The sequence below is a fragment of the Ruditapes philippinarum genome, unplaced genomic scaffold, assembly GCF_026571515.1.
Source record: "Ruditapes philippinarum isolate M1 unplaced genomic scaffold, ASM2657151v2 ctg4596_1_1_1_1, whole genome shotgun sequence".
Lineage (NCBI taxonomy): Eukaryota > Metazoa > Mollusca > Bivalvia > Venerida > Veneridae > Ruditapes > Ruditapes philippinarum.
Window position 1 is genome coordinate 1 of NW_026859225.1, and position 72,089 is coordinate 72,089.

The 72,089-nt window shown below is 31.4% G+C and overlaps 2 protein-coding genes and 1 long non-coding RNA gene across 4 annotated transcripts; all 3 read right to left on the reverse strand.

The window, feature by feature from the left end:
• Positions 1-1,790: 1,790 nt before the first annotated feature.
• Positions 1,791-15,491, reverse strand: LOC132755687 (uncharacterized). Of its 2 annotated transcripts, none has more exons than XR_009629246.1 (3): positions 14,911-15,491; positions 14,507-14,590; positions 1,791-1,899 (listed from the first exon to the last, which is right to left on the reverse strand). It is a non-coding gene; the product is annotated as an uncharacterized LOC132755687 (long non-coding RNA). The 2 variants fall into 2 exon arrangements; XR_009629245.1 differs by having other exon boundaries at positions 14,507-14,644.
• A 12,058-nt stretch (positions 15,492-27,549) lies between these two features.
• On the reverse strand, positions 27,550-29,270 carry LOC132755688 (ankyrin-3-like). Its single transcript, XM_060746579.1, has one exon. The coding sequence runs from the start codon at positions 29,266-29,268 to the stop codon at positions 28,261-28,263; it is 1,008 nt and encodes a 335-aa protein (XP_060602562.1). The 5' UTR covers positions 29,269-29,270; the 3' UTR covers positions 27,550-28,260.
• Positions 29,271-30,573: 1,303 nt separating this feature from the next.
• Positions 30,574-36,354, reverse strand: LOC132755689 (uncharacterized). The gene is made up of 5 exons (XM_060746580.1): positions 36,209-36,354; positions 32,320-32,815; positions 32,027-32,095; positions 31,363-31,480; positions 30,574-31,131 (listed from the first exon to the last, which is right to left on the reverse strand). The coding sequence occupies exons 2-5, from the start codon at positions 32,797-32,799 to the stop codon at positions 31,037-31,039; spliced, it is 762 nt and encodes a 253-aa protein (XP_060602563.1). The 5' UTR covers positions 32,800-32,815; positions 36,209-36,354; the 3' UTR covers positions 30,574-31,036.
• Positions 36,355-72,089: the final 35,735 nt, after the last annotated feature.

A 72,089-nucleotide genomic window follows, 5' to 3' on the forward strand; every position in this document is an offset into this window, starting at 1 on the left:
TTAAGCATGTGTTCATGTATTTCGACAATTTTCATAAAAATTGAAATTCCCGTTGGAATAAATAATAATGTTGGAATAAATTCCAATTGGAATTTAAATAATTCCGCCCGGACAGCGATTAATTCCGATCGAATACATGAAATTCCGCCGGACAAAGTTTTTTAAAATACAATTTTTGATAAGAAAAAAATTCAAAATAGCTTTAAATGAAGTCAATTATTAATAATTAACATTAAATCTATCGGATGAAATGATTTGTGAGTGTTTAGGGCAAGTATAAATGGTAGTGAATTTTGTAACTATCCCGGTGGTGCAAAGATTTTCCGGTGGCTGTTGTTTATTGACCAAATTTAACGAAATTTTGCATGTAAAAACATCATAGTATTATTAACCATAGTATCGAGAAAAATAAATAATAAAATAATCAATTTATAAAATATAAGTCATATTCGGTATCTTCTGTCCGCAACAGATATGCCTTTCATAGAAAACGCAACGAATATAACATATAACTTTTTTATTTATTGACAAAAATTAACGATATTTTGCATTTAACATTTTATTATTATAAACCATCATATCGAGAAAAATAAATAATAAAACAATCAATTTATAAAATGTAAGTCATATTCGGTATCTTCTGTCCGCAACGGATATGCCTTTTATAGAAAACGCAACGAATATAACTTATAACTTTTTTGTTTATTGATCAAATTTAACGAAATTTTGCATGTAAAAACATCATAGTATTATTAACCATAGTATCGAGAAAAATAAATAATAAAATAATCAATTTATAAAACATAAGTCGTATTCGGTATCTTCTGTTCGCAACGGATATGCCTTTTATAGAAAACGCAATGAATATAACTTATAACTTTTTTATTTATTGACCAAATTTAACGAAATTTTGCATGTAAAAACATCAAAGTATTATTAACCATAGTATCGAGAAAAATAAATAATAAAATAATCAATTTATAAAAAATAAGTCGTATTCGGTATCTTCTGTCCGCAACGGATATGACTTTTATAGAACGTAATTCGAATATAACTTATAACTTTTTTATTTATTGACCAAATTTAACGAAATTTTGCATGTAAAATCATTTTATTATTATTAAACATCGTATCAAGAAAAATAAATAATAAAATAATCAATTTATAAAAAATAAGTCGCATTCGGTATCTTCTGTCCGCAACGGATATGCCTTTTATAGAAAACGCAATGAATATAACTTATAACTTTTTTATTTATGGACCAAATTTAACGAAATTTTGCATGTAAATTTATTTTATTATTATAATACATCGTATCAAGAAAAAAATATAAGAAATAATTACTTTGTAAAATATAGGTCATATTCGATATCTTCTGTCCTTCACGGATATGACTGTTATTGAAAACGCAACGAATATAACTTATAACTTTTTTATTTATGGACCAAATTTAACGATATTTTGCATGTAAAATAATTATATTATTATAAAACATCGTATCGAGAAAAAATCATAAAAAATAATCAATTCATAAAAAATAAGTCATATTCGGTATCTCCTGTCCGCCACGGACATGACTTTTTAAGAACGTAATTCGAATATAACCCTTATAAATAACTTTTTTTTTTATGGACCAAATTTAACGAAATTTTGCATGTAAATTCATTTTATTATTATAAAACATCGTATCAAGAAAAATTTATAAAAAAATAATTAATTTGTAAAATATAGGTCATATTCGGTATTTATAGTGATATCCGCGGATATGACTCATATTTGGTATTAAGACATACCGCCAGTGGAGGCAATTTTGGTAGCACTCCACAGTTAATTTCAAGTTCCTGCCGTCAATGTCCTACAAGCAATACGTCTAATAATTCTGATACCAAACTACACAACCTGGAAAAAGAAAAACACATTTTTTGAGAACACTATATGACATAAGATTGCAAATCTACAAAGAAATTATCCCATCTGCAATAGGCAGGCAGTCAAAAAAAGTTGCAATTCATTCCGTTTGAAGCCCAAAAATCTACAGTGGCCCGAGACCCAAAACAACACATTTCCACCCTCTGGCAAAAAATATCTGCAAATATACAGGCTAAAGGAACACCGTCTTCTGCTTTAGCAACTCCCTATACATGCAAAATATCACAAAGAAACTAGTCCTCAACCTTGTAGATTTTTTGCTACTGCTAAAAGTTTGTACCCCCCTGTAAAATGACTTCTTTTTACCGTGCATGCTGTTTAAAAGCAATGTTTACAAAAAATGGCGGCCTTGACATACATAATCAACAGCATGTGATTTCTGGCCATGTTTTCGAATTTGCCAGTGATCATATTAGATGTCACAAAAACAAATTTTATGCTGAAAATGCATTTTAAAGACAACCAGTCATTTAAATCCCGAATATTCACTATATCCAGGAAATCCTCCCTGGCCATTCGAAGCTGTGGCTTACATTACTGTGGTGTGCTACCTTTCTGAATATTTTTATCAACTTAAATAAATGCTTTATTGTATGAAGTAGTTATATGTTACGAATGCGTAACTGACTTTTTATTGTCTGACAGAAGAAATAGTTTTATCCTGGATAGCCCAATCCTTACATTGATGTTGGGAGCATGCGATTAATCGGAGAGCTAGAAGTATAATAGTGCTCGGACTGATATTTCGGATACGGTTTGACATCTACAAAAGTCAACATTATAATTAATGCAACCAAGTAATAATAAGAGGATATGGAAGAAAACTGAAGATTTATATTCAATACACTGCTGATGAGGTTTCAAAACAGTTAAAAACCTCCAATTTACAAATATACACTCAAGAAAAAGATGGGTACAAATCATTCACCTGGATTCAGGACTTGTTCTTCTAAAAACTTCCGGTAAGTACTAAGTAGATGTAAGTTGATATGTATTTCTTTAGTATACACTCAGATAAAAGGGATTTAAGCATAATATTTTAAGATTTAAAAGTAGTAATGTGACATGATGCAACTAGCGACTAGGGTTATATTTACTGTTTAAAATAGAGCTTTATTGTCTGACGGGTAGCAAGACACTTCACCCAAGACACTTCAACCCTCAAGACAATTTACCCCCCCCCCCCCTCCAATTCAGTAGGGCACTTCACCACTCATCCAATTTTTTATTATTTTTAATATTATTTTATTAATAACTTTTAAATTAAGTGACTAAATAATATTGTATGTAAAATAAATAATATTGTATGAAAGATAAAAATATACATAAATAAATAAATAAGTAAACATAAAATGACTAGAAATGAATGAATGAAATCTACATAAATTTTTTATCCACTTATTGTTATAAATAACAAGAGCCTGACAGCCTGGGGGGGGGGCAACGCTCGACTTTTTACTTTCTCTAAAAGCAAACAAGCAAATTCGTTGAATTTATATCCCCCGCCGAGTACTGGTTATTATTAACACAACACATGGTGGTGGTGACAGTGACATGTGGTGGTGACACGTCGTGTTGGTGACATGTGGTGTCACGTGGTGGTGACACGTGGTGGTGACACATGGTGGTGGCGACACATGGTGACACGTGGTTGTGGCGGCGGTGACATGTGGTGGTGGTGACACGTTGTGGTGTCACGTGGTGGTGACACGTGGTGTCACATGGTGGTAGCATATGTGGTGTCACATGGTTGTGACACGTGGTCATTTAATGCACAAATTTGAGAAAATTCAGTAATTTAACCTTCAAGGTCAAGGTCATTTATGGATGAAGGTCAAGGTTAGTGTAGTCTACTGAAAGGTCTTGTCCCAAGGGTTGTTGTGGCCAAGTATGAAGACAATACACCAAGAAAAGTTATGATCCAGGTACAAGTTTGCGGACGGGAACGGCAACGCTGCCGCGACTATAGCAATACCTCTACTTTTTATTTCAAAAAAAAAGTCGAGCTAAAAAAAGAACAATTTACATTTACCTACATGTAACTAACAAATTAAGTAAACTTACCGGTATCACATGCTATGTGTTGCCAGTTACATTTGTATTATTGTTTTGCTTTCAAACCACTAAGCAAGGTACTGTCATTATATACATGTATTTTACTTAATATATATATCGAAGAAGGTTCAAACATTTCAATAGAATGGTCATTTAATTAGTTATATCACTTTCACTTTAATTGAAATTAGTATAAAATATTTAAGTTAATAAAAAGAAAATAAACTAGAAATGTGTCGTCATGCCACGGATGGCCCCGCATGCAGCCAAAATTTCAGATGTTACAATATTTATTGTCCCCCGTTTTTTCGAAGAAAAAAGGGGGATATAGAAATAGCCTCCGTCCGTCTGTCCGTCCGTCCGTCACACTTTCGTGTCCGGTCCATAACTTTGTCATTTATGAAAGGAATTTGAAATAACTTGGCACAAAATGTTTATTATAATAAGACGATGTGTCATGCGCAACAACCAGACCCCTACCTCCAGGGTCAAGGTCACACTTGCTCATTCAAGGTCAAACATTGTCTATTTGAGGGTATATGTCGTGTCCGGTCCATAACTTCTTATCTATGAAGGGATTTTGTAAATATTGCCATAATTGTTCACAATAATCAGATGATGTGTCATGCGCAAAAACCGGTCACCTACTTCCATAAGTCAAGGTCAACACTTGGAGGTCAAATACTTACATAGTCTGTTACAGGGTAATATTTTGTTGTCAGGTCTATAACTTTTTTCATAGATCAAAAGGATTTTGAAAAATACTTCGCACAAATAGTCACTATAATAAGAGGATGTGTCATGCGCAACACCTGCATCCTACCTCAAAGGTCAAGGTCACACTTAGAGGTCAAAAATTACATAGTCTGTTATAGGGTAAATATTTTGTGTCGAATCTAGAACTTCTTCATAGTTCAAGGGATTTTGGAATAACTTGGCCACAAATAGTCACAATAATAAGCCAATATGTCAGGAACAACACCTGCACCCCTACCTCTTAAGGTCAAGGTCACACTTAGAGGTCAAAGGTAACAGAGTCTGTTATTTGGTATATTTTTTGTCCCGTCCATTACTTCTTCATAGATTAAGGGATTTTAAAAAGTACTTAGCACAAATAGTCACAATGGTTAGATGATATGTAATGCATAACATCTGTGTCCCTACCTCCAAGGTCAAGGTCACACTTAGAGGTCAAAGATTTACGTAGTCTGTTATAGGGTATATTTTGTGTCCAATCTATAACTTCTTCATAGTTCAAGGGATTTTGAAAATACTTGGTACAAATAGTCTCGAATCAAAAAGATTTGACATAGAGATTTTTAAATTCCGTGTTTCATTAAACCTTACGGGAAGGTTGCTCAGCATATCATAATTTTTTTGCACCTTGGGATTTATTCAGTATTTGTAGAGTTATTTCCCTTGACATAGTTACTCTCAAAGTAAAACCGTTTCATTATGTTCAGCATATTTAGTTTTGCAACCTGGGGTTTCGCTTATGGATTATTCAGTATTTGTGTTGACCTTGAGTGCTTGAGTTAGAATCAACCAACTTTACAGGAATAATGTATCAACATCACTAAATTACAGGAATAATAATTCACATCACTGTGAAGCTATGCATGTGGATTTTTTTTCAGTTTTGTTAGAGTTATTGCCCTTGACTTACAGTTGTATAAATTTGCAATTTTCAACTTGTTCATGCATAGCTCAAAAAGTATTTCACTTGTTGGCCTGAAAGTTTACAAGAATGTTGGTCAGCATGTATACTTATGCACCTAGGGGTTTGCTTGTGGATTTATTCAGTATTTGTAAAGTTCTTGCAAAAGATTTTTAGTTTTAAAAAAATATTTGACCTAGAGTCATAAGATTGACAGAACAGTGTCGCGTTGGGGGCACCCGTGTCCTATGGACACATTTCTAGTTGAAATAAAAATCTTTCACGACTACCAGTACAGACTAGGGCTGTCATTAAATATCGCTATATCATCCAATACAATTTCGATACACACTTTCAAATATATCAATAAAAGCTAAAATTTATTTACCGGTATATACCTCTCTATTTTGCCTTAAATAAGAGACGTCACTTTTTTCAAGTTTTCTTGGCTAACCTTTTGTTAAATGTCGGTGACAAAAATTACAGAAAAAACTTTCTGTTAGTGTGTAGTATTTGTAATGTCTAATACAAGCATGCAAAACACCATGGTCCCAATTCATAGTGCATATTTTAATGTTTTCATTTATCTACTTTCAAAGTCGATATTTTTTTTTAATATTTGTCTCTTGATATATCAATACAAAATTTTCCATCAATGACAGCCCTAGTACAGACAGGAATATTTAGCTTGATGGGAACTGTTTAGGATAGGATTTTGAGCAACCTGGATATTTACACTAATACCTACATTGTATATATTCTAACATAAGTGATAATTGTGTTCTGTTTCTTATTCTGAAATATTGCCTTTGGTTCTGTTTGACATTGATCATTGTCAGGTGGTTTGTACTTGCAAATGATAAAATACTTTCGACTCAGAATCGTTCTTACTTAGTATTCAGCACAAAAAAAAGTCATTTGCATTTTATTTCACAACTTCAGTTTCTGATTTTTTAAACTTTGTTTTTGTTTAAATTAACATTTATTAAGTATTAAAAATTTTTGCTTTTTTTCAGCATACTCAAGATATTGAAGATTGGTTTGGAAACTCTCATTAACAGAAGGAATAAACAACAAAACAGAATTTTTTTATTGGCCATTGACTTAGTTAATGAAACGTCATACTCATTATAAATGTGAAATCAATGACATTTGTTGACAATTTGAAAAAAAAAAAACCAACATACTAACATATGGTATTGATATCCTTGCAATAGTGAAAAAGTGACATCATTTGAAAAAGTGTGATTGCGATTACAGACAGAAGTGATCTATTGAAGATCTTGAAAAGTGTAAATACTAAGTGACAACATAACTAAGTTATAATCTTTGGAAGTATGAATAATTACATCAGTGATAATCTTGGAAGACTCTTTATGTTTTTATCACTTTTATAAATCCATGAACTCATTCTTCATGAAATAAACTTTCATCCTGAATTCAATATATTTTGTAAAATAAAGTTATAAACTTTCACACTGATTTATATTCTTATCCACCATTAAAGATAAAGGTTTCTTTGTGATATTGCATGGATATTTCAAGTAAATATTGCTACTGGTTCCTGAGATGGGGACGGTCGGTTACATCACAAAAAAAATCAATTATTATTTGACCTTGAAAGTCAAGGTCATTTATGACTTAATTAAGATCAATGTAAGTTTCATCATCTTGAAGGTCTATCTACAAGGACAATTCATTCATGAATAATTAAATTTTAGCCACTTTGGTAAATTTTTGTGATATTTTCTAAGTTAAACTAGAAATGTGTCCATAGGACACGGATGCCCCCACACGCCACTGTTCTGTCAATCTTATGACTCTAGGTCAAATATTTTTTGGACTGTGCCACAAGTTGAAAACTAAAAATCAACAAAGGGCCATAATTCTGTTAAATTTGGTTGCAGCAAAAATTCCTTCCTTTACTACCATCTACACATTAAGGTTGTTAATCCCTGGAAGTTTAAGCAAAATCTGCCATCCGGTTTAAGAGGAGTTGCATTCACAAAATTTCTACATAGACTTTTAGTATATAGTGAAAAAATCAACAAGGGCCATAATTCTGTAAAATTTGGTCGCAGCAAAAATTCCTTCCTTTACTACCATCCACACCTTAAGGTTGTTCATCCCTGTAAGTTAAAGCAAAATCTGCCATTCGGTTTAAGAGGAGTTGCGTTCACAAAATTTCTACATAGTATTTAGTGAAAAAATCAACAAAGGGCCATAATTCTGTTAAATTTTGTCGGAGCAAAAATTCCTTACTTTACTACCATCTACAGATTAAGGTTGTTCATCCCTGTAAGTTAAAGCAAAATCTGCCATCCGGTTTAAGAGGAGTTGCATTCACAAAATTTCTACATAGTATATAGTGAAAAAATCAACAAAGGGCCATAATTCTGTAAAATTTGGTCGCAGCAAAAATTCCTTCCTTTACTACCATCTACACCTTAAGGTTATTCATCCCTGTAAGTTTAAGCAAAATCTGCCATCCGGTTTAAGAGGAGTTGCGTTCACAAAATTTCTACATAGTATATAGTGAAAAAATCAACAAGGGGCCATAATTCTCTTAAATTTAGTCGCAGCAAAAATTCCTTCCTTTACTACTATCTACACATTAAGGTTGTTCATCCCTGTAAGTTTAAGCAAAATCTGCCATCCGGTTTAGAGGAGTTGCGTTCACAAAATTTCTACATAGTATCTAGTGAAAAAATCAACAAAGGGCCATAATTCTGTTAAATTTGGTCGCAGCGAAAATTCCTTCCTTTACTACCATCTACACATTAAGGTTATTCATCCCTGTAAGTTTAAGCAAAATCTGCCATCTGGTTTAAGAGGAGTTGCGTTCACAAGATTTCGGGACGTACGGACTGACGGACAAGTGCAACGCTATATGCTCCCACAATGTGGGGGCATAAAAAGACAAATAGTCAGAGTTATGAAACTTGACACACAGATGCATTGTAATTTTAATAATTTCCATATACTCATTGCAAAGTTTAATCGCCATTCAAAGCAAAAACAATTAACAAATTCAGTAATTGTATCTTTAAGGCTAAGGTCATTTAAAAGTCAAAGTCAAAGATAATTTTATCTTCATTAATGGTTATTCAGTCTAAATATGAAGACAATTCATTAATACAAAATTTGTAGCCAGTTACAGAAAGAAGAGAGCAAAATTCAGTTATTTGACCTTAAAGGACAAGGTCATTTGTTACTCAATGTCAGGCCATCTTAAAAGAACAATCCACAGAATGTTATTCCATGTATGAAAATTCATTCATTAACACTAAAAAGCAGTAGCCACTTTGGTCAGGTTTTTTTTGTGGAATATTTTCTAAGCTAATAACATTTAGGGCCATCAGTGTAACATGTGTCGCCTCATGATAGCCAATCACATGTTGCAGCTACTGTGTAGCAGGAGACCCAAAAATCATGAACGGGGCAAAACACTTGTTTTTATTCAAGGGCAATTACTCAGCTGAAAATCATAAAAGTGAAAATTTTGTGTATTATCACTTTATGCACAAGTACTTGACCTACCAATCAATCCTGTAAAGTTTCATTGAAATTGCAGAAACGGTTTATGATCAGTCGTCCTGACAAACTTTATTAACATTCTTTTCATTCAACAAGGGCCATAACTTGGCCAAAAAATCATTCAAGCGAAAAACCTGTGTAATTTGTGCAAGTACTTGACCTATCAATCAATCCTGTAATGTTTCTTGGAAATTGCATTAGTGGTATAATAGGAGTAGTCCGGACAAACTTTAAAAAATAAAATATAATTAAAGGGCCATAACTCCAACAAAACTTATTGAACCATAAAACCAATGATATGTACAACTAGACTTGGTACTGATCATTCCTGAAAATTTTGAAAGAAATTGCAGCAGTAGTTTTTGAGAATTAGTCCGGCATGGGTAAAACAAACAAAAATTCCAGTCTTCTGTGTTGTAGGGCAAATTGTAAATTAAAATAAGTTATGTGTTTAAATTAATAAATATAAATTGGCTATTGTATAGGTATACAAGAAATTGCAGTCAGTAAAGTGTAAGATCCTTACAAGAGTCTATTTATTTGGCATACTTGCATACTTAATTTACTTCTTTTTGTCAATTTGTTCCTAGTGAAAGGAATCTGGCATACTTGAATGACAGTGATTATAAAATAGTTAAAGATATTGTGCGAACACAGCTGAAGTCATTACTTTGACATAAATTAAACATAAAATATGATAAACAAGATCAACAAGGAAAGGCATAAGGATTGCTAATACAATGATCCCCCCCCCCCTACATTTTACAGCTGAATAAAGGCTGTTTCCCCTAGCCCAAAATAAGTATATTTTCCCCTAAAAATGTTAATAATATTTTCCCCTTAAATGCCCTGTGCACTTTTTACCAGAACCATGACTTAACAGCATCTCATTTATATCTGACAGCTGTCCCTATAGATAGCCTGGCAGACTTATATCAATAACATGTCCCTATAAATAGCCTAGATCTGCTATGTACCATGCATGTTAAATTGAATTGAAATTGAAAATTTAATCAAATGTGTGGGTAAATTCCATTTCTTCAGTTGTCAGATTTCCCTGTTTTCTGGTTTATCACACTATATTTCCCCCTTCAGAAAGCCACAGGTTGTTTTTGAAATTGGAAAAAAAAATCACTGTAATACATTGACAGTTTTGTTTTCATGGCTTCAAAGATATTTGTATCAAAGAAGAAAGTTACAGCACAGGAATCTGATTATAATAACCATATGCAAGCAGCAATTATTATTTTAACCATTTTGCAATGGTGGTTATTTTTGCTCAGTTCCCTTACTGACAACTAAAATGACCGCCGTATGAACACATCTGCGAATGTTTCTAAATTCAAAATTTTACTATTTCATGTGTAAATGTTGAATTCTGCTTAAGCCGGTGCTAGGGGGCGTGGACGGTAACTTGCACTATCCAGTACCGTCCATGAACAGGCTCAATCAAACCGAGCCTGCAACATTTTCAATTTTGCCGTGTTGGGCTTTCTTTAGGGATTCTGTATTTTATCTATATTATTAGACAGTATCATGAGTAAAGGCTGGTATGCACAGTAATTCAGGTGCTCTCAATATTAAATGAAAGCTAAATAAATTTTAGATTACTGTAAAGTATTATCTACTTTTAAAAGCCCAAAAACTACAAATGAAGCTTTGCGAAAAAATCTACAATGTAATATTCGGTTCAATTTAAACATGAAAACTACAAATGTTTATGTCCTTTTCCTTCAGTTAATTTAACTAAGACCAGTCATACTAAAACAATTGTTCATCATTTATTTTATTCCCTTGTGTCACAGATCTTAATTTAATCTAATACCAAATGAAATAACATCAATTACTTAAATTTGCAATAGAGAATAACATACTATTGTCTTTTTGATATCAATTTATCAGACAAAGCTGATATGAGCTTGCTTATGTTATATATGATAAATTAAAAGCAGACATAACAGCTGAATTAAAAGCAGATATATTAACAGAAATAAAATGGATAAAATAAGAATCCCTGAAGAAAGCCCAACATGACACAATTGAAAATGTTACAGGCTCAGTTTGATAAAGTCTGTTCATGGACAGTACTGTCAAGTGCAAACCACTGTCCATGCCCCGTAGCACCGGCTTAAGCGGAATTCAACATTTAACATGAACTGGTACAATTTTGAAACATCTGCAGATGTGTTCATATGGCGGTCATCATGGAACCCTCAATGTGACATGTAAGTGCCATTCCATGAAAAGCGGCATATGGTCCCGTGGTAAAAAAATCTGTGTGCCCTAAACGAGAAAACAATGGGCGGAACTAAATAAAATGAATTTCGAAAGGGGATCATATAATATGAAATCTACAATTTTCAGGAATTTCTTTTTTGTTTGAGTTTTTATTCTCTAGGGCAGTAAACCATGCAATAAATGATAGTAACCTATGTCTTAAATGTCAAAATAGAATAAGCTAACATACTGAAGTCCATAATTTAATGTAAATTCAAATTGTATTAAAGCATTAATTTTTGATATTGTATTTGTTAAAACATTATTTACCTATTTTATATATGGTATGTATATCTAACTTTTTGTTCTTGTAACTATGCAAAAAAAGTAAATAATTATAAACAAAATTAACAGACAAGATAATATTAAACATGGAGTTGCCCTGTCCTTTTTATGTTTGGGGTCCACCTGGGCTCCTTGCCATTGGTTCTTGTTGCTGGGTCATATGGGGGTTGCGTTCATTGAACGCCGCCTTTCCTTGTTGATCTTGTTTTTCATATACTACATGTATGATGTACATGTATATAGATCTACATGTACCTTGGACTTGATGATGTTTAAAATTAATAAACTTTGGCAATCGTCCAATAACCTCTTTGCTACACGGCTACTTAATTTGTTACTAAGATGGGTTTTTTTTTCAGAAAAAAGTATCAACTTCCAACAATTTACCAAAAACAGGCAAAATGTGCACGAAGTAAATAGGGGACGAATAATTTGAGCTATTGACAGATTGACTCCGTCTCGAAATTCAGAAAAATTGTCAAATGTATCGTCAAGAAATCAATTAGGAGTGAAACATTGGTTCTTTAGTAAACATGCTATTACGTATGTTTAATCATATCGGCATAATTTATCGGTAAATTTTTACTAAAATAGTAAACACTTACCCTACTTTCACTTTGTATTTTCGGAAAATTTCGAAGCGAGTTAGGTAAACAAGAACAACACGCGAATAAAACTGATAATGTTTAAAAACGTCAGTCTCAAACCATGTCACTAGTGTTAAACCCACAATCCTTTTCCTCTGCCTGCTTCATATGATGACTGTCCGAATAATTCCATGATATACAACAAATATCCATGAAAAGGTCTGAAACGTCGCGCATTTCCTGCTCTAGGTCAGCCATCTTGTTTTTGTTACTATTTTTAGCACAGTCAGTGCTCTCCAGTCGATAATTACAAATAGTAAAACTGTTATTAAACGAAATTTTCGCCTTAGGATAAAATTTAAGTTAAGGAATTTCTTGCCTAAGGAATTCACTTAAGGGATTTTTGACTTCAAAGTTAAGGGGAAATTTTACCTTAGGGAGTTTTCTTCAAGATAAGGAAATTTTTCCCTTAAAACTTAAGATCCTTTATGAATACGGCCCCAGGTCTTCAGCCGATGGGTTGCCAGAGTCTTATATTTAATTATGCTCTGTGCTATAACCAGGGATTTAGGTAATATCTAAGAAGCGGTGAAATGACATTTAATTGTCCTACTATTGTCTTTATCTATAGTTATGAAAATAACATCATGTACATGTATTGAATGTAAGATAAATTGCACGAAGTCACGAAGTCTAATGTGTACACTGTCTTAAATATTTCAAAAGTTATGTACTATTTGAAAAACAAAACAAAGCCAGTTGTCTCTATTGTAATCAAGATGAGTTTAATTTCCTTTTTTAACAAGTTTGTCATTGTCTTTTGTTTCGTTTTAGTTTCATCATAACTTAACAAGACATATAATTAAGGAAAACAACGCTTTAAAATAATAGTATAAATACAACAGCTTAGATAGTTTAGTGTAACAATAACTTGTTGTATTGATTGTCGTATCGCGCTATCATTTAAGTCCGTGATAATTAATTTTAAGTGCGTATTTTGTCAATGGTAAAGAAAATAAGTATTGCCTTTGTAAGATCCATGATAACCGCCATATGAACACATCTGCGGATGTTTCACAATTCAAAATTATACCAGTTCATGTTAAATGTTGAATTCTGCTTAAGCCGGTGCTAGGGGCCGTGGACGGTAGTTTGCACGTGACATTACCGTCCATGAACAGGCTCAATCAAGTAACCAATTTTTATGCCCCCACAAAGTGGCGTGCATATAGCGTTGCACTTGTCCGTCCATCTGTCCGTCCGTCCGTCCGTACGTCTGTCTGTCGGTACGTCCCGAGATCTTCTGAACGCAACTCCTCTTAAACCGGATGGCAGATTTTGCTTAAACTTCTAGGGATGAACAACCTTAATGTGTAGATGGTAGTAAAGGAAGGAATTTTTGCTGCGACCAAATTTAACAGAATTATGGCCCTTTGTTGATTTTTTTACTATATACTATGATTGTAGAAATTTTGTGAACGCAACTCCTCTTAAACCGGATGGCATATTTTGCTTAAACTTCCAGGGATGAACAACCTTAATGTGTAGATGGCAGTAAAGGAAGGAATTTTTGCTGCGACTAAATTAAACAGAATTATAGCCCTTTGTTGATATTTCACTATATACCATATAGAAATTTTGTGAACGTAACTTCTCTTAAACCGGATGGCAGATTTTGCTTAAACTTCCAGGAATGAACAACCTTAATGTGTAGATGGTAGTAAAGGAAGGAATTTTTGCTGCGACCAAATTTAACAGAATTATGGCCCTTCGTTGATTTTTTCACTATATACCATATAGAAATTTTGTGAACGCAACTCCTCTTAAACCGGATGAGTAATTTTGCTTAAATTTCCAGGGATGAACAACCTTAATGTGTAAATGGAAGTAAAGGAAGGAATTTTTGCTGCGACCAAATTTAACAGAATTATATGTTGTCAGTGGGGGCATCCGTGTTCTTTGGACACAGTTCTAGTTTCTATAAAGACTGAACAAAAAATCTAAAACTTTTGTGTCATGACCTGTCGTCTGCCATGTTGTTTCGAATTTGTTAAACAATTTTAGTGTCATGGTTACATTTATCAAACTCTTAAGCATAAAAATTCAACGATTATTCAACATTTCAAAAAAGATAATCAATAAAAATAGCATATCTAATAAAAGATGCGCTTAGATTTACCTTAATCTTTATTTAAACATCCAACTTTGCAGTAACATAATGACGTACAGATCTTTCGTTTCACTACTTTCATGAATGTGTGACCTGACACAGTGCATTATTCTAAATATAGATTTTCGAGAACAACAGTGCATGTAGCTGAAAAGGGTTATTAAAAAAGTATTTTCGATTTCTTTCTAAAAGAAACTCAGTTTTGAAAGAGAAAGGGAAATTAAAAAATATGTCTCTCATGACTTGACCTAGATATCTGCCATGTTGTTTTGATTTTGTAAAATAGTTCAAGTGTCATGGTCCCATTTATTTAACTGTTTATCAAACAAAAACATAAAAAAAGATTATTCAACATATCAAAACAGATAATCAACAAAAATATCATAAATAATAAAAGATGCACTTAGATCTACCTTAATATTTATTTACACCTCCAACTTTGCAGTAACATAGAACTGATGTAAAGAATATACGTTTCACTTCTTTCATAAATGTGTGACCTGACTGTAAACAAAATACTTATTTTCTAAAAATAGATTTTCCAGGAAAGCTTTGAAAATGTTAAAAGGAAAGGAAAACGTAAATAAAGACATCAAACCTCTTATGATTTTGCAAGCGTTTTTTTCACAATGATTAAAAACTCAATGAGGCTACAAATAGCTGAGCGCGTCACAAAATGATAACATGTTTAAATAATTACGGTTCACAATCTTAATCAATACAGATAATTTTATGCTTATATTATTAAGCGGATTAAGCAAAAATATGCGGACCGGCTGTCCTAATGCTCGCTTAAATGAAAACATAAACGGCTTTAAAGAACTCAGCCAACATAACTCATATTCCATTTATTATATTACATACAATTATAATGATAGTTACAATAACATGTTCAAAATACACAATGTGCCTCCACATGAGCCAAAATATTTCAAGAAATTAAACTTCAGAAAACAATGTAATAGGATCTTAATAAGAAAAGTAAAAAATGCGAGATTTAAAATGTTATGTGCGAGTATTGACTGCCTCTCAACCCGGGGACCATGGGTTCGAGCCGTACTCGGGTCACGACCATGTTTCTTCAAATGACACCAGTACTGGTTGGTTCCAGGAAGCGGACTCGAAAGTGATCAATATAAGTTGCAATAACTTGTTTCGCAATCGAGCTAAAAATAAATATGTTTTAACCAAGTATTGACTGATTTTGCAATACTTATCACAATATTTCTGTTGCGTGACAAGTATGGACCTTCTTGTGTATTGTGGACATATCTATAATTAACGTAACTTATAAGTAACGTTTTCAATTTGTAAATTACTGGCCTTGTTCACATAACAATATTTCCCTTCTTAACAAATTGTTAAGATTTCCATGAAATTTAACATGAATCTGGACACATGCTGCTTAAATGTGCTGATCATGAATATAGACTAGATATCCAACATAAGAGATGAACACACAAAACAACAACAACAAGAAAACTTAAGCAGTCGTGTGCGTATTGTATATATAGTATACTATTATATTGGTTTCTAAAATGCGCTCATAAACAAAATTAATTGAGTAAATTAAAGTGAATTAGTCCATTATGAAGATTTATAATTCATTTAAGGCCCTTCCGTTGGTGTTCGGATAAGGACCTCGAACACAATAGTATGAATACACAGAACTGATACGGTATTTCGATCTAACCTATGCTAAGAAACTAAACATGTAAACAAATAGTTATTTAATGCTGGGAGTCTTTTGCCAATATATCAAATAAAAGTCCACCTAAAATAAGTAAATTCATGGAAACAAAAACAAACACTACACTATTTATATATCTTTTATTATGGTTGTAGAAACTGAAAGTACAAAATGCCAACCTGTTGACACTGAGACGTACACTTTTGCAACGACGTTACATATAACGTACGAGACATAAGCAGACGCCGTATAGTTTGGTGTCAATTTGGGGAGTCGCACATCAAGAAACGGGTTGCGCCGGGGGTACCTACCTACTAGTTTTAACTAGTTACTAGTAAATGAATCACGTATATTATATGAAATAAAACCAATGCATAATTATATAATAACCGTTTTGAGGCGTAATAATCTAAGTTATACATAAGAAGTAAGCTACAAATAAATTCTAAAAGGGTCAAGGTTAAACTATCATCAACTCACAGCTTAAATATCATTGAAACAATGTTAAAGAATACTAATTGTTGTTCAACGGCATAGCGTGCGGCATAAATATAATGTTTTGCGGACCAACTTATTGTACAATGTTTGAATACTCTGTACCACATACCTTTTCTTTTAACATAAGTATGCTCCCTTAGTTCGGTTATGAAAATATATTTCTGATACTATGAATTATATTTCAATTAAAATGCACTTATCTCGACACTGTTTCTGCAGAAACTTCGCATATTTATGGCATGTTAAATATATACTAAGCTCAAATTTGATAATAGAAAATATTGATAATTGGTACACAGTCTCTTTGTTTATATAAAATAAACATATTTTGCCTTCACACAAAGTAGATATGTTATGTTTTAAATCCTACACACTATACGTGGTCATTAAAGAAACTGACATTAATTTTTGCACTGATGAAGGCATGTAGCCGAAACGTTTGCAATTAAATTTAATTACTAAATGTTCGTGTTTGTGTGGCTTGTCTGATTATTGTATTCAGTAAGAATTTAATATATTTCAGTAAATTTCTTCGATTTAAATATTTTTATCAAGGATGAGCATAATATATCTTTAAAATAAAACAAATGTGTAATAAAACTTTGTAAAACATAAAATCCAAGAATAATATTATATATTGTTTTGAAATTAGTGCCTAATAAATATTGTTAATTACTCTTGTAGCTTTTGATTCGTGTGAATGACTTTAAAGGAGAACACGCCAAAAGAAATATATTTAAATTTACAAGTTTTTTAATTAAAAAAAGTTGAAATACTATCCTTGAACAAAACCCAAAACGACAACATGCACGTTTTGGTTTGAATGAGCCTGGTAATGGACGGTAGTGGAAAGTGCAAGTTACCATATACGCCCCCTTGCACCGGCGTTAGTAGAATTGAACACTTAGACAAGGTAATGCTAAAATTTGAATTTATTAACAGCCGCAAAGTTGTTCACATGGTTGTTTTCATTAAACTATCAATGCGACACGTAAGTGTCATTCCATGAAAAGTGGTGTATGTTCCAAGTTAAAGAATGCGTGTGGCCTAATCGACAAAGCAAAGGGTGAAACTAAATAAAATGGCACTTTGAGAGAGCAAAAATAATGTCGTGTTCAAAGATCTTCAAGAATTGAAATGATAACATCTCTGATTGTGATTGTATGTTCAAGTTCCATATGAGGATACAATTACTCGACGCTATCATATAAAAGTAATTATATAAACTGCGTACAGTTAGTGATACTATTTATAATAAAATGATTATTAAGAATCATAATATGCCAATACAGTGTAACACTCTCGCAGTTTGACATATCTTTAAACGGGAGGTTGCTTTAAATTATCATATAATTACTGAAAGCATCTAAAGCATTAGAGAAGAGACTTTTTCATTATGTCATATTAGTTTTAATGTATTCTTCCTCTTCTTTAGTTTTCCAGAGTTTGCCATATATGATGACATAAGTAGCTTCCAATATGGTGACATAATTTTGCAATGTATCGCAAATACTAGCGCAGCTATAAACCATATCTTTTTAGAGTTAACGTATTCCATTCTATAAATGGGTACTCTTTTGAACATGATTGCTTTCCTCTAACACTTCTGGGTTACTTTATACTGCTAGTTTTTTATGACAATTGCAACACATGCGTGGTCATTTCTCGACAATCGGTCAACCTAAATGGATTTTCAGGACATCTTATCAGTAATTAACATATTCTCTGCAATTAACTGACTTCTATTCCACCCAGTCTTTCCGGATCAGTGGAAGAAGACACATGACCATTAGCGTTAACTCTAACAGATATTTTTCGCTTCACCCGAGGATTGCACCATAATAACAAGAAATAGATAATATTTTCTTTTTGCATCGTTTCAATTAGTTTTCATTATTCCATATAAAACCTCTCAGATACATTGTGCAGATGGGAATGAAGTGAAATAAACTATGATTAATTGGTTATTTATTCAGATAAGCACTATAGATCTATCAACTTGTCACTTTATTCCTATAAAATCGTATTCAAATCCATTGGACATTTATAATTTTATTGTTCAAATTTTATATGTATCAAACTCGTTACAACAACAACAAAAAGCAACAGCAACAAATATCAACAACAGCAACAACAAAAAAAAACAACAAAATGCTTTTTATCTAACAAACATGGCATATTGAACAAGATTGTTACATTAGTTGTAAATAACTCTAAGCGTCCCTTTTGTATTTTTATTAATATATAAAACCTATTAACTACAGCGAGTTATAGCAGTTCCGTCTGCAAAATATCTTTGGTAAAGCTGTTCATTTATAATTTTAATCTTTTTGAATTACGCGACGCGAAACTCGTCTAACAAGAATGGTTATATGTACATAATTAGGTAATAAGGTACTGGTTTCGTAAACATGTTACAAAATTTGTTAAATTCTGCCAAATTCAACTTTAAAAAATCCCTGTAATTTAGTAGCCTTTACGTAAGATATTTTGTCGATTTCTGCAAGAAATAAGTTTTTTCTCCAAGAAATAAGTTTAATTCGACGTTTAACTCTAACTTATCCTTTATTCATGTGATTCTACTAATACACATGAAAAACATGTGGAAAAGCAATTTGCTATATTTTACATCGCTATATAGAACAATTTGCGACTAAAATATTTTATTCTTGCAAAGTACTTTTAAGCTTGATAACATCAAATATCTGTTTAACCAAACTCAATGTATAAAAGAGATTCCATTCCGTTGCAGAGTTTCATTATGTAAAATGTTTCATTGCACCTGTAACTTATATTAGACCAACAGAGATGCTTTAATTATACGTTGATAAAAATAATTTTGAATTTACTATAGAAGTTTTTCTGTTATTGTCACATTTGTTTTCTTACAAAAAATGATAAAACATTTGTTTGAAAAGAAAATTATATTCCGTACAGAAATATAAATCGTAGGAACAAATCACTATGGAAAAAAACAAAACAATTGTTTCGCTATCTCTAGGAAGTCGTAGCCTTCCGTTTCTTCGTAATAATTTTAGGATTACGGGGACGCTGAATTGTTCCATATCGCCATATGTTTACCTTATAATTAAACAAAAACATATCATCTTAAATTAAGTTTCTTTACTGAATATTTCGGATGAATAATGATTTTATGGATAACGTTAAATCATATATTTTCACTAATCAAGCTGCTGCATTGCAGAGGAATGTTATTAACAGATTTGAACATTTATCATTACCCATAAATACAATGAATTATTGCTAAGAATATTGACAATATATCAACGGTTTTCAACGATAATGAGTTCAATACAGATTAAGTATTTTTTCCATTTATTGATCTTTTATTAAGCGTTACACAATAGTTTGTTAATATTTGTTTTGTTGAACTACAAATGTACATGCTTTTAGTAGAAAACAAATATCCTTATAGCAGGTGGGCTTATTCTAAAGATTGATATGAAGTTAAATGGTACTGTAATAGTTTAATAGAATTTATATTTTGCTACCGAATAAATACATTGAAGCCATATACTTAACATACGGTAATAACGATTGACTTAGTTTGCGGGAAAAATAAAACAAAACAATTTTTATTATATCTTTATACAAGTATTATAATATTTGACATAATGCTGGAAAACCGTTTTTAAGATATAAAATGTCTTTTTATATAAGAATATACTTAAAAATGTTATTCATGTAACTTTAAAACATACATGTAAAAATAAATATTCAAGAACGGTTTCTATGCTATGCAGTTTTTTCATGATAAAATACATTCATATAACAGTCTCAAAAAATATTTATACATTAAGTGAATAAATGTTCAGTCATTATTCTAAGTATAAAAGCAAATAAGAATATTTCGACATATGCAAATGTCACTTTTGGGAATACTTCGTTTGAACGATTCACAATAGCCTAAAATTAATGCATGTAATAATGTTCCTGATTACGCAATCGTTTCTGTTTGCATTGATATTGAAAGGTTTGTAGGAAAATGTGTAACGCAGCATATTAAATATTATTAGAATCGCATGCAATATGCATATCGGTGCAGAATTAACAAAGAATATGAAAACACAGATCAACACGGAAGACTGGCTTTCAATAAAAGCTTCTCCAAACACAACCTAGCAACGGAACATTGAACATTTTAATGAAACATTGAAAAGTGTATTTTCATACTATGAAGTCTTTAAATGTTTTCAGATATTAATGTCTGTAGTGTGTATTCATTAAAAAAAAGGTGACCTCTCAAGCACATTTATAATTATTTGTAAATTAAAGAAAACATTTCTTGAAATGAACTGAACTGAATATTGAATTCAAGTTATTCTATATATCAATCATATTTGCAACTGCAGTACACCAGAGAAGGCCCTTACCTTGTATCAAAGAATTAGCGAATCTAAATATCAGGAAATTAATGATCCATCGGAAGCATAAAAACAGCAGAATTACATGAAAATTGCAGGCTCGGTTTGACTGAGTTTGCACATAAGGGATACTGAAAAAGTGTAACATCCCTCACGCCCCCTAGCACCAGCTTGAGCGGAACTCAATTCCCAACACTTAAAGTGCTGGACTAAATTATTCCAATACAAAACAGTAAAATATAACAACACTAAAGTGTAGTACGGGACAATTTGATACAGCTACCACACAGCATTTGACATCAGCAACAGCAGCAACAAGAACAGCAATGAAGTACGGTGAAAAGTCGACTTAATATTGTGTTTCCTTCTTGGTACCTATCACAATCATGGTTTTGTTGTTTCGTTATTTGAATGTTAACCATTGTAATTTCATCATCGTCATTTTGTGTTTTATCATTTCCCTGTTATTTCTTTATTTACAGTCCTGCAGGGCTGTTTGCCACTAATCCTATTGCTGATGTTGGGTCGTTTGGGGGTTGCGTTCATAGAGCGCCGCCTTTCCTTGTTGATCTTGTATATCGTATTCGTTATCTTTCCTTAACGTGACACCGTGATGTCCCATAATATTTATCAACTGAGCATTACCGGTAAATTCTGAAACTTATGCACAGTAATGTTCTTGTGCTACGTGGGTTATTTAATATTTATTAAAAGTAGGGCATGAAATTAGAAACAAATATGGCAAAATGTGGTATTTTACATGTATTTAAAAACGTACACTTGGATGGGCTAAATGTCAATATAAAATTTCTAAATGCTTAAACAATTATCAATACATAAGTTTTTATGCTTTATGTAAGGTCCAATGTTATACACGAAATGCATTTTAAAAGCAATCCGTAGATTGATGCTTTAAAAAACGGATGATGGAAATATCTCTTGTCCGCATGTTTGGAATGTAATATCTGTTACTCTACTGTTTAACAACTACAATAAATAAAAATTAGTCTTTAATGTTTGCATTAAAAACATACCACATATCTACTCCAAATTCATTATTAATTATTTGTGTAATTCTGCTTTACTTGTATTGCATAAAAATGTTTGTGATTGGTCATGAACATAGTCACTGCTTTTCATATATAGGAGCAAAATATTGCGCATCCTTAAACATTAAACTTCAATATAAATCATAAATATAAAAATTGCACTTACTCTTTGGGTAACAATAAAATATAATTTCGAGGAAAATTCTGTAACGCTTCCTTACCTTGCAATTCGAAAGTGTAATTCAGAGGGTTTTGTTTTCTTTATTTTCTGTCAGCCATTTATGATATTTACTAGTAATGAAACATACCATAAGCTGCCGTCGTTTAGGAAATCAAATTAAATCTGATTAAATTCTTTGAATATTGTTGCTTGTGATATTTTTAAATATTTGTGAATGAATTATCTTAATACTTGAAACATCAGTCCTTTGGTCAAGACCTTCAAGTAGACTGAAATGATATTGACCGTCGTTTATCAATTGATATTGAACCTTGACATTGAAAGTCAAATAAACTTTGCTTGATTTTTGCTATCAAATTATTTAGCTATAACATTATTATTTATGAATGGATTGACGACATACTTGAACACAACTACACTAAGGACTATGTCCTAAAACAGATCAAATATAATTTGATCTATAAAGACCTTTAAGATCAAATTATTGTAATGCCACATTCCTTTGCTATAATTGACCAAAACGTTGTATTTAATGAATGTAATGCCTCATAATTGTGCACAACAATCATTTTGACAAGACATTAAAGAAAATTAAATTTAATACGACATTGACCTTAATTAACTTTAGATGAAAATAATGAATTTCGCTACGATTGTCAACTTTGTTATTTACTTTTTGAATTGACTTTATACTTAGAAAAAGAAGAACCACTATGACAACATTCATATGATGAATGATTGATATATGACTTTGACTTTTATATGATATTGACCGTCAAGGTCAAGGCTTTGAAATTCGTTTACATTGTTATAACTTTTATATGTTTGTAAGTTGATTTTTTTGAGTTGATTAATACTTAAGCAAAATAACACATATGACCAAACTGCGAGTTGAATTACTCTGACATGGCATTGGCCTATAATTGACACTTACCGACAAGGTTATATTATTTTGAAATTTCCTTATAATTGAGTTATTTACATATTTTATTCCTACTTGGACAAAAGAACATTGATGACGAAGTCAGCATTTAAATCTGACATAAATCATTCTGTTATAACTTTGACTTTTAATTGACCTTGGCCGCAAGCATAAAAGTATTGGAATTTTCTAAAGTTGTTATCACTTTATCTTTCATTTATAGATTTGATTAATATTTCTTAAACAATTGAAAACTTACGTCAAAACTGACATAATAATTCAAGTGTGACATTGGCCGTCAAGTTCAAATATGAAATTTTATTTTTATTTTTAACTATTCTTTCACTGATGTGTTTGTCTTTAGAAATAAGAAATTGGTGGCTTTTATTACGAGTATATAATAATTAAGATTCAATTAGGCATAAATACATCATCCATGTAAACGATTATTGAAATTAAGCGACCGATCATTGAATCTCACAATGAATATAAATGATCTTTGTATGTCAGGGGGTTAAAAACCGACGCCGGGGGAAAAGAATGTATATAGGTTCATTGACGTATTTCTACAGGGTCATTTCTGCATAATATTTTTTCCACCTTTTATAACCATAACAATTGTTAGAATTTCACTTGGTTGGGTTTCATTTCATTAAATAGTCTCGTTTAACATGGTGGGGTTAAATGTGAACTTTGTTGCACGATTATCCTGTTTAAACTACTCAGCAGTGTTTTATGCTGCTGACTGTTCCAAAGCGGCGCCACTCTGTGTTCCTCAGATGTATGTCTTTGTTGTTTCATACTATTAAGGTGAAACGTTTGTGTACCTTTTTGTTGATTTTTCGTCTACGGTAAGTATCTTCCCTTTGTCCCTATTTCTGCTTTGTTTTAATTTTCAGCCCCTTTCCCGACCTCCATGTCCCTTTCCCATTCATCCCTGTAGGCATATTTTTGAATTGGTCGTATACTTAGTTTCCTATTATATGTATTATTAAAGTATTCACCCCGTCCGTGTGTTGCCCTATGTCCTTTCCTACTTTTGTTAGGTTTCCTGATGGGATCCTTACCGGTGGTACTGTGTTGCTAGATCGTGTGGGGTTGCGTTCCTTCATCGCCTTTTAGGAACTGTTGTCAATCATTATTTTCAATTTCTTAATTAGGACTTTGGCAAACGATTATTTGTTTGTAGCAGTTAAATAACGTTATTCGGTTTTATTTTAGATTGTTTGTTTAAAGTAATAAGCCATCTTAATAAACCATTATGACTTTCAGGTCATCGGTTAAGTTTTCAGCTAAAGTCATCATGCGAACACGGATTACAGGGAAATAAAATGTTTTTATAAGCGAGTAAACTGTCACGAACATATACAAGTTTTAAAACGTATGTCCTGGCTAAGCTGAAAGTGGATGCGTTTGAAGAGTCGGCTGCAGCCCTGAAAAGCAGGTCTGATTTTGTTATTTATAACTTTTTTTACACCTAAGTTTATTAATGAGACATAATTACAATGATTGCCTTTTTGGTTTCCGTAAATTCCATATTTATGTCTTGAATGTACCTCCAATATTGAAAACATTACACAATATATAATGTTAACGTGATCAAGGTCAAAAAGAATTTAGCACACCGGTATAAATATTTAAAAAAAATTGCGAGTATATGTTTTTGAGATGTTGATACATTTTCAGACTAGTATAACGTTGGGTATTCAAAGTAAGAAAGAGTTACAAAATGATGCACACACGACTCGCCTAGCCTCGGTCATTACTTCCTTTTTAATTACATAATTTGTCTTTTAAGTTGGAACTCCTTATTTCGTAACTTTCTGACATCGTGGGCGATTATTTTCATAAAACAACAAACCACACACACAATTTACCCTAAACAGCTTAGAAAGGTTTAGATATGCAGAAATAGTTTGCGTAAGCCAGACAGTAGAAATATGGTACGAAAAAAATAAATCGCGCATTATATTGTAAATTGAATGTTAAATCGTTTTTATTTTTTATAAAATATTTTTTTCCTGAAGTTTGACGTTTTAAAATATTTCGGCTCATTTGAAGGCATCCGGCTTTAAATGTTTAAAGCAGCACGCCTTCAGATTCACGCTTATTTTCATGAAAATTATGAAAATGCATTTGAATAAATAATATTGTGAAATAGCCAAAAAGAAGCAATTTACACATTATCAAAGGCACTTACAACCAACTTAATTACCAAAAAGTTGTCAAAATATGCAAAAATAGCCCTTACTGCGTTAGTAACGCAGTAGAAATATAGCTGTAAATATTGAAAAATCAGTCATTAACCGCACATAACATGTAAAATATTACTTGAATCTTGAATCATTTTACTTTTCATTAAATTTTAGTAAATATTTCTCAAGTTTGATTTTATTGAAATATTTTGACTCATTTGGAGGCGTGCAGCTTTAATAACTGGTATAAGGTAAAGTTGTATTCGTACACATGGTAAATAAACGCGTGTTTGTTTTGTTTCTTTATTAAATTCGAAGTCATAAATGTTTGTTTGTTTTGCGTTTTTATATGCCCGAAAGAATTTCGGGCATATTATGTTATACCCCCTGGCGTCCGTCCGTCTGTCTGTCGGCACTACCGTTCGTCCGTCCGTTAGCAATTTGGTTTCCGGTGCATTACTTAAGTTCTATTTGGCCCACAATATTCAAACTTCAGTGTATATTGATTGTGAATATTGGGTAGGAGACCCCTATTTGTTTTCGGGTCACAAGGTCAAAGTCACTACTACCTTAAAACTGAAAACAGTTTCCGGAGCATAACTTATGTTCTATTTGGCCCATAGTGTTCAAACTTCATGAGATGATTGTCCATTTTGGATAGAAGACCCTATTGATTTTCGGGTCACAAGGTCAAAGGTCAAGGTCACTATTACTTTAAAACAGAAAACAACTTCCGGAGCACAACTTAAGTTCCATTTGGCCCACAATATTCAAACTTCATAGGATGATTGTCCATATTGGGTTGAAGACCCAAATGATTTTGGGTCACAAGGTCGAAGGTCAAGGTTACAATTACCTTAAAACACAAAAGAGTTTCTGGAACATAACTTGAGTTAAATTCGGCCCACAGTGATCAAACTTCATAGGATGATTGTCCATATTGGGTAGAAGACCATTATTGATTTTCGGGTCACAAGGTAAAAGATCAAGGTCACCTATTACTTTAAAACTGAAAACAGTTTCCGGAGCATAACTTAAGTTCCATTCGGCCCACAATATTCAAACTTCTTAGAATGATTGTCCAAATTTGATAAAAGACCCGTATTGATTTTTGGATCACAAGGTCAAAGTCACAATTACCTTAAAACTGAAAAAAGTTTCTGGATCAAAACTTAAGTTCCATTTGGCCCACAGTCTTTAAACTTCATAGGGTGATTGTCCATATCGGGTGAAAGACCCCTATTGATTTTCGGGTAACAAGGTCAAAGGTCAAGGTCACTATTACCTTAAAACTGAAAACAGTTTCCGGAGCATAATTGAAGTTCCATTTGGCCTACAATATCCAAACTTCATAGAAGGATTTCTATTCGAAGGAGCTCGAGGTAATATTTTATTTAATTCTCATTTCTAACAAATGCTTACTAAAACAAGAGGGCAATGATGGCCCTATATAGCTTACCTTAAAGAAGAGATCTTAAAAGTATTTTTCTGTTTCAAAACAAGCACCAGGTTTATAAAATTCTTTAATGTCTTTAAAGGTTAGTGTCAAATGTAAAGTACTTTTGGTCAACAGCAACAGCAATGCAAACAAGTGTATAGAAATACCTCTTTGTTTTTTTTTAACGTACATGTTGCTAAAAATACACTCCCTGTAGCGTGTTTTCATCGTGAAAATTGTAACAATGAAGACGAAGTACAAATTTGGATAATATTTAAAAAAAATGGGTCAAAGACAAACATAGCCGGGTTGCATTTGTATACCAAATAACATGAGGCTGTGAAGTTACAAAAATTTCCTACCATTGACCATAAATGTCGAATTTATAATCTCAACTCGAGGTCAGATTGATACAGATGTTTTCTGAGGCATAGTTGTTGAATGGACTAATTGATATGCATTATTTATTGATTTGAATTGTATCATTGTTCTAAGAAAACTTCTAAGAAGTCCTAAGAGACTTGATAAGCATTTTTGAATGAAAATTCGTTTAAAGTTAGTTTTTGATTGAATAATTCTCTTTACATTTTCCAAGGTAAAAGTGCACTTCAGAAACTTGTCCTGTACATAACACTTCTCAACACTGGGAATGTAAAAGGAATGGCTACATTATGTTTAAAGCTAGTAAACGATATTGGTTCCTTTGATTTTATTCGAATGCCGTTTACAGAAACGCAACACAATAAAAACAAATACAAAATAAAACACAACAAAAAATCATAATTGAGTCTTACTCTAATTAGCATATATTGTTGTAGTACAGTAAAAACTCTGAAAACCGGACCCTGTCCGGACTTGACCAAAAGTCCGGTTTTCAGAGGATTCCGGTTTTCAGATGTTTTATACATTTATTGTTTAATATGATGTGTTTGAACAATGACTTTGTTCAATCATTTTGTATTTGCTTTTCAACCCTTTTGTCTAAGTCATATTTCAATTTCTTGTACACATGACTACATGTATATAAATGTAGAATAAAAATTGTTTATATGTATTTAGATTCAGAATACATAATATTAAACATGCACACACATAAAGATTAAACATGCATTAATTAACCCTAGCATCTAACTTAAACATACAGTTTTAGCTTAATCTATAGAATATTGATAAAAAAAGTAGAGTATGAAGAAACAAATTATTGTCTAAATTAATTACAATGAATGGCATGAAAGAAATAATTCTCACATTTGTTGTTATTTGTTCATTTGATTCATCATCTTCTCACATATGATTAAACAATATATATAATAAAAATAGTCGCCATTATCACAATTTATGTCTTTTATGTCATTTTGTTGTGTGTTTGATTCTTTTTCTGTCATATACATGTATAATATCTTGCTTAATAGTCGTAATAGTCATACATATCTTTCTTCCTTCTTTTCTGTTTCTTTTTAACTGTTTTTGGTTTGTAATACATTTCTTGTATGGAAGCACACGCCTCTAAAAAATTGTCACTTTCATCTTCTTTTGAATCTTCTGTGGTTGGTTTTTGTGTTTTTCTACTTGGAGGTCTGATTACTGTGCCGTATTTTTTCCTCCTTGTCGGCAATAGTGCACCAAGTTCCGGGTAAAATTCACGTATGACATTCTCAGCACATTTTGCATTGTTACATCCTCTTACGGACAATTTCTTCTCACTTCTTCTTAAGATATGATACACAGTATCCCCTCTCTGAGTGATCATTCTTGGATCTGCTCCTTTTGCCAGAAGAATTTGTATTAACCCAACGTTAGCCTTTTCACATGCTACATGAAGTGCCGTTTTCCCATATTTGTCCTTTGCGTTTACATTAACATTGACATCTAATGCTAAACGTTTTGCGATGTCATTTAAATCTTTGTGAATAGCAGTATGAAGAGGAGTGAAACCTTGCTTTTGCGGTTTATTCTTATCGGTTCGTCCGTAGTTTAATAATTTATTGATGAAGCCTTCTTGCGTTCTCATAATTGCAAAGTACAAAGGAGTCTGGTCATTGAAACCTCTTACATTTGGATCAGCTTTTAGTCCTATCAAAGCATCGAGAAGCTCCTCATTCCTTTTCCAAACGGCAATATGAAATAAAGACATTCCCTTGATAACATGTATTGTACCATACGAGGATGTTTTTAGTTTATCCTGACTCGGGTCAGCTAAATAAAGAGCTCGTACAATATCAGTTCTTCCTCGTATAGCAGCAAGATGTATTGGATAGTGTCCACTATCGTCTTCGACCATCAAAGAAGCACCCTTTTCAAGAAGAACTTCCACGAGTTTTATTTCATTCAAATCAACAGCTAAATGCAATGGTGTTCTTTGTAATTCGCCCCCTTTTATATCAAGTGGTGCTCCGGCATCTATCAATAGCATGATCACATCTTTACGCTTGTATATTATTGCTTTATGTAATGCCGTCATATGTTTTCGTGTTCTGTACTCCAGGATCTGCACCTGAGGTTATTCATACATTTTTGCAGCTTCAAACAGACCCTTTCGCGCTGCTATAATTAATGGAAAATTGCCATTGACTGCATTTCCTCTGTCATTTACGTCTGTACCTGGATATTGGAGTAAATATTTCAAGAAGCTCTATGCTCTTATGAGAAGCGATATATACCGCATCGCCAGTTACTCTTGCTCCATGGCGTAGGAGGAATTCTACTGAATCTTTTTGTCTTGAGTGAATGGCTAACAATAAAGGTACAGACAAATCCGCGTTGTCCTCTCCGTTTACCCGTCGTGCTATAACTTCCTTTGCAAATGTCGTTGCCCCACTGTACCAGGCATATCCCATCAGACACATATCAAGTTGCTTCATAGATATTCCATAGTCAAGGAAATGTCCCATCATTATCACGACGGGGACAGAGAAACATTTTTGTTCGAGATTTTCTTCAATGATATAGTCGATGAACTTTTTCACAAATCTCTCAGAACTAAACGCTTTGTGTTTAATGATACCAAAATCAATCAAGCGGATAATGTAGATGTAATTATTATTATGTCCAGTCCTTGAAAGTGTTTCAAACTCATCTAGTTTGATGTCTTCAGTATCTTGGTTACAGTTTTCCCGCAAAAGCATTTTAACACATTTAACTACGAGACAATCGGTTTGACTCTCCATTAAGGCTACTTTAAAATCATCTTGTATGTCTTCCCCAATTGAAACAAAATCCATAAGAAAGTCTCGTGGACATATGTCTACAGCTGCTTCTGGTTTCTGTTTACCGATGACCAACCCAACCATATCGGCGATGACATTATGACTGAACGTATATTCTCCAGTAGCTTCTATATAATCAAGATATCCTCCCACATGAGATTCTAATGAAGTTCGCATTTTGTCAAGGAAAGCTCTGCTTAAATGACGGCCAAATATTTCTGCTACCTTTTTGACGTTGTTGGATACACTTCTACTATTTCCTCAGTTCTTCTCGTGATACCTTTTTATTATCCACTGGCCATACAGCTACAAGCGCCTAAAAAAACTTTTCTTGTTCTTTGCCGCTATACAACATATCTAAATATGTTTTAATAAACTCGGCTGGTTGCTTAAAAAGGATGCACCTTTGTCGAACATGGTTTTGTTTTCTGACAAACATAGATGCACATTCTGGGAAACCGAACAGAAAATATTTTACTTGTTCTGTCGGGCTTTAGCAGCTTCAAACACATTCATGTATTATTTCGTCATCCAAATATTTGTCGTGTTTTGCCGCTTGCATTTTTAGAATTTTTAGTTTTCTCGGCAGATGTAAGCTCAGAGGATGTAAGCAGCAGAAGAGCTTTGTTATCGTTCGTGAACATTGGCAGAGAACCAAGTTCCTCTTTAGATGCCTCATTAATGTAATGCCTGGATGTTATTATCAATCGCACATCATTTTTCTTTGATGCTCTTTCTAGTTCATTCAGATGATTTCGCCAATCACCGACCAACTTCTGATCCAAAGCACCAGCACCAAATATGTCGTCTATGATAATTGTATCGAAACGTTTTAATGACAAATCGATTTTTCGCCAATCAGATGGCGCTGCAAGTTTTAGGCACTTACGTGGGGAGGGACTTGCATGTAAGGCAAGTCTTGCAGCCATAGTAGTTTTACCTTCCCCTTGATGACCAATTAGTATTACCATATTATTATCTTTTAAAATTGACTTTGCTTTGTAAGTAGGTAGTAGTTTCTACATATTGAAGATCGTCTTGATAATCTTGTAGAAAATATTCTGTATGAGCTGTAACCAATAATCAATTTTAAAGTAAATGTTAGATTCACAGCTTATGAATAAATTATGAGCTATTTTCTCCTAATAAGGGTACTGCTCAGAAAATATTACTTTTCTAATCAGATACAATGACAGATCCAAAAAACCTTTAATACAAAATCTAATTACAATATAATGTATGCAGCCTATTATACACATATTAAAACACAACACTCGTAAAATTTGAAGCACCTATCTTACCTTTTATACTCATTATACTCATTTCAGCTGTAACTAAATCAAGTTGTCGAGCCTTCAAATCATCAATTTTCTGCTTCTGATCTTGTATTTTCAATTTTGTAGCTAGTCTGATCATGACCTGAATATCAAGAAAAAGTACGTTTGTTATTACAGCTGTCACAATTAATATTTATAAGCAGCGCCCCTTATTAGAAGTTAAACCTCATACGACGTCTAGTCGAGTGCTCACATACTAGACTTTAGCCACTTGTTTATATTGTTGAAAAAGATGTTAAATACGTTTTAAGACCCCGCTCTAAATGCTAATTGCAAGCGAGAGTAATGCCCAAACATAAGAATAATACATCTGGACAATCGCGTCTATTAATTTGATGAAAATGTCATTGGGTACTTCAAAAGATAGCAACAGAATGACAGCGTATAATTTTATTACTCTTTGTTAACAATAAATTGAATTGGCCGATATCATTTGAAATTAAATATTTTTGTACAATTACATCTACAGCATTGGAAACAAATGAGTTTTATACCGTTTTATGAGAAAGAGTAACAATATAAATCCGCTGGCAAAAGAACAGAACCACTATAGGCCAGCTGTCAAGATGCATTATCATCAATTAAAGTAATTGTTTAACTCAAGTCAACGGTTAATATACAAACGTACATTTTCTGCTAGGTCCCACATTTCTTCAAATTCTGCCGGCTCTAATGAAGCAACTGGTTTGTGCAGCATCTATTCAATTATTTTAAAAATGAACGTTAGTACACAGTAGAACATTAATATCATCATATAACATACACTACTCTGCGGGAAATTTTGCGAAATAGTTTCTCCGATCTGTACAACATATCTAGGGTAAGATCAAGTTATTATGAAGGATTGACAGAAATACCATGTTTTTTTTTCACAGTAAGAATTTACTTTTTAATCGTATCAAGAAGAAATAATATAATTACATCATTCCTTAAGTTCATTAATCGAGCAATGTCAGCTTCCGCAGTAACTACATTTTCAGGAATCTTGCGGTTGTCAGGTTCACCCCACCATTTCGATTTTGACTTAAGTCCACAGATGTTTCTTAGTAGATAAGCTAGGAGAGTAACGTCGAAAGTGTCCGAAGACGGTTGATGATATTTCGAAAACAAAAGACCCCACTGCATTGTAGTTAGAAGATTATTTTTCTTTGCATGATTTAAAGTTTTCATAAACTTTTTTAACGTCGCATGAAGTTTATGTCGCGGTACAGCCATGTCAAATCGTGCCCTTAACAAGTTGGTTACCTCTTTAACGATCAGCAAATGCATGCGTAAGAAATAAGCCGTTTTCTTTTCAAGGTCGACAGGCACTCCTGCAGAGGCCTCGACAAGTCCTGTCCCGCCAGGCTTACCCCAACGTACATGTACTCCTCCAACCGTATGACCTCTTCCAGTAGCCATTTTATTATGTCTCTATCTGAAACAAATCATTTCAATTTGCGTTATATATCTATATATAATTTAAATAACAATGATGAGTTCCTTAAACCAAACACATTCCTTTTACCTACACGCTTTTATTTAGCCAGGCAATTAAAATGGGAACTGATGAATGCAAGTACACGATGTCATATTTCCATACTGGATATATCCTTGATCTTCAGCTGAAGTCGTTGTACAGTCCAGTGTCTTTGATGTCTAAGGTCATGGTTATACATAATCCAGGTTCTAGCTTTAATCGTTGTACAATCCAGTGTCTTTTGATGTCTACGGCCATCCAGGTCAAGTACCATAACTGTGCTCTTTCTTTAAATAATGTACACTTTTTATCAAGAAATGTGCGTTATCTGAAATATCACACTGTCACTAAATTGCAAAAATAAAGTATGTTGCTGGCGTTAAATAGCTTAAGAACATCAAGACAAAGGACCGCATCATGTGATAATAGCTAAATACAAGAACCAAAATGACGTCGCAATTATCATATTAATGTAGGATGAATCACACATGAAATAACCAACGGGACCGAAATAAAAAATATAAAAATATATACTATTTATTTGCAATTGGTCTTCGGCAGTTTTCTTATGCATTGTATTTTCAAATATATTGACCTAAATATTAATAAAGGCATTTGGTCGGTATGATCTAAACACACTATTTTAGAAGACGTATAAAAAGTAACAGTCCACAAATATTTACAAGTATTCACGTACTTGCCATGAATTTTTTCTCCTATGAAAACTTCCTGTGTTATACACACAGTACATATATATGTTTCTAGAGGTGACTTCAGATTCATTTTAAACTGCTCGTTCTATATGTTAAAATTACTTTCATTAAGGAGTAGTACACAGCACTTCAGTTTCGGTCGGGCTGGCTGATCGGTCACTGTAAGTCTATGAGGCCAAAATTGCACTTTACAAAAAAATAATGATAAAAGTTTAACGAGGAAGTTAATCATATTGCTTGAATAATAAACATAATAGTTAAATGTAAAATTGTTATCCGCCAGCTTGTATATAACGTTTTGTTTTGTATATTCTAATTGGTTATACGCCGCTGAAATTTAGCCGTCAAAGAAGCAACGTTGTATAATGGATACTTTTCTACACAACTTACTTAAGAATTAAGCTGCTTCCACTTCAATTTATATGTAATATTGTCCCTACAATCTGTCTATTTATGAGTTTTAACATTAATTTTACGGGAAAGGGAGATAGCAATATGAACAGGACATTTAATGTTGTATTTGTAGTATAAATAATTGTTGTACATCTTAAGAAATAGACTATGTTCGTTTCAAATATGAATCAACTATCCCTTGACCGAAGTTAATCAATTTACAAAGTTCCGAGGTTATAAACCCCCATTTCTTCACGAGTTTGTTTTTTATTTTGTTCCAAACAGTAGTTTATTTACAAATACAGTAGTTTAGTTACAAATTTACGGTTATTGTCGGATAAAATAAACGCAAAATTGTAATCAATATCTTTACCCGTCGTCATTGATTGCACATGCTTTTATTTACCTGTCCTACCTCGGCTCGATTCAAAACTTTAAATGTCGATATTTAATATTTGTTTTGCTTTTGAATGCATTATGCACACATATAATAATCATTTCTATTTTTCTTTTACTTGGATAAAAATCAATTTTACATCTGTCAGAAAGCCATTATTTGGCTATCTAAAGAAAGATAGTTTTCAATATATATTTTATCAAGGAACGTTTTTTGGTCTTGTTCTCTAGTTTAAAGATAGAATATTAACGACATTTCTCATGAAAACATAGAGCACAAATTTTATACTTTAAGCATTGAGTCAACATATCTCATATTCAGCATAAGCATATATGATGAATAATGTTATAATATGGTCAAAATACATGAATAAATAAAATAAAAAAATGTGATTTGTTATTAAAGGCATCACATGCTGAAGAACAGAAAGGGAAAAAACTTATTTCAAAAAGGCAAACATGAGCTTTATGAAGTTTAAAAAATGGTTTTAGAGCATGCTATATGTTTATCAGCTGAAACTGAAGAAAGTAGCATTGAATAAGAAATTATCTGTCATTAAAGTATCAAATGGGGACAAAGTAATATCTGTTACTTCCACACAATATATTAAAATAAATAAATTCACTATAATAATAATTACTGTATTTATTGCCAGAGAGCAACAGAAACAAAAGACAGTACAGCTAAATGGAAAATTTGAAACGGTAAGATGTATCTGTTTGGGGCTTTTGGGGAAAAGAAATAGAAGCATTTGTAGGGCATGCTAAGCCTTAAATAACGATCATAAATACAGTCTTTATGTTCAGTATAGACGAAATAGGTGTTACAAGTTGACTTATTAAGAATATGATAAATTTGCTTTTGAACTTATTGCAATTACTTAAACTGACTTAAACACTTGGATGCGTATTGTTTGTTTGCATGAAACAACAAAGATAATGTACATTTTGGTAAGAACGGATGAATTTTTTTTCACATTGATTAAGCTTGAACACTGTTTAAACATAATTAAAGTTTATATACAACTAGTTTTTCCAATTAAAGTTTACACTAGAATGATTTCGTTTATTACTTCAGATATACACTAGTTGAATAAAGCTGCCTCCAGCTTTTATTTTGTGTTGGAAAAGCAATATTGTGCTGTTTCAAACCAAGTATTCTAGTATTATAACCTAAGAAAAAGGCATCATGTTACTGTTAAGCATTTTTCAAAACGTCACCCCACAAGCTATCTATAGCGCGCAGTGACTTTCGTTACTAAATAGAAGATTGGGAAACGAATCTAGTTTACATTTAGAGAGTGTACCAGTAACTTAGGGGTTTCCTTATTTTTGTTTATGTATTTTATCGACGACAAACTTTATTTTGCACATTCATTCTTTTGCTGAGGGGTAGCCTTTAATGGTTGCAGCCACTTTTTATCCCTGCGTGATCGCAAGAGCCGACTAAATGTTCGGATAACTGGAGTCTTTGCATCTCTTAGCTCCAGCAGGTTAGGTGGTTTTGACCCCTTTGAAGATATTAACACCAGAGGTTAACCAAAAATATCTTTCCCCTTTTCGGCGTTGTGTTGGTTCGCCGTTAAACCAAACAGAGAAAGTTGTATTATACTTAAACGAGTTTAATAATTGGTCCATAATTGAATGTCTATAGTACAGTTAATAAATATATTCGATATAATTTATAATTATATGTGTCAACAAAACACAAACATTTTAAACAGGAACCTGTTAAACTATAAAAACAATCTACTTTCGGTATTAATTAAATTATGCTAATTAAAGCACGTGAATTATATGAAATTAAATAAACGCCTAATTATATATATATTTATATTTGCATAATTACCGTTTGAGGTGTAATAATCCAAGTTATTTATCAGAAGTAACGTATTAATACTTATATTTTAAAGGGTTAAACTATCATAACATCATAACTAAAGTTTCAAAAGTTTACGTCATTGCTAAAGTAGCATAGAAACCATGTTGATAGAAACCGTGCTAATCGATACCTATTGTTGTACAACTGCATAGTTTGCGGCTTATATAATGTTATGCGAATCGGTTTATTAAGCACTCATTTAATACAACTCATTGGTTTAAACATTATTTATATTCAATTAACTGCTAACTTAATGTATCATACAAAATACACATTATCTATATACAGACAGATTCAAAATTAAAACAAAACTTCAATTTATATTTAAATTAATAAGTTCACTAAACAGGTTATCTATCAGAATAGAGAAAGAAAGGTAGACTTTAAGAATGTCTGCTTAGATCTGAGCAGTTGTGAAAATGAAATTAAAGCCGCAAAGAAAATACCCGTCTTTGAAGTAAGAATTGTCATATTTCGTTTAGAAGCCAGTAAAATCCACTTTCCATACACATGTATTGGTATGCTTTTAAATGATGGAAGACATTTTAATGGCGGTAACATTGTAACTACGTAAACTAAAACAGACAAAAAAGACAATTTGATAAAATTTGTCAAATATGTTTTATCTATGATATAGGGTTAACGCCTGTTTTTCCGTGTTGTAACGTCTGCAGAGTCCCAAGGAACGGTTGGTGCACGGGCCCGTTAGGGCGAGGGCTCCAACAGTTACAAGGGACTCTGCAGATTTTTTAACACAAAAAAAAAAAACACAAAAAACTCTATTATAGCGTATAGTTTTAAACCAAATTCACGATGTTTATGTTATGCAAAACAAATACATGAAATCCTTCGCTTAGACGGTATTGATCCAATTCAGCATTTTTTACGTTTGCGTTTTACTTTAACGGGGCCAATACAATTGGGAAATATAAATGCTCAGATTTTCAGTGACGAACCAAATATTGATTTTTGATTGATTTAACAAGGCTTAATATTGGAGATTTATCATCTCAAGAAAAAAAGTACTTTTCCCAAGACAAAACATGACCCTCAAAAATTCCGAAAATGATTTCAGATTGACGGTAGAAAAAGATCAGGGGCATTTATACTTGACATTACACATCAGAAACGGTTTTTTTCAAGGACACAAGCGTACTTTTTGTTGTAAACCGGGCCCTGTATAATGTATTGCGCATAGGTAAAAGCAGGCTTTAATAACAACAGCGCGTGACTTTGTTAACACATGGTTTTGGTCCCGTTAAAACATTGGCAAAAGAGGGGAAAATAGCTGCTTTTGTGCTTTAATTGTTAACTCTGAATATAAATTAAGAATATAGAAAAATAAGAATCTTTAAAAAACCCTCAAAACGACAAATTTGAAAATGTTAGGTTTGAATGAACCTGTCCACACCCCCTTGCACCGGCTTAAGCAGTATTCAACATTTAACATGACATGAATCCATATTTGTAAGCAAATTGTACGAGAAGTTACATGTAATAGCTCTACGTTTACGATACTTAATATCGCACTTATACATAAATTATCGTGGATTATATATCGCTTAAACCACTGACAATAGGCATAAAGTGTTTTAAACGTTCCACCATCTCGAATAAACGGCCTAACACTTGCTTTAATTTGTTTAAATATTTTCATTATTATTTTTTTATCTATATTATATTTTTTCATTTTCTTTATTATTTATTTCTTTATTTTTATTTGATTCTCTTTATTTATTTATTCCGTTTTATTGCAACAAAAAACGTTTGGTAATTTGATTAAGATGAATATTATTTTTTGAAATAGACGTAAACCATTAGACGAGGAAAAGCAATAATTCTTGAATTCAATTTCCGGTGTTATATCATCAGTGGGTTAATTGAAAAACGATCGTATTATTTATTATGTGGAGATGCAAACGAAAGGACTAGCTTGTAATAAAGCGATCTGCTCATACATAAAATTTATAATCTATGGGACAATTTTGAATTTTTATATCACCAGGTAAACAAATTTAGTATGTAGATCGTGCCCTGTGTCGCCAATGAGATGTCTTTGATTTGCTGAAATTAAAGCCGCTACTCGCTTAAAACACGTTGCATTAAAAAGATAAAAGCTTGCTGCAGTTGAAACGTATTTGTCTTTATACGGTATAAAGAATATAAATACAATTTTTCATTACGCACATAGAACAAATATAGTTTTAAGTAAATACAATTTTTCATTACGCACGTAGAACAAATATAGTTTTAAGTTTTTTATTTTGCGTGACCTTTTGCGTGGGTCTAAATATAAGTCGGTAAGAATTGTCAAAAATGGATGTAATGTACAGTGTAAGTGTTACGAAAGTCATAGAACGATTTACTGTTGACTAAGCATTAAATATACTTTAATAACAATGTTTCCATATCACTTCATTGATAATTTTAATCATGCATTAACTAGCAGGTACTAACTTGCGTAAGATTGTACAAGTTCATCTTTGTTAAATGTTGAAGTCTGATTAAAATGGTGTTACAAGCTCAACCGAACCGAGCCTGTAACATTTTTAATTGTGCTGTATTTGGCATTCTTTGGTGATCCCGTTTTCTTTATTTTTATACAGACAAATCGTTAAATTAAAATAGAGATAATCCTTCTAAAATGCCCAAAACAAGACAAATGAAAATGTTGCAGGCTCGATTTGATTGAGCTTGTTCATGGACGGGTACTGGAATGTCTTTTGAAGAAGTAGGATCAAAATACATCTCCTTTGATAATTATGCCACCAACTTAGGTTCATTAAATTCCGGAACGAAAATCTATTTAAAATATCAATATGCAAATATTATCTAAAAGAGACTCCACTGAGGTTTTTCGACATGATGGTACTGGAAATATTTTTCCATATAAATGTACCATTTGATTTAAGTTTAGACAACTAATCTTTGTGCAAAATTTAAGATCATTCACGCACTTTGTTTTTCCAGAATAATTATTCAAATTGTAAAAATCATCCAAAATGAAAGCGTTTAAACGCCTTTCACTCAAATCCGGCTAAGAGAAGCATCAAAATACGATTTTCAATCAATTTTATTTCAAAGTATATTTCTCAACATTATTTGCATATATATTTGTTTTAAGTGACCCAGCTCATTTATGTAAGAAATTCAAATGTTATGTTTTAGGCTTTTAAACCTCAGTGAAGTCCCTTTAACGTGTTTAATAAGTTAAACGATAATGATAAGTTTGAAGAGTTCAGCAAGTGTTGATAAATCGGATACAATATATTGAACCAACACTTATGTGCTGGCCAATGTGTACTTCAACGAGATTATGGTTATAAGATATAAATAAAGCTGTTTATTTGTATAGCATTTAAAACAGAATTATAAGAATTATAACACTGAACGACATTGCCTTCCAATGGCTATTTATAACTAGTGAGTTTACATGTACATATGTATTTTTTGTAAACTTTAAAATTATACAGTCATATTGATTATTTCGTGAGAAAATGATGGAAAATAATTGATTTCACAATAATAAATAAAAGCTTTCAAGTTGACTGAAATGATACTGAACTGAAAATGATTAAACAAAGCTTACCGAATATCTAAATGTCCAGATCCCTGTTTATTTCTAAAAGCTAAAAAGACCTATGGCTGTTTAAAATTTCATTATCAATGGACAGCTTAATAAAAAAAGTGTTGTATAGTTTGAAATCATACAACACATGATAAATTGATAAAGTATTCATTTGATTATGTTCAATATTTCAAAATATATTTTTTCAATTTAATTTCCGGTGGTAAATTATTTTCCTGAAAGGTACTGTAAACTGAAAAGAAGAATAGGCAATTTAATGAAAGGAATTTACATTTAAAGCTGCATGCCTCCATATAAGCCAACATGTTTTAAGAAAATTAAAGTTGAGAAAACTGCACTAAAACTTCCTTTTTTAAAGTAAAAAGAAAATATGCAAGATTTATGTTATAATTAACAAGTAAATATGTGATTACTGACTGATTTTGCAGTATTTATCACTATGATTTTACTGCGTTACAAACGGTAAAACAGTAAAGGTTATTTTCTTGCACCTTTTGACCTAATTTTGGTATATTTTTGTAATTTATATGAATATAATTGCCTTTTGCAATATGTAAATAAATAACATTGTTCATAATATCAATATTTAGTTGTAATTACATTTTATGAAATTTTGTATGAATCTATTGGTGTACTGCTTTAAAAGCTAAGATGAATGGAGTTAATATAAAGTACATTTGTATGAGAGATGGGGGTTATATTTCATGCAACAGTTACACCGATCGATCTGTATATAATAATGTTTACATGACAGCGCATTGATATTTTTAATTTATTCAGTTTAGTGTGCTTTCTCGCAACAAGTAGTAAAACCATGTGTTTCTAAACTAGTGTATTTATGTACAAGATCGCGTGTAATTCTATTTTGTTTAATATGAAGTCTGTGTATCATCTAGAAAATTTGCTGACAGCAAACTCTTTAAAACCAATCAATAATGCGATTCCATTTGTTTATTTCACACAAACGTGTTGATTTTATTGTCCTGGGATGAAATAAGTCATGCGAAAAAAAAAACTTGAATGAAGACTTGAATTAAGTCTATGTTTGACATGGCATATTTCCATTCACTCTTTAAACTTTAAAATGATCTGTTTTAAGAGAAAATGAAATATCAGTATATCTGAGATTAAAGTACATGTATACATGGTATAGGGAGTCCCTTTAGATATCAAAAACCACTATCGTACATGTTCAGTTTCAATCAAGACTAACGTGCAACAGTTACAATTTTGACGTGTTAGGTTTTCGTAAAACATTCCGTTTTTCTCTATTTTATCCGTTCTGCAATGACATCTCGCATGCGCCATTTACTTTTTAGGGAATTTATTAAGATAACCATATTTATTCCATACAACCATTTTGGAAGTATTACTTCAAAAAGCCAATCATGTTTATGTTTGAAGCAGATACACACTTAAATGAAGACAATCTTTGTGTTTGTCCTTTGCCTTTACCCTACATTTTTTCTAATCAGGCCTAAATCTAACATTTCTGACAATTTTTTCCTACATAAGATGTTTACTAAACATTCAATTGAACTTCTCATATACGCCGTGGTTAATTAAAGCGCGCACTAATGAAATATAGGTCCATTACTTGGTAGCTTGATAATGTGGACAGTACATGCAATTGCCACTACCGTTCATGATAAGTCTTGTCTGCAACATTTTTAATTTTGCCTCTTTTGTACGTATTCAGGAATTTTGTTTTACTGTATTTCAAAGAATTGAATATTAAGATACATTACGTTATAAGACATACATAACAGGATAGTAAACACTTTCTAGGTTGTCTATCTGATTATTTATTATCGGTTGGTTTCATTTACTCACTTAATACTGTAGAATCATCCTAGGATATGTTGCGTGCTTTTTAAAATAGTTATTTGTTTTTTAAAATAATTATTTGTTTTTCTTTTAAGTAAATACTATGTTTTTGATTGAATGTCAAGTTGAAGTCATAACAAAGGCTTTAAGGCATCTCTGAGCAATCTACGACGTTTCAATAACAATGACCTGTATTTTAGTTATATGTAATTGTATTATATTAAATGACATTTAAAGACTATACTTTTTTAATTATGATTTAATACTATAATTATTTTTTAAAGAATTTATCTATCGAAATACATCAATGCTTTATTAAAATACTTAAATGTATGTAGAATATTTTTGTTGCCTTTTTGATAATTGATTTCGTAACTGATTAAAAAAATTATCGGATGCATTCCACTAAATTAATATTTGAATATAAGTAGTTTTTTGGGATAATTTATTTCAGAGAATTCAAATTTAATAATCTTCAGCCAAAAATTTGAACATCTTTCAAGGGGTGTAAATTTAAACTTTTAAAGTAATACCTAGGAATTTTCAGAACATTTTAATTCTTATTTAAATTTTATTTTAATTTAAGCTGAATTTTTGAATGTTAAAATATTTTTCGAGGGAAAGCTTTTAAAAAATTAGAGGTTTTTTTCTTATTTTTTTTGTTCGAGAAGAAAATTTGGGTTAAAATTTTCTTTAAACTTAAAAAAAGTAGCTAATACATTCCTTACTGGGGAATTTGAAGGTTTGATGATTGCGAAAAACCTACCACTTTTAAGGATGGGAATCCACAAGTTTTTACAGATCCCATTTACCTTTTTAAAAAAAAATGATAAAATTTCTTTTTAAAGGTTTTTTGCAAACTATTTTAAAATATTCACTTTTATAGCCAAATTTTATAACGTAAAAGTATAGAAAATCTGATTTTTTTTTTTTTTACTATAAAAAACCCGTGCCAGAAAATGCACCCCTTTGTTTAAATTATTATTTTAAATCGATATTAAAAACAACCTAGACTTTGAAATAAAATTTTTTTGCTTATATTTTAAAAAAGATGGGTTGTCACTTCAGTTTTTATATTTATTCTCCCATATATTGAAAAAAAATAATTTTTAAAACACAGAATAACTTTTTAAAGGGTTAAAAACATTTACTATAGATTTTTAATTTTTAAGTAACACAAAAAGGGGGAAGGGTTTGATTTTTTGAGCTTTTTAAAAGCAGCACGCCTTTTAAAATTTTTTCTAATTTTCATGAAATTTGAAAATCTATATGAATGCTTAATGTGAAGAAAACCAAATGAATAATTTACACTTTTTAAAATGAAACAAATCCGAAATCAAAAAAAATGGTCAAAATATCATAAGTCCCTTTACGTGTTAAACGCAAAGAAATTATTGTAAATCTGAAAACAGTCATTAAAAATGGGCACAGAACTTAAAAAATATTATTGTTTTTAATCCTTTTTACATTTAAAAAATTTTAGTAGGTTTTCTTAAGTTTTTATTTTATAGAAATTTTTGACCATCTGGAGGGGATTTACTTTAAAAAATGGGTTTTTTGGGTTGAAACATTATTTTAAAAAAAACAGAAATAAAAAATTTTCAAAAAAATTGTAGTCATGCACAATTTAAGATTTTCAGTCAAAAACACTTGGTTTTTTCATGTTGTCGGAACTAAAGAAGTTCCTTACAAATCTGACAGATTAACATTTTGGAGCAGAATGAAACCAATATAGCTACAAAAATTGACAACTCATTTGTCGACTTTGTCTCTTTAATATATAATATTGCTTTATTGATTTGATTTGATTCAGCAACATCTTTGAAAATCATGCTATATATTTCATCACAATCAAAAAATTCAGAAATTGTAAAATATCATATGAAATAAAGACAAACAGAATAAAAAAAAAAAAACACACCCTAAACAGAAAAAATTTAAATTATTGCAGGTTATGTTTGATTGTTCCTGTTCATAAACTGTACTGGAATTGGCAAGTTTTGGCACCGGCTAAAGCAGAATTCAACATGAAAAGGTTAAACTTTGAATAAGATAAAAGAAACATCCATATGTCTATTTAATAAGATATGGATACGTTTAAAATGCATTCCTGTTATATGATGTTAGATGTTTGAAAAGGGACCAGACCAAACAGCCGTTATTACAGACGCGCGTTAGTATCATCCGTACGTTTAATTGTATATATATGAAAACATTCCATAGATTGATTATCCTCAAACATTATTTCTTACAGTTTTTTTTTCTGTGATGTTGTTGTTAAAGAAAATGTTAAACTTTATAAATATGCTATGTAATATGGTGAAAAAGGCCTGTCTTGTCGTAAAAAAGGCTTAAACATAAGAATGTAAACATTTTTTCCAAATGGAATTAACAAAAAAAAAGTTTTGATCGTTTTTGGGAAATTTGCCTCAGAAAATGTTTTAAAAATTTAAAATTTTAAATCGCCTTTTCAAAAAAAACATAAAAAACGTAGAAAATATTAATATTGAACTAAAAAATACACCGAAATACTAATTTTCGCAAAATATTGTAAAGGGTTTTAAAAAACATCCCCTATACGACCCCCTATCAATTAGGAGCATCCTAAAATACCACTCGACATTTAAGAAACTTTTACTTTTTATTTATTTGTTTATTTGTTTTTGTTTTCCGTTGTTTTTACCACGCCAACAAATTTTGATATTTGGCTTCTTTGCATAATTTCAGGCAAATCCAGGCATCACTGACGTTTTGTAAGAAAACTTTCTCACATAACGGTACCCAAAGTCTCTGGTGCAATTCGAGCCAGGGCGGTGAATTGCATGTAGTTCAAAATCAACGACCGTAAAGGACCCCGCTAAAAATACTCTGCATTTTAAGTGAAATGTAACGAAAGCATTGAACTGCCAGCTTGTATATATTGTGTTATTTTTGTAGTAAAAGACCAATCATTTTAAGCGGTCCTTAAAAAAGATAACAGTGTCTGTTCAGGGAGGGGTATGTAGGTACAGATAACTATGCGTCCGTGTCGAACCTTTCATCACAAGCATCTGGAAGCCAACTTGCGCATAAGTAATAAATTTCAAACGGATTTATAAGTTTTATTTAGTTCACTTGTTGATTTATCTCTCAGTGTTATACTGAAATCAGAAATATCATCCTAATTTAAATTACCTACTTGAAACATTCTTACCATTTAATCAGACGTAGCCATAGAGAAGTTATACGGTCATTTTCCTTTCAAAAAAAGCCGACTGTACAATCAATCCAACGGGCATTTGCATATAGGCATGTAATCTGCAAATGTTTATGTCAATTATTTAGGATATAATAAGACATAATTTGTTCCGATATATTGTAGAAATTTCAATGGCAATCATGAAGTAATTCTAGACATGAATTATGTAACAACAGTAGTTTTAGAAAATTAATGTAACAATTACCTCAATTGTCTATTTAGGAAATAGATATCAATTCTGAGTGCATTGTTGTAGAATAATGCACGGTTTGAGTTTAAATGCGTAGTAATATAATCACGAAGGCCGATAGGCCTGAGTGATTAATTACAAAGCATTTGAACGAAAAACGTGCATTATTATACAATAATGCACGAAGAATTAATATCTATTTCCATTCTAACACGTCAAGAAAAAATATAATTATTATTATAAAGTTGGACTCTATGTTTGGTGGTTTAATTTGTTTTCGCCTCAGAGTTTCCCATAGAAACGTTCTTTAAAGGCTGTCCCAGTTGGTTGAAAAAAGCTGTCGATAAATCTACCGAGTGTAGAAACATTTTGAGAAAAACAAATTTTGAAAACTTTGGTAAAACTTTGTTTGTTTATTTTATTTCACTCTGTAATTTTTTCAAGCGAAATACAAATTTTTAAAAGTGAAATAATTGTGAAACTTAATTTGTTTGCGACATTAAAATAGCGTACTTGATTTGATTGTTTTGCACGTGCTGTTTGGCGCTATATTGTGACGTCACGTAAACAACACTTTAAACGTCTGTACAGCGTTAACGATCGAATAAAAGATATTGGTGTTCGGATTCTTTTTCTTAGTTAGACCATTTTCTTTCATTCTAAATAGCTTTCACAACAAAATTTGACAAAAAATGTTTTTATTTATCAGATTTTTTAAACAAAATGGCGACCTCAATGTGAAAATACACAGGGAGGTAATAAGAACGGCGAGTGCATTGTTGTAGAATAATGCACGCTTCGGGCCTTCTTTGTCTATATAGCAAAAAATCCGATAGTGTTAGAATGTATTTTTTGTACCATTATATCGTGACATAATCATTAAATATAAAGAATAAGTATAATAACCTTGTAACATGATCTGTCTAAAATTACTCTATGACATATTTTTATTAGCATATATATTAGCGATATAGTTTAGCGATTACTGGAGACAGTGATCAATAAAATAAATTGATTCACTTTACGGTTTGAAATGATTGAAATAAAAGGGAATACTATTATTAATAAAACTATTTCATATGTAGTTTGTTTGTTTGTTTTCTGGTTTTACGAAGATTTGTTCCCCTCTTTGTTCATATTTCGGCGGCAGATCAACTGACCGTGACCAATGAATAAACTTACTGTGACCAAAGTTTTTATTTGTTCACTATATTGTTGTTGTTGTTATGCGCTAAACAACCGTAATATCACACTAACTCTATTTTCTACATACATGTAGCATGTAAATATAATGTATTCGTTGACTTGATTAACCAGATCAACTTTTTATTCAATTAACACTCCTAAGAGAAGAAATAGCGATTAAAAGTCTTGATACATTAAACCAGGAATTTCCATGTTGCAATACGTTTCTTTAAGAAGCTGTTTATCAATCCATTGCGTGATAAAAACCAATAATTTTTCAATAAAATTTCCGGTTTAACATTCTCTTATCTTTGGGTAACTACAAAAAAACATATCTTTTTCTGAGAGAAGTCAAACGAGAATACTAGTTTGTAAGAATGTGTTTGCTATAAATATTCCTAGGTTTTTAGTTCACTTGGTTCATTTAAATCTTAGAGAACATATATATGAAAGGTATTTTTTAGAAAGTAAGTTGTGTTAAATAGGGGCCCAAAAGATTTCAAAAAGCATCATATTAGAGTTTTTACTATTATTTAGGATGAATGAACTTGTGTCTGATTTCACAAAGACTGCATCTTATATAATTTGTAAACATGCTCCATTGAAAGAAAGATCAATTACTGTTAGACCCAAACTTCCATGGTACTCTGGATATCTTAAGCAATTAAAACAGTACAAAAGATCAATAGAGAAAATATACTTAAAGGACAGGTCAGATCTCACAAAAATAGTGTACAATAATGTAAGAAACTCCTATACTGCGGCAATAGCATCAGAAAAGGATGGGTTCTATCAGAGTAGAATTGGAGAGGCTGAAGGGAATGTGAAGAAGTTATATAGCGTGACTTCAGACTTGCTTGGGCGTTCGAAGGATAACCCACTTCCACCTCACACCAGTGAGACGGCACTTGCAAACGATTTCTTGCGTTACTTTAGTGACAAAATCCTTAAACTTCGTGATGATCTGGATAACATAAACACAGAAACATCATCTTCAGTGATTGATAGTATTATAGCATCTGATGTACCATCAAGTGAAAATATCATGAACAATTTTTTACCACTAAATGAAAAAGACATAATCAAACTTGTGAGTGAATCAAAGTCAACAACCTGTGAGTTGGACGTTATGCCAACACCAAAGCTGAAAGAAAATCTTCATTTGCTTGCACCTGTTGTGACAGAAATCGTGAATCGGTCATTGTCTTCTGGTGTTTTTCCAGAGACGTGGAAGAGCGCTGTTATTAAGCCCTTTTGAAAAAAGAAAGGCCTTCCCTTAGAATTGAAAAACTATCGGCCTGTATCAAACCTGTCATTCTTGTCGAAAATTCTTGAAAAAGCTGCAATGAACCAAATTTCAAGCCATATTGAGTCCAACAATTTGTTACCATCTTACCAAAGTGCATACCGTAAATTTCACAGTGTTGAGTCTGCTATGATGAAAATGTACAGTGATCTGCTAGAAACAGCTGATAGCCGCCATGTGACAATAGTTGTAATGATTGATTTAAGCGCCGCCTTCGATACTATCGATATACCAATATTACTTGAAATCCTACAGAAAGACTTTGCCATACAGGGTATTCCATTAAAGTGGATCGAATCTTATTTAACCAACAGAGATATGAAAGTTGTCATTGAACAGTCCTCATCGGATACTGAACCACTGAGGTTCGGGGTTCCCCAGGGTTCTTGTGCTGGACCGGTGATATTTACTCTCTATATAGCTGCCCTTAACAAAATAGTCCAGAAATATCCGGCGGATTTGTATGGATATGCAGACGATCATAAAGTGGCATTTAAAATTAGAGCTGGTGACAATCACAGCGAAGAAATCGTTCGCCAAAAACTCACTGACTGTCTTAATGATATTGTGTCATGGATGACTAGATTTAAGTTAAAAATGAACAATAGCAAAACAGAAATCATCATTTATGGTACAAGACATCAGCTGAAGAAATTGAACATTTCCAGTGTCAATGTTGGTGGGGTCGAAGTCAACTGTGTTGACAATGTGAGAGACCTTGGAGTACAGATGACCAGCACTTTAAGTTTTGACATCCATATTCAAAAGAAGTGTCAGATTGCACACATGCAGTTAAGAAATTTGAAAGCAATCAGAAAACATCTCACTCAGAAATCTGCAGAAATCCTTGTTCACGGTTTGATTCATTCACATTTAGACTTTTGCAATGGATTATTCGCTGATATTCCAGCCTATCAACTTGATAAATTACAACGTGTGCAGAATTATGCTGCTAGAATTGTCACTGGAGCTGCTTACTATCAATCCAGTGCTGAAATTCTTAAATCACTCCACTGGCTTCCAATTCGAGCAAGAATCATGTACAAAGTTATTGTGACTGTGTGTCGTGTTGCAAATGGCACCGCTCCATTGCATCTTCGTAAATTGTTCACTAAATGCCAGAGTCAGTACAGGAAAAGACTGAGATCCTCATCATCTAGCCACATTCGGTTTGATATATACCATCAACAAATTCAAAACTTGCTGATAGATCCTTGGCCATTGTGGGACCTAAATGGTGGAATTCATTGCCAGACTATCTGAAGGACATTACCAATGAAAATCAGTTTAAGGCCAAACTTAAAACATACTTGTTTGGACTGTTTTTTAACTAGAGTTGTAGATTGGCTGTGCCATCGAGACTGGGTTTGGGAGTGTCTTGATCAAGCATATGTGTATATAGTCTTAATAATGTACAGCGCAATCGAATATTTAATACATTTTTTGCGCTATATAAATGTCTTGTATTTGTATTTTGTATTTATTTTGTGACATGTGTATCAACGATTTTTTTTCAAACGAAATCACCTTCTCATTGTATTGCTTTCTGACCAAATAAATCTATATCTGAAGATACATGCACGTTCATCACGAACACAAATCGTCCTCTTGTATCATATAAATGTCAGAATTCATTAGGCTACCATTCATAACAACACTATCTTTGCCCACAAGAAACTGCTTAGGGGTTCCCTTGGGTGTTCTTTCAAATGATAAGACTATTTTGTTTTTATTTCAGCTTGGCTCATACCACATGAAAATAGATCAAGGCATTGTTGTGTTCATTATGTTGCATTCATATATATATTAAGTCATTGAACACAAAATTGAAACGCAAATAAGGATAATTTTTTTAAAAATATGTAAAACAGGGCTAGAGGAAATAATTTTCTGAATAAGCATCCATTGTAACAAATACAACCCATGACAATGAAATGTTGCTATCATGCCATGATTAACAGACATTTCAATTTTCTATTTTACTTTATTTTGAAATCTGGAAATTAAGTTTGAATTTGTCTACATAAAATTATGTATATTAAAATCAAAAAGTACTATTTCGCTAAGTGCTTAAAATCCTTTAAAGTGGTCCCAAACTCCAAAGTTCAAAAGTGTCAAATACTTTAAATAAAAAAAATAGAATTCCATGACAAAAACAAAACATGTTTCTCTAAAATGCTTCTTTTTTATTTTCGTCTTCAAACATCTATATTCGAACTCATCAAGATGCCTTTGACAATCACGCAGGGTTCAACGGTGGCTGCGTCAACCCGTTATGGCAACCCATTCGAAACAAGGAACAACGCATGCTATGTTCCAGATTACAACAAACATAACCAGTGAGGAAATCTCATTCTTCAAATTAACAATAGTTTTTGATATATTTTCCCATTTATACCTGTTTTAATAAGCTTATACTATACGCCATTGCGAAAACATTTATCAAAAGCAGTTGAAAAGTAGCTTAGTTATTACGGATCTTTGTTTCAATGTAAATTTTCCTTCCGTCTACATGTAATTATTACATAACTTCCGTGAGCTTTTATCTCAAGACTAAAGTAAAATGCATAATTACATATTTAAAAGTAGAAACACGAGTGTTGAAAAAATACAATCTAATTTATTTGGAATTTTGAAACAATTTGAAGAAAAACAAGTCTATTTTACTTATTAAAATGATGTGATGCTATTGGCGTACTTGTAATATAATCTTCATATTCTTTAACAAGTAATACAAAATATATAAATACACGTAAAATAAATTAATAATAATAAAAGTTATCGAATTTGATTTGAACACCGTCTTAAATCATATCAGGCATTAACCTAAGTGAGACAAAGCTGGCAAATTAGGTGCTATATTTCTGCCGCTTGATTGTACTCAATCTGTCCCAATATCACAAATATCTGACAGATTGGTAAGGAAATAATTTAGTTCAGACATCTTGTCGCTTAATCGGATGTTATATGATATCCTCTTTTGTTTGTTTTAATAAATATACAGTATGATCGTTGTATAGCATGATGTTAGAACTGTTTATCAAAGCGAGCCCGGTGTTTTAAAATAATGTATGATCAACAACACAGAGTTGACTGACAATGAAATGCAAGGACTAAGACTGTTAAATATGACATTGAAAGTTAGTTTTTGACATATATTCTGTTAACGCAAATTGTACACATATTCGGCTAACAAAGCGCAACTTAGGAGTGAAGTTCAGTTTTAATTTTACATATTGTACTGCAGCACATACATGTACCTCGTAAATATTTTGCAAATAATAAAGTATATTACAACAGCAAATGGGTAGGGCAAGAAGTTCTTGCAATATTATATTAAGCCATTCGACGAGTAATCCTTTCCCAGGAGTGAAGAAATACTAGCAAACTGTTATCCTTAATATAATACATATTAATAAGCGAGGCTAATTTTCCGATCGTTATAATTTTTTTTAATCAAGATTGTTTTTACAGTCAACAAAGCAATCTACACAACTATTAAACTCCGTCTCCCACCGTTCAGTTAGTCACTTTTTAATACTGTCATAATGTCGGATTCATTTATATATTTAACTTGTAACAGAGAAGATTTTGCTAGCAAGCTTCGACAGAGTCATCCCTAGAGTACAAATGCCCAATTTCTAGTTACTTCTCCTTAAAAAATGTGTTGATAGTTTACACTCTTTCGACCTAATTGTTTTTGAATATGCTATGTATTCAAGCACTCTATGACTTCTGAAAAACATGTTTTGTTTTGTTTGACAACAATAATTGAATATGTTATCCGAAAAAAAAACCTGAAAAAAAATCAGTAAACATTGTTTTGACAATCACTAACATGTGTATTTATTATCCCTATAAAAGGGAATGAAGGTCAATGAGGCAAATGCAACGTTCACATGATGCAGTCCACGACACACACTCAGCCACAACAGCAGGGCACCCAGAAGGCCCAAATCTAAGAAAATCTAAATGAAGAAAGCAAAAAAATGTCTTTCGTGATAACATATTTCACATTGTACATGTACGTGTATTAAATCCGAGATATTGGTTTTGAGCACGTAGACAAGTTTATTTCATTTGTAATGTTCATTTTAAATATTAAACTTCAGTTTTTATAGTTAGTAAAATTTAAAAATAGAAAAAAATAAAATTCACTTGAAATAGTGTAACATATAATGCGTTAAAATAGCCTTATAGTATTCTATGTATATATATTTTAATAAACACTATAATTAATAATGAACACAACACCCGTTTAGCATGCTAAAGTACATGTGAATTGGTTTGAATTAGTATTATTCTCAACCTGGGACTACACTGCAAAACTTAAAAGAACTCCGTTTTTACATATCCGAAAAGATATTTTCATTACCAACACATATATGGTTTGATTGATTTTATTTATCTTTAATACTATAATACAAACGTTTTTCAATGACATAGAAACTTCATTTTCGTTAAATATATTTCCTAGCCTCAAATCGTCTGACAGTTATCGTGAGGGAGACTCCTCAAAGAAAAAAACAAGTTTTATTTTACTCGATAAATATGTAAGGGTAGGATATTGTATGTTATATAGAAAGAGCATCAAATACGAGGTTATCTGGCCCTTGGGTTTCAATCGGATTGCCAAGTGGTTTGATGTTCTTTCTCCTTTGTGTAATATCCAAAAATAAAAACACAGACAAAACGTAACCAGTGAACGAGCATTTGATTACGATATTTCTATCGCTATCCCTTTCTCTGCCGTAACGGCAAACTAAACCAATCAATGGGTATGCTCTAGAGTGCGGGTAAATAATACATGCACACCAGTTAATGTATGATGTGCATGTATGTGTATCAAATTTAACTCTGACACATTGTAACATGTAACAGAAAAGTCTCCAAACTATGATACAATGATATTTTTGTCGCTCTCAGATGTCATTGTTATAGTTATGTAATCAAGTGGTCAGCGTTATCTCATGTTGAAATAGCCTTATCAAATTATATTTAGCATATATGACATAATAATATAGATGGTAAATGTTTATGTTATTCAAAATGACACGTAATAGTGTTTTATGAAGAGTATTTGCATATATCTTTGCAAGCTGCGACTGCTTATGTCAATTATGTATGATAAGATGAAGAATAAACTGTTGCGAGATAAAAACAGATATTTCCTAGGGAATCTTTGAAGTAGTTTGTAATTTATCAATAGAATAATTGTTATTTCTGAAATCAAATATTATAATAGTTAAAACATTAGTATTACAGCTCGCTTGATCAAGTTCATCGACACCATTAACTGTGGTAAATGGTACTGTGGTAAATGTGGTGCTATCGTCCACGCCCCCTAACCCCGGCTTAACAAAGACTAAACAATTCTCAACTTTGTAATGGGTCAACGCTAACTAAATTGTTGAATATAAATATTATCTACTCTGCCAAAGTGTTTACTAAAACCGTCCTTTAAGGTTGAAACTTTGACTTATACATGTATTTTCTGTAATAATTCAGTAATTTCGGCTGATCAATCAATCAAAATATTATTAAAAGTTATTTTTAAACACAATATTTAAACGAGATTAAATTAATTGATTACATAATCTTTATAACGAAAACATAACCTTAATTAATAAGACGCATGGAATACTTTTTTCAGTTTGCAGGAGTAAATTTGTTAAAATCTATGGAACATATTTTGCAATTGTTATCGAGAAAATTTGAAAAATACATTTATATTGTTATTGTTGATGAACATTTTTAAACAAAATATCTTCACAAATATAAGTTAAAGCTTGTGTAACAACTTTAAAATAATAAATGAAATAAATGCTAACAAAAAAGATATACTTTGCATTTATTAACATCCCTTCAAAGTTCTATTTGCTCCGGTTTTGTATTTCGAAGATAAGAAATTAGATTTGTTTCTAAGGGTAAACAGTATATCATTGTAATCGAGTTAAGACTTGAAATTATGTAGAATTCAATGGATATGTATCACTGAAGCGGCAAGGGTGAAAATGTTCGACACGTAAAGTAATGGAAAAGACTTTTATGGATTAAGTGATGCGAAAATACTAAATTGTCCTAAACACCGGTTGCTTTGGGAATAAAATCTAAAACAGTACAGCGTTAAAGTATATAAAACTAAACACATCGGAAAAAAGATATATTCACCCAATTCTTTCTTTAGTCATCCATTTTTCTTGTGTTAATATGCACATAAGTATATTTTTCACAGTAATATCAGGAAATTTTAGTATGTAATTAAATGTTTAATTAAATTCAAAATATCAAGTGATACGGATAAATAAGTGTGATGACATGCAATTTATTTCTAAAAAAATCATAAAGCTGACATGTAAATCAGTTGTCAGTATCTTCCGTTTGATTACTTATAATCTTCTCGTGTATGTCAAATATGCGTTAAATTGGTGAACAATGCGTTTAATTCAGACATACGGTTGCTTAATCAAAAGGAAAAAAATTCCCGTTATATTCGTATATTGAAAGGTTTTAACCTAGTAAGAATACATTCTTCACTACTTTATCTGTAATTATATAAACGATCGATTTGCACAGGAGATGAATTATTTATGTTTTCCATATGATCAAGCAGTAAGTGTGTTACTTAAGCAAACACGGGTGACCCAAAAGACTGTTGGGACTCCACGTTGGTACTTTCCAATCATTTTATATCTGCATACTAGTAATTTCATGATTTCATTTCTATTTGTGTTGCCAGTTATTCAAATTTACACATAGTAAAAATAGTGTAAGAAGAACTAACATACTTTTATGAATAAAATGAAAATATAAGAAACTGCATCATGTCAACAAATCACTGCTTTTGAACACAATATGTGTTTATATAATTTTATTTACTCTTTTAACATGAAAAAAGTCATGGTATATTTTGTAAAAATAGGTGAGACAATAAATTATAATATTCTGTCTTCTATGTTTATCATGATTTGTGCATCAGCTGGCAAATTTGGTGACATCAGTATTCCATTGCAAATCATTTACCAAGATTAAATGTTCTTAAAAGATGAAGAATAGTTTTGAAGAACAAAAATGAAGATAATGTATTACAGGATAAACAATTTGCAATATCGTTTCTGTAAAAGTACGGTTTATGCTCTTTGGCAGGATTTTAAATGAATTACAAGTGCCATTAATCTTTCTTAATCCAATAAAGAAAGCAGCAAATTGTCCTTTTCGTTTACATTCTCACTTTATACGTCATTTACCCAACTAAGTCCCAGCAAATCGATGCTGAGTAGATAACATTCCTTAAGGGAATGGCATTAAAACATACTAAATAGTTATAATTGACTGTTAGAAGAAGAAATTTTCTGTTAGAAGAACGAAATTAATTAATGTTCTTCAAGTAACTATGAGCAAATTAAATAACAACGTCCGCATAGTTACAATTATACAATGTTTTTCGAATTTTATGTTTTTAAGCTTTTTGACATCGATTGATCAGCCTCTTTAATATTCAAACTGAGAATGAAAACTCAAATAAACTATAAATTTAAATTCCTTATAACACCATACATTATCTTAAAAAACCCAAAAACTTGCAAAATATAGCTCAGAATGGTAATCTTTTTTCTTAAATAACAAATGCCATTTACTAAAAAGTCATCAATCATTACGATTCATTTGCACTGCATCAGTTCTAAATGGAAAACATATCCTTGCAACCTAAAGATTTTACGTTGATATATGTTGAGTTATGATTAAAGCAAAATATTGAATGAACAAATAAATAAGAAAGTATAATTATACTAAAAAGTTAATACTCTCTTGTTCTCAGATGTCACATCACTTAGATAATACATAGGGAGTTTAACGTTTATTATAATACTTTAATCAGTTTTAGAGTTATGTTGATATCAAAGTGAGACGGGCGGACAGGCAAATAGATGGAAAGACAACTAGTTGCCAGATTACCTACTGCTGAACTACTGAGACCGGCAACACAAAATTTATACGGTAATCATTAAGGATAAAGCTTTACTGTGCACGTTCCGGAATGTATTCGTATTGTAGTTTTGTGTTTGCCCTAGTTGCCCATTGTGAATAACTTTACGGTTACTTTATATGGAAGTACAAAGAAACGACTCTTTTCGTCATATATAAATATAAAGTCGATAAATGTTAATATACATGTATGTATACTCCTCTTAAGGGAATGTATTTTATCTGAGAAAGTTTAATAATATACTGTTTTAAATTCTTTATTCCCCAAGCAAGACGTGTTAAAGACAATCTAATATTCTACTGTCACTAATTCACCAAAAGTCATTACCATTTCTTAACGTGTCTAGCACTTTTCCCTTGTCGACAAAATAATATACCTTTCTTGAAGTGTTTATAAACAGTTCAGTTCTAATTTAATAACTAAGAAATGTATTTCTAAACACTGTTGCCGACTATATATTTAGATCAACTTCTGAATTTGAAATAATATCAACAAGGGAAACAGTTGTCAAAAGGAAAAAATAACAAGTTTAGAGATGCAATTAAGTGACCTTTTATTCAATTGGTTACAGAAAAACTATAATTTTGAATTTGTTTAAATTTAAATCATTCAATTGGTTACAGAAATACTATTTTTAAATTTGTTTAGATAATGTAAAAATGGTATAAATGACAAGACATTTAAGTAACAACAGAGGCATAATGTTTTTTTAACAATAATCATGATTACGAAATACAACGAAAAGAACTTAATACAATTTATTAGGTAACTGTGTTAGTCCAAGAACATATATTATGCGTCTTTTTTGCCGAGAATTAATTTGTCTAATTTTAATTATATAATCAATAAATAATTTCGTTTCATTCAAATGTTCGACATAAAAATGTAAATATTAACAATTTTGATATAAGGAATGCAGATTCCTTGAGTTTTAAATTTCAACATTATCAAACAGTTTTGAAAGCGTATGCTACGATAACTTATAACGAAGACACTTTCATTTGGAGAAAACTTCAATAAGCTCCAATATTTGTTAATTATTTTACCTATATTAGGTAAAGATGATAATATTTTCACGTTCTTCTGATTTGTCTTTCAATTTTAATGTATCCTCCCTCGATAAAGTTGATGCTTTGGTAATTCTGGTAATATTGGAGCCTATTGAAATTTTCTCCAAATGAAAGTGTACGTAAATTATACAAATACAAACCAATTGTTGCTTAAAAGAGACCGAGAAATTTACAAGACAATTTAGTTTATACTCATTTAAATGCCAAATTCATGGTTGGTTTAGTATCAAAATGCTGTCGACCTCGTTGTACTCATTGTAATAATATTTTTGAATCTAATAATTTTTCAAGTACTACATGTACCTTAAGAATTTGCTATAAAACGTGATTTGTCATGTATATCTTCAGATGTCATTTATCTTATAACTTGTACAAAATGTAAATACTTTATTAATTTTGTAGATTATAATTCTTCATTTTAATTTTTTTTTATAAAAAAAACAGAAAAAACAAAACAAATGTTTTTGCTTATAACTTAAAACTAATTTCATGTCAATATGTAGTTTATGCTGGTTTTCTAATTTTACATTGCTTTTTCCTGCATCTTCACCAGTGTTTTGTATCTTTGATTAAGATCCTTCCACCAAATTATGTATTACATTTTGACGTTGTTGAGCTTGACGTCATATGACGTTGACGTCATTTCCTGTAAACAAAGTATACCTGATGAAGACTTTTGAGTCGAAACGTTGTATATTTTTCAAATAAAATAATTACATTTTTAAATTGAAACTGGAGTTGATTTCTATATTCAAACTTACATTAAGTTCAAAGACAAACTCAGGAATCCGTTCCTGGAACCAACCAGATCTGAGAAATGGGTAAAGTTTCTTACCCAATGTAGCAAAGGATTTCCTCTGACGGGGTTTAAAAATACGGAAGTTGTTGTCCACAGCTAATTAACTTTTGACGGCTGTTGCTGACAAAGCCTGAATTGTTACGTTTAACAACAATTTGAACTGAACATTATAAAGAATATTTAATAGCGATTTATTGTCAGAAACCAAATGATATTTAAAGGCACATTAAGCCGCAAAAATAAAAAAAAAATCTTTTTTTTTGAAAGGGCAAACGTCTTTCTTAACAGATTCACAGCATGTAAAAAGCTTGGAAGACAATCATGTATGAAATATTTTATGGAAATATCAGGAAAGTTACTTTTCTTTAAATAGATAATAATGTATTTTACTTACCATTTGTACATAAGCTGTTCCTTTGCATTAATTTTACGTTTGGCTTTTTTATTAGTTGAGTTATACTAACAGAAAAAATACTAGACATTCATAAATGTCTCTCTCATTAGAATTCATTATTTATTGAAACGTATTTTTATGGGTAGGCTACAATATCTTTAATTTTATGCAATTGTAGGCTCCATGTTTCGAAGCTTTGTTTTGATTTTCTCGTTTGCGTCGGCGTTGGTTAACCTTTTCGTTAAGGTTAACTTTCCCACAAACCATTAACGCTTTCACTTCAAATTCTGTTTATATTTTCAAAGTCATAAAAATGCCATTTCAAATGGACAGATAGTAATTTTGCAAACTAATGCCTCTTTCCCTTTGTTGGTTTTATTTAACTATCCCGCCTTGAGAAATGTGCAGCGCGCTATCCACGGTTTCAATAATATTGTTGTCAAATCAATAAACATACATTTTTCCTTACATCAGCACACATATCAATCAGTTAATTTACAACTGTTTATTTATTCAAAATAGTTTTGACCTTCTGATCCATCGCTTTAGTCAATTGGTTCTTGTGATCACATTCTTTCATCGTATTATAGCAATACAAGAGATTTGACCTGGTTGTCACTAAAATAAAAGCACACGGAATAGAAATTTTATCGTAAAAACTTGACGTCTCAATTAAAAATTTTGTTATGCAATATATACAAACATATCAGATTTTGCTTGAAACACATCTGCAAATATAACCGTTAACGGATAGTGTTTTATGTTTGTTATACAGCAATAATATAAGGGAAACGATGAGGATATCATATTCCATCCGATTAAGCGACAAGTTGTCGGAACTAAATGATATCTTTACAAATCTGACAGATAATTGACATATTTGAGCAGATTTGGAACAATAAAGCAGCGGCAAATGACAACTAATTTGCCGACTTTGTCCCTCTTAAGTAAAACTATGAGTATTGAATTGTTGATATGATTCAAGCCAACTTGCATTTTTGTGTGTTTTATTTGGTTTTATGGCGCACATACACAATAAAGGTCATATGACGCCGAAAGAGAAAATTTGATTTTAGCTAACCTCGGATGTTACAAAAGTATGTTTCTTTAAGTTACATGTAATAAATTTCATAAAAACAGAAATAGCGACATTTCATTAATAAATTGTGTTTCATATCGACTCCAGATCTTATTTTGGTGTCCGGACAACCAAAATGAGTTTTATACGCACAAAAAATGGACAAACTCATTGTGGCGAAATTGGAAGTACAATATCTGTTTGCATGAGAAACTCTGCCTTTAGATCACCCGCACATCAATATTAAATCAACAAACATGACTATGACCCGTATTCAGAAACGATACTTAATCTCAATCTCGACTCAAACTCACGAAAGGTCGCCTCAAGTTACGCTGGAGTAGACTTACGGTAAGTAACTCACAATGTGCAAAGTGGTATTCGTTTTGTTTACTCAACCTAACCTCTCGTGAGGGAGACTTCAAAAGTTGACCGATCGGTTTAATTGCATAACATCACTCAATTTACATTGAAAAAGTGTAACCATGTCATTTAAAAGAGTGCATTTCACAGAAGTGGAACAATTTTGTTGAAGCATTAGTTATTAAAAATCTTAAATTAAAAAAAATAAATAAATATATGTTCGATAAAACAAAAGCATGAGGAGAAATTTAAAGAGAATTTGATAAATTTCAAATAGTAAATGCCAAAATACCAAAATAATGTTGGAAAACCTGAAAAAAGGACGAAAAAAAAAGAAGCTTAAGCAAGTAGTGAAAGGCTTATAACAGGCATTTAGAACTGAAAAAAAGAAGTACATTTCAATAGCGTTAACTTTATTTTGAAAGTAGCATGCAATTCTTATGTCAATGAAATTCTTTTTTGCAATACACAATTATGTTTCCCTTTTTTAATCATCTTATGACATTTTGCCTCAGAAATTCTATCAATTTTATTTTTTCAAAATTTCAACTTTTGCATATTGCATTATCCTTTTATATGGAAGTCAAAATACTACATTGTTTACATTTTTCTACCATTATAACACACTACTGCACGTTCAGTGCAACTTTAAATAGTTTTTAATTATTTTTTTAAGAATTAAAATAGAAAGAGGCATTTAAACTTGCTTTTAACAATACTATTTTTATTTAAATCTTTGTCGTTGATATTTGCAAATATATAATCCTACATCTTTTAATTACTTGATCAAATTCAATGATCTTGTTACATAACCCCACCCCCCCCCCCCCCAAAAAAAAAAAAAAAACAAAAAAAAAAAAAAAAAAACAAAAACAACACAAACAAAAAACCCTGTTTGATTGTGATGCTTGGAATGTCTAACGACTAACATAAATCATGCTAAACAAATGTTCAAGATATGGTTATTGCTACGTGGATTTTGATTGTTGTTTTTAATTAAAATAATCAGACGTCAACGCTCACTTTATGCCATGGTTATTCATGACGCAATGAAGATTTTTTTCTGTCATGTTTCCTTTAAAATATCTTTAAATATATGGATTGCGAATTCTATGTCAATCTCAAATTTCAAACAGCGTGATATAACTTGTATATATTTATTTTCTAAAATACTGCCAGTTTGCGTATTTGATGCACTTAAATGTATATGGGACGAAATTAATTCAAAATCAATACTCAAAACTAAGTGGTATTCAGTATTATTTTATTGAGGACACCTTAAGGTAGCCCTCTCCTAATCTCACAGATTCTCAACTTTCCTGAGTTCACTCGACACTTACTTTATAACCTGAATACCACTTTACTGAAAGATGAGGACTGTCTTAACCGTTAGGCAGTTATATGGGATGTTAGTGTAAGTACGGGCCTAAAAGTAGCAGTCCTTATTTAACGGTATATTTCTGCATTGTAACGGATGTTTTCATACAAATTTAATCTTTTTTTATGAGATGATTACTTTTTACTGAAGCTCAGGCCTAGTTCATCGTGAGGTTAAACGGTTAAAATGTGTTTGTACAAGAAAATCTCATATGTGTTGTGCTCCGGATAGCAGCTATAACACTGTGACGTAGCGCATACACAAGCTGATTAAAATCTTCATTTGCATGTTAAAATCCTTATTTATGAACAATGTTGATGAGATTTACAACAATACTGTTAAAAAGGTAAATGGATCAATAGAATGCTTGATTTTTATGCCGACGGCAAAATATTTTTACATATTTATTTAATGTAGCTTTAAAGCAAGAGCAGGGGTCAAAACCACCTAACCGGCTGGAAGTGCATGTGTTATACGATATCGTTCAGCGAGACGGTCGTTTTCTAATTTGATAATGTGTTACTTTTTTCAATCAATTTCATTTTGTTTGTTTTTTATTTGCTATTGTCCATAAGTAGGTCGGGTTAACTCGACAGTTTTTTTTTTCGTATTAATGCATGATTTGATTTGGTTGCCGTACGCCATTATAGCGGATAGAAAATTTCGCGTAATATTATGCATTGTCTCATGAAAATTGTCGAAAATACCAAATAAAGAATTACCCAAAGGTATTTTTCCGAGAACTAATCGTTGCAAAAGAAATTATTAAAAAACCCATATAGAATTAAGATAAATAAAAATAAGCAAATGTGCATAGTATTCCATACATTTATCTTTCGTAATAACATTTACTTCCCTTTTTGGCACCTTGTAACAATATAAAACCACCGTTTATACATTTCAAACATTACTTTTCGAAGAGTTAAAGAAATGGTTAATTTTCTTATTTTTGAATGCGCATAAACGTTCTTTAAATCATCTTAATATTTTTTTTTGAAATATGTAATAACAAAATAGTGAAAAACAGAATCCCTAAAGAAAGCCCAACACGGCAAAATTGTAAAATGATGCAGGCTCGGTTTGATTGAGCCTGTTCATGGACGTAACTTGAAAGTGCAAGTTACCGTCCACGCCCCCTAGCACCGGCGTAGGCAGAAATCAACATTTAAACACAAACACACGTACGGGCAGATGATTTTAATTTTGGAACCTTCAATGTGACAAAGTAGTTCCATTGCATGAAAAGAGGTGAGTGACCGTTATTCACTTCAGTATTGGTATTATTTAAGTCCCTCGGGATCAATTGATCCAGCACGTTTCAGTGTTGAAAATTAAGTACCGCTCAGGCCGGTGCTAGGGGTCGTGAGGAATGTGGCACATTTTCGTTATCCCTCAATCAAACCGGGTCTGCAATTTTTATGAAATTTAGCTGTTTTTAATGCTTCGGTGGGATCACTTTTATCCAGATATTCATAATGAAATGAAATTAATATATGTCAACACCTAAAGTATTATCTTGTAACTTAAACAAAATAAGTTTGCAAAAAATACAGAGAGAAATAAAAGAGAAAGACAACTGATTTATTTATACTAAATGATTATTTATGTATGGTAACTGCTCACATTTTAACCATTGTATGTGTTGACAAATCATAAATTTCTTACGATACCTCTGTGTATAGTTATTTTATATAGAAATTTATTTAAATTTTATTATCTGTCTGGTACGTAATTTTTTTTAAAATTTTTATATCTTGCCTCTAACTTACAACTTTGTTTTTATATAATTCTGACAACAAAAACTTTGGAATAGATGAAATATGAATTCCTAAAGAAAGGCCAAAACGGCAGATTTGAAATTGTTAAAGGCTTGGTTTGATTGAGCCATTTTACGAAAGAACATAGTTACTTTAACAGCGAAACATACAGTTTATAAAATAGAGAAAACAGAATCCCTAAAAAAACGCCAAAAATGACAATTAAAAATGTTGCAGACTAGGTATGATTAAACCTGTTGATGGACAGTAATACAAGTCTACGCCCCAATAGCACCGGCGTATGCAGAATTCAACATTAAATTCGATAATGGTAAACATTTTCAAATTCGAAACATCCGCAAATGTGTTCATGTGTTTATAACATCTGCGCTCTTATATTGCACCCTTACATCAACAAACAGACTCTTACAAATACTTTTGAATTAATCTATTAACTATGTTATATATTTAATTTATGTCGCTCCAATGTGATATATAGATTCTTAATTCCTTCACTTAAAAATCGATTTAGTGTTACTTTGGATGGTAAATGACTAACTATGTGACAGAAGTAGCAAAATAAACAATTTGTTGCTTTGTTTATTAGATTAAAAGAGATAAATGACACATGTAATTCATTTAAAATTCCAACAGGACCGTTTCTGTTATACATGCACTGATAACATATTGTAGTACAAAGTGTTTCCCAAGAGCGATCATCATTGTGAAAGACGTCACATTTGTAAAGTAAATTATATCACTTTCTCCGTCTTCTAAAATATCCTATACCTTGTCAGTAAAACGATTCATCATAAACACAACAATTTGGAAGAAATTCCAGGTAAAATTGGGACAAAAATGTATGCAAGTAGGTAAAACATAAACATATCTTTGTATCATAGTTTGGGGACATTTCTGTTGAAAATGAGTTAAATCGTATACATAAACAAGCACAGTGTGAGAACTTTTGTATTATTTTATGTGAATTATCAATAAGGCCAATCCTATAAATATTACTGACGGATGAGTTCAATATCATTGGCAATATGACATGGAAATGTCAATGTTTACACGCTATTATTTCCATTTGTTAGAATTAGATTTATCTGAGATATCTGCTTTTCGTCTGTCAACAACTGTTATAATAAGCAGTCTTTTATAATTTCGGATGCCTGCTTAAAATAAGAGGCGGCTAAACTGGTACTTATAACTGGTGTCTATGTTTTTCCAAGCTCCAGCAGGTAAGTTTTTTTCCACCCTTGGTGTTGCTTTAACTTTGTTACCAATGAAGTATTTCTCTATCAGTAGGCTTTCATCATCTTCAATGATTATTTCTTTAATGACTGCCTTAAGCACGTCCCTAGACACCATGGCGTGTTCACGCTATACTGCTGCATCATGAACCATGATAGGGGTAGGGCTGGCAGATTATCCAAATGATGCTAATGCTTTATTGGTTTAACATTGCATCTAGTCTTGACTTTAGACACAGGTGTCTTGATTTACGTCCTTGCTCTGTTCAACTGGGGGACTGCATGAGAGTGTCGATTTTGGAAGCACAAAGTCTTCTCCGCTGTCTGTTGTTATCAATGCATTTAAGAACACTTAAATGCCTTTCTTGCCAGATATGAGATGCTGGCAAAGAAGCTACAACGTCTGCCACATAAACAACATGAATAAGTTTGCATAAGCTTAGAGCTCCACAAAAGTTGACTGAGTAAACCCAAAACTTAAACAAACATAAAAAGATTTAAGACTTAAAGGTAACAAGCAAAATTAAGACATTGTTATTTTTATATTGATATATTTGCTCGACTCAAACGTTATAACATGGATTGTGGGTTTGATCAAAATTATTTGCGTCACATTTCATTCTTGTCATTTTGCAGTTTGTCTGTAATTAAGCTTAATGCTCTTATATTTCGTTGTCAAGACGAATTATATCATCTGTATTTTTAACAAGATTGTCTTGTTTACAAGTGATATGCTTTTGGTAAACCAACTATGACAAACTTTAAGGAAAACATAATTATAAAAAAGTGTAAATGCGATAAGCAAATGTTTCATTAAAAACTCAAAGCTATTTTTTTAAGTGATCAAATTTGTTTGATCTCGTGCATCATGATGATTCTTTATGAAACTCTTTGTCTTATAAGATAGTCCATGTACAAGCAGATATTCATTTTTATTTTTAATTTTATAATTAAAACAAGGTGTGTCCTACTTCAGCTATAATACAGTTATATCTTATGGATTTTTTGATAAAGATTAACCACAGATAAATAATTATTATTGTATTGTTCCCACAATATAACGGTCGATTTTCAAAAGAGTTGTAATGTAGAATGAAGTTATTATTGGACATTGTACTTTAATGTACTGTAATGTAGCTTTCAGACCAGAACATCATCTAGGATGCTAATATAAGCTTCTTAGGCCGATTTAGTTGATTGATTGATTGATGGGGTTTAAATTCACACCGACTCTGTAAAGAGCAAACTTATGATGGTGGTGTAATACTTATGATTTCAGGCATGACTGGGCGTCAATGTAAAACCACTGATGACCTGTAAGCTAGCTTGTTTATTCTTTGCATGACAAAATCAAAGTTCCCTGTCTAGATTTGAACACGTTCCTAGTGAAATTTGAAATCCTCCTAGGGCGTATCAAATTTTCTGAATATATGACATCAAGTTCTTCAAACGATGTAAACGATCGCTTTATTCAATAACAATGATTTTAAGCCACATGATATCAAATTTATCGTGTTTCTTCTTTTGCTAAGCCAGGCTGTTTGAAGATTATGACTAAGAGAAAGATATTTTCAATATTGATTTACACATGTCAATAAAATAGGTTTCTTTGAACGTAACTGAATGTGTTCCATTGCCTTTCTAGCAGTAATAAAATATATCATTACTTTTTGCAAATCGGATTATGGAAGCAATGCTTACAAATGCTTACATTCTTCCGAAAATATTGCTGAGGAAAACGATACAGATTTTAGACCGTAATGACAATCACTATAAACCATGTCATTATTAATTTAAATTAAAATCAAGGATTCTGGCATAATATATACAATATCTTTATAACAAAGATTTGATACAGCCCCTTTCATCTAAAAATATAAAAGATTAAAAAACAATATAAACAATATCACTGTCACGTCACAATCAGTGCTTATCTGTTCACTGCGCCAAAAAAATCTAATCTGAAGAAGTCGACATTTTGTTTCAAGATGTTCTATATTATAGTGTCTTGTGTGAAGCCATTTTAATTAAAACAATTGCACATATAAGTTATTTTTAAGTAAATAAAAATTATGGAATAATTATCTCTCCCACTTAGGATTATATTAAATAACATTTATCTAAACTATTTCTTATGTAAACTAAGCACACGAATTAAATTTGATTATAAAGTCTATTAAACGTTTATGAATCAGCCAAAAACAAAATGAATTTGTTTGGTTAATCATTTTCCTAAAAATCTTGTTTAATTAATTGCTGTTTATTGAATAAAAGAATAAAATATATCAAAATTATAGACACAGTAACGACTGCTGCAAAGATATTGGCCAAAGAGAGAAAGGCGGAATCCTTAAAGAACGCCCGAAACGACAAGAAAATGATGCAGGTTTTTCAAAATGTTTAAGGTAATGCGGTAGTACTTAATACTAGATATTTAAGTTAGAGAAAACGCCTTGTTTTTCTCCATATAATCACATTTGCAGAAAAGATGATTAAGGTTTATGGAAAAAGAGAAATCTTCACAAATTTAACCATTCATGTAACAAATGGCGATAATATCCTAAGTTTTATTTAAACATATGAAATTGTTAATTCAAGTATAAACTGAGTTTTGAAATTGTTTGCTAATGAGTCATTCAAATAGTCATATTTAGCCATTTATATTTAAGATTGGTTTTCTTTGGTCTTCTATTATTTGTACATACTCGATTTAATATGAAGGCTCTAATCCAATTGTAGTTTACACTTATTTGTTAAATGACTATGATTTTTGTAAAGTCTTAATCTTAAATCGGAGAACATTTGTTTTTAACTGATAAAAAAATAGTTGTAAAATAAGAAAAATAACTTACTTTATCATCCTTTGGGCATGTTTTAAGACTTGATGCATGTAACTTACTTTACACGTACTTAGTAACATAAAGCATATGTTGGCTAGGCATTTTAGAACAAATAATAAATAACGTTTAGAGAGACGTAAAGAGACTTTGTATGGCGATATGCTTTGAACTACCAATGTATCGCCCTTTTTTAATGTTTGTCAACTGAAGACATAGCAAAGTTTATTATTTATGTCAATACATGCTTGCTTATTCAGCAACAGGATAGTAACATTTGAGGTTTGCCAAATTCATATGTCCTGTTTCAGCGCCATATAATTTAAATTGTGTCTGTGCGCCCTAAAACCAAATAAAACAAACAGCAACAAATTCTGACTAAATGTAGTTATGTTTCGTGATTCCGCAATTTCTGCCATTGTTTCATCCACCAATAAGAAATAATTCATAATATAAATTCTTTTATTCAGTTTTATACATAAACTGCTGAAAAATTTGTATAAATCGAATATGTAGTCTTTCCCGTATTGACACAAACAACTGTTGATAAGATTTACTCTCGATTGCTCTCAGAATAATGACTGAAAACGTAATATGCAGTTTAATATATAACTGCACGGAAGAGAAATTTTTATTATCTAACTATTTAGCCATAAAAAAACACAAAAAAGATAAATAAAAAAAACGAAAAAACAAACAGAACTGATGTTACCTTGAAACCCTTGGATGGTATACAAATTGTATTGATTCAAATACCATACCAGAAATATTTTATTAACACGAGCAACAAAAACTTTTGTAAAATAATGATTTTATATCTGGTAAGACTAAATCATTATTTGCCCGATGATACTTCAATTCAGAAGTTAAACAGCAGTCGTTTTCGCTGCATATTACGTCTGAGACTTCAGTCAAATTCATCACTTTGAAATCAGATAATAAAAATTTCTTATTACGTTTGAATGATTCAGTTGCAGATCATTTAAATTTAAGGCAATGAATTTTAGTCTAACTTGTAATACATAGTTCTTGAAACATTGTATTTGTTCGTTGAATAAATAATTTATTCATAATTGGCGAATCATATGATTACTGAAAAAGAGGACATATTTGTGTTTGTTATTTTCTTAATATAGGGTTGATCTAAAACCCAAAAGAGGTTCTTAGATATGACATGTATGATTTCAATTCTTCAATGATTCTTATGATTATCATAACATAAGCACAAATGTTTCCGATACTGTTAAACTAAAAAAGAAAATGTCGATTTTTGATAATTGGATTTTCTAGATATTTACGACTACCATTTAAAACATTATTAATGTCTACAGAGAATCCTGTGTTCAATCAAAACCGGAATATTCATACGGAAAGAGGCAATAAATGGTACTATATTGTGGAAAAACAGAGAATGGCATTACTGTGTTGATTAAAGACAAGAATAATCATACGAAACAATAGCTAGGTGAATATGCCTTCCGATAAAATGCCACATTGTCTGAAATGAGTTGTTTTTCACAGATCTGTAAGATATTTAACATACATGAGCAGATTAACTCTAATCGAGCGAAACAATACTGACATAAAATTTGCAAGGGTTTTCTTCTCAAATAAAAGCACTAAGTAGCGACAAATTTAGATAACGTTCAGAACAATCGGGGATACATGTATATACATCCAAGGAGAAGATTGGTACTAAATTTTACCCTTTAGTCTTTGGTTATATTCTATATTTCACTCTTATAATTAGTTAAACTCAGTTTTAAATACTGTTATAGTTTCGTCTTCCTTAATAATTTATATATGAAGTAAGTTAAGACAAAACCCTCGTTTTTATATAAATGTCAATTATTAAAACATAACAGGTCTTTCTGGTCTTGACGTAATTTGTTGAAGTTGATAAAGATTGAATGGAATTGAACGTACATAAATCTTAAGATCATTGACCTAAACCAGTGCTATACAAAATTATTAAGATTTTATTCGGTCCTTTCCGGTTTTATATTCATCCGCTTAAGGTATGACCATCCTAATGCATAACCTCCACTTTAAAGAGTATTCAATTAGGCTAGAACTACTGTTGAATACATTGAACCGTACGGCCGTGGGTTCAAACCACTTATGGGTCAATTTTTTCCTCTTTGTTTCTCTTTTAACATTATTTTTCTGTATCACTCATATCCCTTTTGGTAAGAAAAAAGTGTTTATTTAATAATTTAATTAATATAGGTATTAATTTGCTAAATATTGCCAAATCTAATAACAAATATTGTACATGTACCTTATATATTTTCAAAGTACAGTAAAATCAAAACTAGAAGGTTAAAGTATTAAAGAACATGATCAACCAATATATATTTGAAATTTTTTTTAGAGAAACTCTGAAGACAGGCACTCATTTTAGTAAATTTTACTGATTTTAGGCTCCCAAAGTAGGAAATTGGTCAAACACGTGTTAAAATTGGGTGGGGTAGCGTAACATGTTTATACATATTACATACATTTTGAGTAGAAACAATCATTTGCTAATGCGGATTATTAGCTAAATGTTACATGTTGTTTCTTACCAAAAAAATAATAACTTTTCATAAGAATGAAATTGTACATCATTTAAATGTTCCTTTTTTCTGGGAAAATGTCCGTCTGACATCCATTAAAAAACACGAAAAATAAAAAAAACGGGAACAAAAAAGAATAATTTTAAGATTTCACATCTAAAGCCAAATGCAGAAGGTATGCAGATTTGAAATGATATCATTGTGTATATATCAAGGTAGATGTAGAGGTTTAACACATTTAATATGAAAGCTTTTTTTGCAATTTTATATTTGGTGTTATTTACATTAATTCTCTAAATTTTAAGACAATCGTATACTTTCAAGTCATGCAATTTGAACATTTGTTTTATTTCAACTTTAGTTATATCATTACAATACAAATGTATGCAATACAAGGAAAATTTGTAATTTATTCGGCAATTCTGAACGATAAACATAAGCCATGACAATTAAGCAGATCAGGCAGATAAATGTAAATATGTTCTTGGCTGTCCACTTTTTATATTACATTAGCAATATTGACAATTTTCTGACATTTTCTATTATAACATAAAGCAATTCCAATAAAATGCAACAATATTGAATTAAGTTGCATACCCGTCTGAAATGCCTTGCAAACGATTATTCCTTTTCTGCTGTAACAATTGAAAAAAAACACGATATACTTTCCAAAATGGCATATAAAGGTGACCTTATAAAGAATGTGTTAGCATTGTTGACTGTAAGACTGCTTGCTCCTTTTTGTAACCATTACCTTTTTTGATTTTATTCGAATCTACCCAGGTTCAATCCTGACAGTTTCTATGACATTGCAATAGAATAAATGGATAGATTTTCATCTGAACAATTTTCTAGCTTAAGTATTAAACACATTTTTGCTATCTATTATACAACTATTATAACTCACCAAATCAAATCAGTATTCGCATAGTGTTGTAGGAAAGCCATTTCAAAGCGGTATAAACAATAACCGTAACCGTAAAAAAGCTGGACACTTGTATAGCTTTTCATTATAATTTCATATATTGTAGTCAAGGTTTACAGACGTTCATTTTGTCTTCACTCATACTTTCAACAGCTTGAATTGAGGGGTCCTGTTTGGTTTTAAATAAAACAGCAGCTGACAATTGTATACATCGAACCAATGATAAGCGTGTATTATCAGGCCGCAATTTAGAAACTGTTTCTTTCTTTATATGAAGAATTCTAAGATAAAACGTTAACTTAAATTTGTATTCAATATTTTTACCAGGGCATTCACTTTTAAAATAAATGTTTTAATACAATTTTATTAAAGTTGCCATTGAAAATGTCGTCTTACCTGTGACACACTATTAAAAATAAAACTAAAATTTACCAGCATTTTTTTACATTAAAACAAATACTTTTATGCAATCATATTAAATTGCTATTGAAAATGTCATCTTATCTGTGACACACAATTAAAACATTATCATATACCTTTCTTGAAATCACAAATGCGTAAAAAGCGAGTAAGTAACGTTTAAGGCGTCACGACATTAGTTTATATGAAATTACATAAGGCTGCCGCAGTCCTGAATAAAGCCGAAGGGAGTGGCTCTAAAGTGTGACAAGGAGGGCGAGGAAAGAGTGGTAGGGTACAGGAGCCCCAAGCACAAAAAATGACCGCTTGAAAGAAAGGTCCTTTGCTGACGTTATAACCCATTTTAAGACTACCTTCTTTTCATATTGTATCAGGCTACTGTACATTTAGATTCAATTGGATATACCCTCATTAAGGATAGAATGCATACATACATGCATATTACAATAACATTTAATATAGTAATTTCAACTGCTTACGAAAAATACGATCATTCCCGATAGCAACATTTCTATTTGTGAAAATATATTGAATCCCCGTTTGTACTTGGATTTATGACTTAACATTTACATGCATTGGAATATTTAACTGCACACTTGAGGTAATTTTATATAATAATACAAAAAACAACTACGTAAAAACGTGAAATTGGAACACAATGCTATTGATTCAAATAATTTACGAATATGTTCTTTCTTTAGATTGGTAATTATGATATTACTTCGGAGAATGCATTAATAAAAAGTAAAGCGATTTTCATTTAAACATTTTTAGATTAGAATTTCAATTGCAAATAGTTTAATAATGGTTTTTTTAGAAATAAAGATTAAACTGAAAAGAAGATATAAAACATAATTTTCTGAGTTTCGCAATTTACTTTTAATAAGATAGACTAATCCAATTTACTGACAATATTTTCTCCAAGAGATCGGTTACAAATCATTTATATTTTAATGAGTTCTGGCAGCCTTTCTAGAATGTGCACAATCTATGAATATGTTCATGATAAAACCACAAATATTTTTCTACTGAAAAAACTTATGTGCGACCATGTGTTAGATTTTATGCAAACAAAGCGTGCTTAAATGCGGGACATATATGTTTTACCAATAATACTACGTTTTAAGGCCATTTTTTTAATTTTAAATTTTACCCCTCGCGATACACCTTTTAATTTTCTACTTAAGATTCCGACCTGTACCAGAGAAAATCAGCCCGTGTCTGCAACATGTTTACTGTTGTCGTGTTGGGCTATGTTTTTAGCTTTTCTTTAATTTTGATATATTGCTACAGTTTGTGCTAGGTATTGACATTCTTTGTAAAATTTATGTAAATAGAACAATAGAAAAAATGAAACTATATGACACGTCTTATTATATCGTCTTACATATTGATATGTTACGTTACACTTGTTTTCCTAGTGTTACAAATCTTTCAAGGCAAACAGAAAAGATTGAATATACCAGGATCATTATTGCATGCATTAATTTTTAGAAAATTAAGATAATTCAAACGAAGTATTCCCAAAAGTGACATTTGCATTATGTCGAAATAGCTTTATTTGCTTTTATACTCAGAATGATGACTGAACATTTATCCACTGAAATGCATAAATGTTTCTTTGTGACTTTTATATGTCTCTATTTTATCTATTCATCAAAACAATATATCAAACTGCACAAAACTTATAATTT

Bases quoted from the DNA above. Each gene is read 5' to 3' on its own strand.
- LOC132755688 (XM_060746579.1), bottom strand. From the start codon at position 29,268: ATGCTATTGATAGATGCCGGAGCACCACTTGATATAAAAGGGGGCGAA.
- LOC132755689 (XM_060746580.1), bottom strand. From the start codon at position 32,799: ATGGCTACTGGAAGAGGTCATACGGTTGGAGGAGTACATGTACGTTGG. The intron at 31,481-32,026 runs GTACGTTTGTAT...CTTGATATTCAG, and splicing joins TGTGGGACCTAGCAGAAAAT to GTCATGATCAGACTAGCTAC. The intron at 31,132-31,362 runs GTAAGATAGGTG...TATTGGTTACAG, and splicing joins GAGTATAATGAGTATAAAAG to CTCATACAGAATATTTTCTA.